The sequence below is a fragment of the Ostrinia nubilalis genome, chromosome 13, assembly GCF_963855985.1.
Source record: "Ostrinia nubilalis chromosome 13, ilOstNubi1.1, whole genome shotgun sequence".
NCBI classification, from domain to species: domain Eukaryota; kingdom Metazoa; phylum Arthropoda; class Insecta; order Lepidoptera; family Crambidae; genus Ostrinia; species Ostrinia nubilalis.
The window spans coordinates 6573305-6645393 of NC_087100.1; the positions used below are offsets into that span (position 1 = coordinate 6573305).

Consider the following 72089-nt stretch of genomic DNA (forward strand, 5'->3'; position numbering starts at 1 on the left):
AGGTCCAAGTGAACAGCGAGACGACCCATGACCGAGCCGCCTGGACTGGAGACGCATAATATGGAGGGCCGACCCCAAATACAATGGGAATGGGCCAGGCAAAGAAGAAGAAGCAGTATGATAAAGCTGCTTAAAGCAGAAAAAAAATATGTTATTTAAGGTATAATATCTCAATAACTGAACTAGGGGGACCTAACCACCTCTGTGGTCTATCGGTAAGCCAGAGATCCCGGGTTCGATACCCAGTGGGCAAAAATTTCTGCTCAATTTGGTTAGAGGGTTCCTAAGTCTGCCTGGCTCTACCACCTTAGTCTGTCGCCATAACAACAATATTGATAGTTGGAAGTAAGATAGCCAGTTGACTGTGGTTGAGGATTCCAGGTGAAGCTCATTTCCACCTTCGGCCTGATCTTCGTCGTGGATAGAAAAATCTACCTTCTTTTTAATTAATATAAATAAATGACTTAAAATTTTAAGTTCATATTTTCTTCCCTAAGGTAGGATCTACCACCGATGCTCTATCAAAAAATCAGAAAAAAATCGGAAATTGAAGTAGGTTGATTATTAGGCCTATTTTTCGATAAGTTTGTCTCCTAAGTACGAGTATACCTTTATTTAAATTACCTAAACAGCCTATTCGGGTCGTATTCGCGACGTTACGTTATTGTGAATACGGGCAAGTCATAAGTGTACGTTAATGAGTGCGTGCGATGGCGCTGGTGACATTGTCGCCAACGTGTCATTTTGTAAACTCTGTAATGAGTAGGTAAGTGCAATAATAGCACAGGCTTGTACAAACATAAGTGGACTACTTAGGTAATGTAGGCTCCACGATCTGGCTATTTGTGCGCGTAAAAATGCTAGTTTCTTTGAATATCATTAAATCAGACCCTTTACTATATTCTGTGCAGGTAATTCATGAAAAGATTTCTAGTAATGTAATCTAAATTCCTGCGTAGGTACTTAGGTAGGCTAATGCTATGCTAATTATGATATTCCTTGTTTAGACGCAGATCTTTTTTGCAGAGCAAGATCTTGGGGTAGAATGAAGCAGCATGCGCAGGAGTAGCGATTTAGGACACAATACATGTTTAAGAAATCTATGAAACATATAGGACTAATCTGCTGGAAGGACTGCAGGTAAACTGAAGGACCTATGAAGTTACGCTAGACAGTTACAAGTACTATAAACGTTGGGATTCGATGAAAATGGTGAAAACCGATTCGAATCAAAAATTCCCAATCTGAACCGTATAATTACGAAGTTATGAAATACAACCTTCAGCATGGTGGTACGTTGGCAGCAAGTCGTGATGAGCTGCCCATCCCAAGCCGGCAAGTTTGTCGCAGCACAAATCAATTTCTCAAATTGAATCATGACTGGATGTACAATGGCGGTTTTTTGACACACCCCGCCCCCCGCAGACGGCGGTGATTGAACTTCTAATTGGCACTGAGAACTGTCATCGGTTACGCTGTTTAAACTGTCACGTTGGCACATAGATGGCGCTGTATAGGAGTAGTAAAGATTGATTAGTAATGCCAGATCAATGGGCGATGGGCATTTCTTTTGAGCAACCATGTTTTTCACGAATTTCTAACCAGTGACATTTACCAAGTAGGCATGGTGTACAAAACTACTTGGTAGGTAGGTAAATTACGATTTTTAAAAATTGCCTGTGTCTGCCTTGAACGGAACCCAAATTTCATACTACCCACCATAACATGTTTTGTGTGATATAACTTCATAAAGACCGTGAAAGGTAATGTAAAGTACCCCACTGGGTGGAAAATACTGAAAAATCTGGAACTAAATAGGTGTTAAAATCCTAAATACAGAATTTAAGCTGCATGCTAACATTTTAAGTTTTTCTCAGTTGATCTTCAGAATGATAGGTACTTTGTATTTTGTTATTTTTATGTTATTATTATGGAAGATAAATTTAAACCAACCATGAAGATCCGTAAATGACGAGATAAAGTCAGTGAGCTTTCAATCAAGCGCGTTTCGCATCACTAATCACAGCGTTCGTCGCCGAATCGGCCTCGAACACCTCGAGAAACAAAATGGTGGTGGTTGTAAATTACCATATTTTAGTAAAATTGACACTTGGCCATTATCTACCGGTCGGGCACCGCAGAGTCAACGCTCGGAAACCATCCGGATCTAATTACGTTGTGTCATTAACATCACGGAGACGGCACGTCCGCTTTGGGAATGGAATCGAATCATTAGTAGTTTGATTACAAAAAAGGCTTAATAGAAATATAATAACGCTGGACGGAGAAGAAATTGTAAAAAGATTGTAGAGCGAACCAATAATTGGTGGTTATTCTTCGATACGGTTTCGAGCGGGGTAATGGGTTGGGACGCCTCGACGTGACTCCGAAGTCCGGCCTCCCTACGTTGATGTTACAATTTAGCGGAGTTTGCGCCGATCTTAGGCTAAGTGCACACTGGTAATGTGTTCGCTCCTACTTATCGCTGTTGCACATGTGCAACCTGTAATTTCGCGCGCGGTTAGGCATAGCCCTTGTTGTCATTGGTCATGGTCATTTGCGACGTATTTTTACAGGAATGAAAAAGAAATCATGTACCTAATGACTTATTATTATAGTGTAACATGAAAGAATGTCATATTACAGGACTTAGGATAATTTTAAGTTTAAAAAAACCTACACCTGAATTTCACTCACAGCGCTAATAGACACGTTGCTTGTGTGTCACCAGCATTATTTTAAGTAGGTACTACGTCAGAAGGAAACTTTATATTTCAATCAAGTAAGTGTCTAGGTGAGTATTATTTTAAGATATTCATTAAAATTAGATATGGAAAATTATTGTTTAGGTGGTAAAAATTAATATAACTTCGAATCTAATTTAAATCCTTTAAATTGCCCTCAGTAATTACTCCACAAAGAATATAATGATTTTCAACTAAGTATTAATGTATTTAATTAAACTGATTTAATCCATCGTAAAAAAACATTTCAATAACAACATATTAAATTGTTAAGTAATCAACTCATTTCAGTTACAACATAAAATATGAACTAATACCTATTCTTTCAAAATAATTGTGTCGATTAAAGAATTTTACATAAATCTTTTTTACTGTAGTCGTACGAGCGTGAAGTTTATGTATTTCAAGATAAACTAATTTCAGTTTTTTCAAGTTCAAGAAGACGTGTAGAGGTCGCCATTGGAGCGTTTACGAGTTTACGTGGTTGATATTGAATATTGTATTTGACTTGACCAGATAGTTAAATTGCTAAACTATCAATTGAGGCAATAAAAAACTGAAATATTTCCCAAGAATCAGAATTTAACCCTGACTGCAGTATTTATTTTGTGCTTCAGATAGGTAAGTAACTATTACGCGCACCTCTTTCAAAAGGGGCTTCAAACCCGCTAACACTGGCTTTATAACACAGCGCGAACTACAAAATAGGAAGGTATTAAGTAGTTTCAATTTTCAGTAATTATGTAGGTACCTACCTATAGTTTTTGCAATTCACGGAGGCGAGTGAGCTTTACATGTGTGGTGGCTCGTTACTGTTCGTTTTTCATAAGTTTTGATAGACATTAGGTACATCACACTATTGTTAGTGCATGTTAACGTAAACACAGAAGTATAGCTCACTCGCCTTCGTGAGTTGCAATTTAGGTACTTTAAACGTGTTTCATTCTCTATTATAATCTAGCTAAGGGATTGTACTCTAGTCAGCTTATCAATAATTATACCAGTTTTTGAAAGAAAAAAAGGTTTGCAAATTTAATTTAAATGAAAATGTGTTGCGCGTGATTTCGATTTAAATAAATGGCATACTTATTTGTGTACATTGTTTGGGCAGCGCCAGTCCTCTATTTAAGTAAGTAAGTAACGTAGCTATTATAAATTTACTATATGTACTAATTTTCAGGACTTTTACCAATGGCCAAAAAATCTAAAGAGTAGGTATGTTACAAAGTTAATGGGCCAAGTTAGTAGACTTTGTTGTCGCCATTTCTCAAAAAATTTAAATAATACCTAACATAAAAAACAATATGAAAAAAGTTTATTTGTCAAAAAATATTGTTAAGTTTAAGTTAATTTAGACAACTTTCATGGCCAAAAAATATTGCCCAATACTTACTTAAGTTTCTATTTATGTATGGACGGGCGCAGGCGTGGCATTTCTAACCACGTGCACTTTTTACCCGACTGCGCCAGAAGGAGGGTTATCAATAAAATTGAATAATAAGATAAAATACTTTATGTAATTTAATCAGACTTGACATTTAAGCTTAGGTATTTGAGCCTTTGAGCATATCACTCAGTAGTTCAGTTGAAAGGAATTAAGTAATCGAATAATCCATCCTCTCGTATTAGAAATAATTACTTAGGTAAGTACTGTGATAAAAACATGCTCATTTTCCTGAGTAAGTGATTTTGAATGAAGGAGAATTTGACTAACTAGCCATAGGCTAATTTTACTAACTGCCCAATAGTTAAAACTTAATATGTACCGACCCTAATTATATGGTGTTTACTGCAGAATATTGCGTATCATTTTAAATTTCTAGGGATAATATTTATTGCGTCAAAGCATAGAAAAAATTATATGTATTAAAGCTACTAATTGAGTAGTAGAACCACCGTAAATTAAACTAAACACTGATCTGCTAAACTGCGTGCGATATTTTGCAACAAGAACGGTTAAATACTCATGTTGGCGACTTTAAGTTACCTAAAGGTACGTTTACACGCTTGCCAAGCCTTCGCAAGCGGCAAACAGTCCCAAGCCTCCAAAAATCTCGCTTGGCGTTTGAAAGGAGTTTACACGCTTGGGAACGCGTCAGTCTGCAAGATAGATCCAAGCATGGCGGACACCGAACTTGTAACGGCTTGTTTCTTCTTATCTTTGTGATTTGCATCTTTCGGATTCCAGATGCAGGATTCCATTTGGTATGCTCGAGGAAGGAAAGACACTCGTCATTTGACCAGCTACTCATTTTTTTGTCCGTACAAGAGTGTACTCGCCGCGAGATCACAATGCCCACTGAACGTGGACCAACGTGTAAACGCGTCGCAAGCGCTTGCCGCAAACGCCCTTTGATCTGCGTCAAAAAACCGACACTCGACTGGATCGGAAGCAAGCGCCCACAAGCTCACGCAAGCCAAGCCAAACGCCCTCTTTACACGCTTGTGATTGTCGGGGCTTGCCAAGGCTTGGCAAGCGTGTAAACGTACCATAAGGATCTTTTCAAACTCATCCATGATTATACAAGATACTTTTTCTTTGATCATACAAAAACGAAAAGGATCAAATGCGTCGATCGATTTCGCCCTTCAATTGATCGGGCTAGTTACCGACATGATATCGTTGGAATCAGGTAAAAAACTCTTTTGTTGCTCAACAAAAAGCCTTGTTTTCTGGTAAGCACGTCCTATACAGTGTGAGTCACGTTAAAGTGTACATATGAAAATAGATGAAACTAGACCTATTTTTATCGACAAAAAAGTGGTCAAAAATTTTTTAAGATTTTTTTTTAATTTTTTATAGATTTTTTTTTCTTTCAAGTACTTATTGTAAAGAAAACGTAATAACTTTTAAACTAAGAGGTATATCCTGATAAAATAAAAACAGTAATAATGCTAAATAACAGACGATACTAAAAAAATACATAAAATACTCAGAAAATGCCAACAAATAATAAAAAATGATACTTTTTGAAAAAAATCTGCTTAAAAATTCGTGTTTTTTTTGTTATTTGATAAATTTCTCCAAAAAATGCCCCTATAAAAGGTGGTTTTTATTACTTTGAATTATTCTCTATCGTATTACCTTTGTAAAACCAAAAATCGCATGTCTCTATCCCTATCACAACATTTGCTATGATCGTTTGAACTAAGCCTCTCCGGGCGCGCCATTCAACGCTTCGCTAACAACGAAACTGAAAATGGATCTAGATTTGTAATTTTGATAAAGACAAGTTAGATTTCAAGTAAAAACAAAAGATTTCGAAGTAAAATAAGCATTTTAGTTAATATTAAAATTGTCCCTACCTGTAGAGGAGAATAATGTTGTGGTAGGCCTTTGTTCAAACTATCATAGCAAATGTTGTGATAGGGATAGAGACATGCAATTTTTGGTTTTATAAAGGTAATACGATAGAGAATAATACAAAACAATAAAAACCACCTGTTATAGGGCCATTTTTTGAAGAAATTTATCAAATAACCAAAAAAACACGAATTTTTAAGCAGATTTTTTTCAAAAAGTATCATTTTTTATTATTTGTTGGCTTTTTTTGTGTATTTTATGTATTTTTTTAGTATCGCCTGTTATTTAGCATTATTACTGTTTTTATTTCATCAGGATATACCGCTTAGTTTAAAAGTTATTACGTTTTCTTTACAATACGTAATTGGAAGAAAAAAAATTCTATAAAAAATTAAAAAAAAATCTCAAAAAAATTGTGACCTCTTTTTTGTCGATAAAAATAGGTCTAGTTTCATCTATTTTCATATGTACACTTTAACGTGACTCACACTGTATATTGTGTTTATACAATGAAATAATTAGCTGGCTTGGTAACGGGATTTTTTGCTTAATTCCACTCATTGTGTGGTTGTAATTTAATATTTTTTGTAATGAGCCCTTGAGTGGGTGAGTGGGCGTGTTAAAAATGTCCGTATTGTAAGAAAAATTCGAGATATCGTTTACATTTTTAATGCTGTTTTACGATATACCTGGCCCAGTGTGGTACAAAACTTATGTGGACTTCGCAGATCGATTACGTTAGGGCAAAGCTCACCTCGTTTCTTGGTATTATAAGACATAATGTAAACTGCTTTCCACGTAAAGTTCGATATATGCTTTATAATTCATTTGTAAAATCTCATCTTATTTACCTGGTGGAGCTATGGGGAACGGCATCTAATTCGAAGTTAAAAAGCCTACAAATCCTGCAGAACAAAATAATTAAGTGTCTATTTAACTTTCATTATCGAACAAATACTGACAAAATTTACAAAGAAACCAAACTTATGAACATAAGCCAACTATATCGATTCCAAACACTCATACTCATCTACAAAATCCTACATAAAAAAATACATTCTAAAATAAAACTAAAAATCAATCATGAAACTCCAAAATACAGTCAACGAAGACCCAAAAAATTCTTCCTGATACCGGGCTCAAGAACAAATTACGGTCGGAAGGTTTTGACCTCTGAAGGAGCACTACTATTTAATAAATTGCCCGACCTTATAAAAAAATCAGAATCATTAAACGTTTTCAAACATAGACTCAGGGACCATATTTTGGAGGATGCACTCACGCTAAGACCGGTATAATAATATCAGGTGTTGAAGTATGAAATTGCCGTTTTGGAGAGTGAGTATTACAAAAAATCATTTCTTACAAACTTTGTTACGAAAAAAATTTTTTTTTGAGAAAACAGAAACCAAATAATATAAAGTTTTATCTTTAAAGAATGTTTTGTGATTATGTTTAACTTTCAATAAATTTAAAATATAGATATCTTAGAAAAAAGAAAAAAAAAAAAAAAAAAAAAACTAATGAATATTTAACAAAATAAAGATGGCAATTTCATACTTTACCCCCTTTAGTGTCTTAATAAAACATCTATTTAAATATTTAAAAATTAAGCTCTAAAAAGTTAAACAAACTAACATAAATTATATTTTAAAAAATTCATGTACGTCCTTTTGCGGGAATGGCCTTCCAAATCACGCTAGCCGGTCGACGTCGGCTCCTGCGCAGTCAGAGCGCCAGTCGCCGCCTGGCAGCCGCGCGCATTGTATGTATGTACAGTAATGTACAACTTAGTTTTATTCACAGTAATGTCAACCTAGAAAACTGAGTGTAAACGTATGTACAACAAAGTTCACGTAAGTACAGGTTTGTTAGGACGGTTCCCGCAGAAGTACATATGCTTGTTCTGGCTATTGGACAACTTGTAAATTATCTACCTACATAAAATTTGTTAATTTCTCATGTAAGTGACTGTAATGTTTTTAATGAGAAATAAATGTTCTTTAAACCTAAAACTTAGGCTGAGTTGCACCATCTTATAGCTTTGACAAACGTCAAAAATCTGTCAAACTCCATACAAAAAACACAGGTTATTGTTATAGTTACGGTCAAAGTCTGGTGGTGCAACTCAGCCTTAGTACTTTAGTAGTCGTATTTCCTAAATTACTTACCTTTACCTGTTTTCCTGGTACTTTCTCGGTTCCCATCAGGACGAAGAGATGTGTCGAATTTCTTTTTTGTAACATTCACTTTGTTTAATGAACCATTTGATGAGTTTATCTAAATGGTTCTAACTTTGTGTAAGAAGAAGGTACGTGTAAACTTTCAAATGTGTTTTTACTTGTATTTTGTTATGAATAATGTGACTGGATTGTAAAATAATTACCATGTAACTGATGTAGCATATGCTCTCATTAAATATAATATTAAAAATAAAACAAAACAAAACTACTAAAAAAGAACTTCGCAGCGTGCCGTTACGATCATTATTTAATGGTAAATATATATTGAAATATTTAAATTTAATCTAAGATGCTAGCAATCTGTTAAATTTCCCTTGAGGCACAGCATAAATCTCAATACTTAAACATTGCAAAGGACGCCACCTCCCACGAAGCGGAAATGTATGCTTTAAAAATATTTTTTGTCTTTCAAAAAGGACACCCAATACTTGTGTGATTCATTTAAATAAAGACAAAGATGGCGCTTTGTTTTAGTTTCGCCAGGTATTTGTTACTTTTACAATAGCAGAGAACCATTGTAGTCTTTACCTTACTTTCAATCGCCCCAGGTTCACCTGCCCTAAGCTTTAGTTAACTCTGTGCCTCTTACCAGGAGACTGAATTCTCTGAATAAAAAACAAATATTCGTTCTCTTTGTCAGCATGTTGCTTTCAAATAATAAAAACATAAAAAACTCAGGATAAAAGGAACCAAGGAAACATAAACAAAAGAAAAAAACATAAATCAATAATATAAATATTGCATTTATTTCAACGAATTCTGCAAATATAATAACTGTAGATAATAATTATAATAATACTATTCAGTTTACAAGACTTTAAAATCTTTCATATCGCGACGAGTGCGTCGCCCAAATTACCAAAGAATACTTTCACTGGCTGGCACTGGACTTTGTATCAAACAACTACTGAACAACGTTCATTTTAATAACAGTAAATGCAGATCGCAAGTTATTACTTTAAAATTAAATTATACAAATTAAAATAAAATTATGGAAGTCGTAATTGGAGGCAAAGTCAATATCAAATAAAACACCAATCGCATGGTGCGAATACATAATAATATCTACACGAAACAAAATATTAGAATAAAATCAAAGAACAAAAATAAATACAAACATAACACAAAACAAAAAAATAATAATAAAAGAAAGCGATATGCAAATAGGCATGCTCTAAAAACTCTAAATCATAAGGCGAATGTTGTACTCGCATGTACGCGCTCGCTGCGTGTAAATACGCCGCATTATGCTTTCCGTCGTAAGGTGTAATATTTGCATTTGAAAGATCAATAGAGACGTATCTAGACGATAGACGTAGGTAAAAATTTCCACATAAATAAATAGAAGAATGGCGACACCCGCGGCGCGTGCGCCGGTTGCGGTGCGGCAGGCGTCGCACGAGCTTTGATTGTTCGGGACATTTAAATTTGAAGAAAATATTTGCATATCGATAAACTCCCCAATCTCGGGACACTCTTATGTAAATGTTAGGGAATAGCAAAAACTGCAGCCGGCGCGACCCCACACGACTGTCTTATTATTATGTAAAACCGACAAACTATGTTATGTCTGTATGTATTTCAGTGCTTTGATGCTCGCGCTTCAGCCGCAAGCTATTTGCAAAGGATATGCGAAACACTAATTAGATATACAGTTATATCACAAGTTCTTAAGACGCCTCGACGAAACAAACAATATATTTATTTATACCTATATAGATAACTAATCGTAACACATTACGAGCAGTGATCGGAGACAATTTTACAGCGTACTTTATCATTACAACTAATAGTATACTTGTACACTTTAATTATATACAGTGGAGTTCAGAGATAATAATTTACAAAACACTTCCATCCTAAAAGGCACCTTATTTAAATAGTTATATAGACTTCAGGCTTCGCTATGACTTTACATGATAACTAAAACGTTTTTAATTTTCTAAAATATATAATTTGGTTTTCATTACAATCCTACAACAATCGACAAGTCGCTAATATCTAATAGGAGTTTTAAATATGAACAACTAGGAAGAATAATATTATGCAACAGATTACTAGGCTATATCGTGACGTAGTGTTGGTGTTTAGTGTTTTCCGAACCGTTAAAAATAGAAGAAAAATTGGAGAAAGTTGTTTGATGGGTGTTATGAAAACAATCGATTATTCATGTGGAGCGAAATGTATATGTCAGATCGGGTCCATTAGATATACGGCGTCCTTCACGCGTCCTAGCGCTGCCATTGTTGTGTTTCGTTTGCATTTGAATGGCAGCGCCGCCCCCGCCGCCTTCTGGCGACAGCCGCGTCGTCGACCACAAACACAACACCGAACAAAAATACCAAAACTAACTTCACAATTAATCAAAAACAAATCTCTGGCACCCGAGCCTCAGAAAAAATAATCCATTTCACACTAATTTTAAGCCTGTATTATTACCGGCAGATTGAGAAATGTTTTTTACTGTTTCGATCAGTTGCCACGCTTCGAGCGATAGGTACTTGGTAATTATTTGAATTACAAAATAATTTCTGAGATTGAATCGGCTGTGTACGTGCCACCATTAGCTTTCGCATGAGACAAACAGAATGGGCGAGTTATTTATCGGTAAATGGCATCTATTTTAAATTCAGGAGACGATTTATACTGGACCCGAGAGTGGTCAAAGACGTTCTTAAAGGTTCGAAATCACTAAACCAACACTACGTGAGGATATCAATAAAACTATTCCACGTAACATCTAAACGTTATTTACAAAAGGACTCACTAGTAGGAAAATGGAGCAACGACCGTCACGGCACGAAAAGAGCCTCGCTCGAGTCGTGTGTAATCGGCGCATTATCGAATGGAGCGTACTTGCACTCGATCGAGCGAAACTCGCCGCTGCGAGGTTCTACGTAATCGGGCCGGAGTCGCGCGGCGCCCGGGAGCGCCGGCGGCGGGCCGGGTCAAGTGGTGCACTCACCGTTGCCGGCGAGCTGCGGCCGCAGGAAGGCGTTGTGGAGCTCGCCGCCCAGGCCGCTCTCGAGCCGCGCCGCCATCTGCATCAGCGCCAGCGTGCCGTCGTCCGCCACCGCCGTCACGCCGCTCTCCAGCCGCGCGCGCACGGCCGCGATGTGCCCGCGCGTGAACACGTGGTCTTGCACCGAGTACTTGTGGCTGTACTTGAAGTCACACACGCGACACTCCTCCGGCGGCGGCGCGTCCGACACCTCCGAAAGGCCGGCCGCCAGGCGCGCCTTCTTCTCTTTGGCACGCGCGTTTTGGAACCAAACTTGCACCACGCGTTTCGGCAGGCCGATCTCCCGCCCTAGCGCCTCGCACTCCGCCATTGTCGGCGTTTTGTAGTCGCTGAATAATGATTTCATTATTTTAACTTGCAGTGATGACATTTGAGTGCGGTAGCGTTTGCCGGGGGGTCTCGGCGTCTGCGGCTGGCCGGTCACCGGCGATGTCGGCTCGTCTTCCTCGTAGAATTCCATCGTTTCTGACGCTGTGTCCGAGCGCTCGTCGGCATCCGAGCCGGGCCGAGAGAGATCAACAGGCTTGCTGAGATCTAGGGGTATCTCCGATTTTCCATGTTCAGGACGTCTTTCACTGTTTTCATTGTTACCACCGTTCTGTTGGGCGGCCGCGTGAGCTTGTAGTTCGCTTACATAACGTTTCATTGATTCCTCACTGTACTGCTTGATAAATTTCTCCATGTCTGAGTGAAAAGGCGGGAAAATAGGGGGCAACATGGGAGCCCCCGCTTGGGAAAAATTTTGCTGCCGGTCACTTTGTTGGGAGCCAAAACTTGGCGTTGATTCTGTGCTCAATTCTTCGTCCGGCAGTGCATCTACATTAATTTCTCCTCTTGCACATTGGTCTGCGTGCTTCGTACTCAAATGACTTTCTAGTGCGCTTTTAACCTTGAACAATGCTGGACAAAAGGGACATCTTTTGTTGATGACTTGCGCATGCGCACGAAATTGTCCCTTTCTCTCACGTGCTCGTGTATTTTGGAACCAAACTTGTACAACTCTTTTTTTTAATCCAACCTCCCGAGCAATATTCTCGAGCATTTTTCGGGAAGGATTTGATTCAATTTGGTATTTTTGGTACAGATAGTCCAGTTGTTCAGGTAAAATTGTCGTCCTCAGTCGCTTGTCTTTCGGCTGCTCACCAGTTTCCACCTCCTCAAACTCATCAAATTTTCTTTTAGCAACTTGTTGATTCAATGCAGCTACTAAAGGGTGTCTTGCGTCATCGTTGCCCAGGGAAGCATTCAGCTGTTGCAATTGTGCGTGTTGTTGAAGAATGCCAAAAGGGGAATCAGGAGGATATGTGGGGAATAAGTTCGGGTTCATAATGTGAACGAGTTGATGTTCTCGCCATAAATCGAAACGAGGGAAGACAAGGTTGCATTTATCACATTGAAAATTGCCATCTTTTTCTTCTCTTGGCTGATGCGAGAGGGGTGTGACTGGGGTGTGAGGGGCTGGGGGCGCTGGAGACACTGGGTAATTGGGAGCTGCGGGGGTGGGGGTACGAGGAGGGGCCGGTGACACCGGGACGTGAGGCGCGTGGTGTTCCACAGTACTTGAGTTCGAGTCCTCACTGCTCAAAGTGGCCGCCACCTGTGCTGCTGCAGCCTGCGCTTGGGCAGATCTCTTGGCATCTTCTTCTTTAAAACAATGCGTTTTCTGATGTCTTATCAACTCATAATATCGTTGGAATACTAATTGGCACTTTTTGCATTGATAATTAAGCCCAGGAGTGCGTTGAAATCTATTAGCATCATCGGTAGCTCCTGCTGGTGGTTCTGCAGCTGGTTGGTTTTCATACACCTTCCTCGCTTTCTGGCGAGCGTTTTGGAACCAGACAACAATAACTCTTGGGCTTAATCCTAGCAGTTTAGATAGGTATTCAAGATCATCGTCCTTTGGGTAAGCGTTATTTTCGAAAAATTCTTGTAGAACCTTGATTTGATAGTCTGTAAATCTAGTTCTGTTGGCGCGTTTGCCAGAAGACCCCGAGCTGTTGGATCCGTTCGAGTTGCCCCCGGAAAGTCCGAAATCGGCCGGTCCCCTGCCAGGGCTGAGGCTGCGATTTGGGGTCAAAGGTAGGACGTTCGGGGGCGCGGAGTTTGGGGACGTGAAATTAGGATTCAACTTTGGTGGCAACATTGACGGATGCGGTGGCTGTGGTATACTCGTAGCTGGAATTGAGTCTAACTGTGACTGAATCAAGGAATTCAAAGACAAGTGCGTCGGCGTCTGCGGCCGCGAAATGTTCTGCTGATGGTCAGAGTGATTCACACTCGGGGCAGGGCTCTGGGATGGGGCTTGAGGAAATATAAAGCTTTTATCCTCTTGATGCCTGTCTTCGTACGAGTTATACTTCTCTTCCATTGTCAATTCATCATTGGGTTCTGACTTAACTTCTTGTTGTACCATCATGTCTTCAGTTTTCGCCTTCTTTTCTGGAGGTGGTTTACCTTCGTCAGAGCTAGCAGAAGTGTCTAAAGGCGTGACCTTGGCTTCTCCGGTCTTTTCGTATTCTTCAAGGTTCAGCGTTGTGGATGGAGGATTGTTGAAGTTGTAAGGTGAGTCTTTGTTCCGCTGGCGTTCTTTGAACAGCGTATTCCTGAACCAATGTTTGATTACCTTAGTGGCGAGGCCGGATTGCTTGGCCATCTTGGCTATCGCTTCGTCGCTCGGAGAGTTGTTGATGTCAAAGTGTGCTCGCAAGATCTTCAGCTGCTCGTCAGTGATGCGAGTACGAGCGCGTTTCTGTCCAGCGGCAGCGTTCGCCTGTAAACAATGGAAAAACATAAATATTTACTTCACTGAGTTTACATAGTGATAACACTGAGTATTGAAAACCAAAGCCACGTGATTTAGAACGAACAAAGAACATTTAAATAGTTATTCATTTATCCGTATTAGTTTCTTTACAGTTTGCAGGTAACTTTGAATAATAATAAAAAGACGTTCGGGCCCCAAGGTGTAACAATAGGCTCTGTGTTGCTTTGTGCAAACAGATAGCCAACATTAAATCGGTCGCTTATCTTACAATATAACTCGTGGATAAATACGTATCCGTTAAGTTATTATTATTAATTGCTGCCCAATATCAAGTTTCATAATAATTCTTACGATTTTGTCATAAAGATGCATATAAAAAACATCAAATTAGTCATACACAAGCCTACTGACACTATTTACTACTTAGTTTAATCACTACTAAAATAACTTTTCATTAAATATGCGTAATAAACGTGAAATAAATCTTGATGAAACTGAAAATATGTCATTTTTTTCCTATTTTTAGCAAAAGCTGCCTCGGGGCTTTTGCAGTAGAGAATAAAAACAGTGCAATAGACATAATGAAATAATCGTAGTGGCATTATTGTTTATAGTCAATGGTTGCGAAGTGATAAGTTATGAGTGTATGTTAAATACGTTAAGCTATTTTTAATTAAATAACTGTTTAAAGTATATACCTTCGAACCCATATACCTACATAGAGCATAATTTAATAATAATATAAATGCTTAACCTTGGTTTTACGATCATTTGAAGAATCTTGGTATTGATTACTGTGGTATTAATCAACACTACGATTATAAAGAGTTATTATTCTGAGATGGAAATAATTGAATATTGATAAATATCATAAAGTTCCTTTAAAAGTGTCGATTAAAAAGTTAATTAATGTGCGATTATTTAAAAACGATTTCCTTTACGACCGTGGATATAACGTTCTCAGTAGGTATAGACACTATCCGTCATTAGGTTCAAACATTTAATGTAATCGCACAATTTACTTCTGCAAATTAAGTAGGTATGTACTTGAATGGCATTTCCTTTCAATCTGTTGACCAATGTAAACATTACCCACGTGGCTATAGGTCAAAACAAAAGGCACTTTATTGTGAACGTTTTAAGATACATAATAATTAAAAAACATTTAGGTATCGCATTACACAAATCACTGAACTAACCTGTTGTTGTTGCTGTAACAACTGTTGTTGTTTCAGTTGAGCATCATGGGCGTAGGGCATGGCATCGAAGGGTGGAGGAGGCAGCATGAGTGGCACCAGCGGCGGCTGAAGGTTCATAGCCGCCAGCGCACCCACGTTCAGGCCCAGTGGCAGGCCTAATGACAGCATCTGGGCCACCATCGGATGCAGCTGGCCCAACTGCTGCTGCAGCTGGAGCATATTTAAAGCTGCTTGCATCTCTTGCACTTGCGCGGCCAACAGAGCACCAGCCTGCGCCTCACTTGGCGTATTGCCATTCTCACTGAAGTTACCAGCACCATCACCGCGAGGCGACGGTGACCTCTCACCCTGAGGCGCCGGCGACGCCGCCCGAGGCGAATTCGGAGCACCCGACTTCCTCTCATACTCCGATTTGAACTGCTCCGCGAACTGTTCCAAGAACTCCAAGGGAACTTTATCTTTATGCACTTCTTCACAGTGAGTTTTTAACACGAACACACTAGAAAACTCCTTGTTGCAATGCTGGCACGTCGACTTCGATTCGCCATCCGGAGGCTTCTCCTCCGGCGGCGGCGGCGGAGGACTAGGCGCCCGCGCCATTTCACGTTCTTCTTGCATTTTTCGCCGCTGATTTTCATTGTACTGCATGACGAGGTCGAATCCAAAGGTCTCTAAAAGTTGTTTATACATTTGTGAGTTACGTTTGGGCGGGTTGCCCTTGGCGACCATTTCGTCTAGTGCCGCTGCTTCTGCGTCACCTAGTGGCGAATGCGCCCGCGCATCGCCGAATGGGCATGAGGTCGCACGATGTGCGTCGAGGAGCTCCCCGGTAGGAAATGACGCGTGGCAACGATCGCACGAGGCGCTACCTGCGCGCGGGGACCGCGGGCTACCTGGCCGGGCGGGGGGCGACGAGCGCGGGCCCCCACTGCTTGTAGACGAAGGGGATGTGTTTTTTGGCGACAAAACGTCTTGTAAAATTTTGGCGGGGTCGTTCCTGTCCGGCTGCTCCACTAGGGGTCGCGACAAGTCCACGTGACCGGCCGCGGCGAGCTCCTGTATCTTACCCGCTCGCGTCTGGTGGAGCACCGATCTCATGTGAATGTCGAGCGTGCTGCCTTGCGTGTATGCAACTTTGCAAATATTGCATTTGTAGCGTTTTCGGTCGTCCTCCTCACTCGACGTGCTCTTCGGTGTGAGTGTCAAATTAGAGGGCGCGGAGCCTGCTCCGGGCGATACGGGAGGGTTGTTATTATTCTGTTGTTCTTGCATGGCTCGTTTCAATTTGTGCAAATGACTCACACTATTATAATGAACTAACAAGATATTCTTTTGTGTGAACGATTCTTTGCATACGTCGCACTTGAATGGTCGGTTGGGGTCTAGATATTTTTCCATTGGATATGTTAGTTTTTCGCCTTTCCTGTGTAGGAGGGTTTTGTTATGGGCGGTCAAATAAGATTGACGGGTAAAGGCGACTTTGCATCTGTGACACTTGTATTTTCTGTTAGGGTCATTGTACGAGTCTTCGGCCATGGCTTGAGAGTTCAAATAATCTTCCAAGAATTGTTGATCTTTGTAGATTATTGAATCATCAGAATTTTCAGCATCATTATGTCCCGACTCATCTGCGACAGTTGCACTTGAGTCTCTGTCTTCCGTATCAGCCAACTCATCATCTGGCGTTCTGAGCGCTTCTTTGCGTAATAACTCAGCAGTGGCGGAGTCTAACGCCGTGCCTTGATTAGATTGGAGCAGGGGATTAGACGCCAGGCTTCTCTTGAATGCGTTCAGTTCTTCTTCGGAAAGCTCAGGATGGGAAGTCTCAACGTGCTTCTGCAGCGCGAGTACAGATCTGAAGCTCCTCCCACATAAAACACATTTGGTGGCGTCACGAATCACGTGGTATTGAGAATGAAGCTGTAATTTCTCTACAGTCTTAAAGGCGAGGCTGCATTGATTGCATCTGTACTTGTAAACATGCTTTTCTGATACAGACATGTTTGCTATCGAGTTACGAGCGTGGGCTTCCCTGAAATGGTTTTGTAGGGCATGGGCCGCTTCAAAATATCGATTACATCCTTTTTTCCAACACACGTACCCAGGGCCTTGAGGTGTTTGTTTTAGTTCAAGATGGCCAGATTCGTTTTGGTGTTGGCAAAGTTCGTCAACATTGCGGAATGTTCGGTTGCAAGTCGAACAACGCTCGGTCTCGCCGTCTGCACTGCCCTCAGATCGAGGCGATGAAATCTCACGTTCGTCCTCTCCCTGTTTCGTTTCATCTCGCTGCGACTGCCCGCCGTTTAGCCAATGGCTTTGATCGACGAGTAACAAAAGTCTCTGCAAGCCCTCTGAATTGACTGAATGAATTTGCATGACATGTCGTTCGAGAGCCGGTCTTTCTTTGAATGCATCTTGACACAGCGGGCAGATAAAATGTCTCACAGTGTCGCCATGAATTGAAGAAACATGCGCGTGTAAACGCGCCTCGCTTCCACAGCTAAAGTTGCAATAGGGGCACGCATGTGGGCCGGGCGTCTCGCGCTCCTCATCCCTCTCATTGGAACTCTGTTGGACTTGCTGTTGTTGTTGTGTTTGCTGTTGTTGCTGATGCTGTTCCAAAAACCGCATCATTTTTTGTTCTTGAGTCAGTTCAGGCTTCTGATCGATAGGTTCTTTGTTATCTGTTGACAAAAGAAAAAACAATCAGATTTTTTTACACTACTAAAGCAAATCACCAGTGTATTTGATTTAGCGAACCTCCTGCCGCGGAATCTGCGACACGAATGAACAGCGATCTGTATTCCGTAAGACCACAATGGCTACCTACGTCTACGTGAGATTTATCTACAAAAAAGATTATTTCTATAAATGAAGCTCACTATTGTTCGGTGCGAGCGTTTGTAACTTTTCTGAATTGAAGTTAAAAATAAAATTCTTCTCTTTTATATTATTAGTACGAGTCGTTTTGTTTGCGACGTCCCGGCAAGACAAAGGTATCGGGTCTATCCATCCCGTACGCACACATGCACGGTGGTTAATGCTAACGTAACAAGTATATTGTAATTTTGCACACAAAGGAGATACAGGACGAGCAAACAATCATTGTTCATTATTACAAAAGGTTTCGAATATTTCGTTTCGCATCGGATCAAATGCATACGGGAGAGTTGACGTATGTGACGGTGGGTGTGAGCGAGACGGTTGTCTAGATGTGAGTGTGCAATTATTATTTGACCAGGGATAAGTCCGCGGCAGCGTGTGAAAGAAGCTGGCCCGCATTGTTTACGCTCAAATAAGGAAGGTGAAAGAAACGGCCAATGTAGGGATGGGCTCCCAGATTCGTTAAGGTAACGTTACAATTTTACTTAATAGATGAACAAGCTACTGACATTCCATGAAACTATTGTATTACATACATACGAGTATTGTTGCTTAAAAAAACCAAACGAATTTTCATATCATTGTTTAGAATTTTAGATTTTATTATTTTACATTTTATTTACAAAGCAATTCAAATACTACGCATGTTGAAGCTTTATTAATTGTAAGTAGTTTAATTGAAAAAAAAAAAACAGAACTTGAATTAAAACAAAAAAAATCTGTCAATTTGCATACGTCCTCATTTGGCTAACAAAGTATATTGTTCGCTTGAATCGCAGACATGTAAATCCTCAACAACTTTCTTAATTAAAAATGTTAAAATTTCTCACAGTCCAGCAAACCTGAAACCCGTCAGCCCCTGTTTGGGAACCCGTTCCATAGTTTTAAGCGTTAAAACCGTTACACTAATGAAAGGGGGATAAGTAAATCCGTGCTAATAATAATGATAGCGCAACTGACCCCAATGCAGGGACGGAGTGACCAGTGAATGTAATTATTTATGATGTGGCATCGCCGACCCGAAGTCTGGTAGGAGCATAGAACAATGGCCAGGTAAAGGGACCTCGTCTGCACAAATGCGATCTCCGACGCTTTTTGTCAATGGACAAAGGGCCTTTTCTAAGGAAACACCACATCGTTATAGCGTCGTAAAGTAGGTATTGTGCAGTGAAGTTTTGTTTTGCGAGATTTAGGTCAGAATTTTTACAATGTGGCGTCAGGACCACAATGGGGCTTTAAATGTTTTACTGTCTTCCAGTCTTGGGGTTGCGTCTTCGCATTATTTCAGGGTGATTAAATTTTAATTTCTACTCCGAACAATAACGAATCTTAGCAGTTATTCAAGTCTTGTGATAAGATTTTAGCCATTATTGTGGACCTTCTTTTAATTTGGTATGAGATAGTAACGCTTTATTCAATGCTTGCTTTTGAAACAGGTTTCAATAAACGACAAGGAGGCATCAAGGTTTCACTCACTTGTTTAATAAATGACGCTTTTTATAAAAGATATGAGCAAAAACATCTCGTGTTAGGGTGCCACTTCTTGGGCAAAAGGACTGAATCAACAACCGGTTTTTATTCTTGTTAAAATTGAATTGATGACGGGGATGAGTAATAATGAAATTAGTAACCAAGGGACTGGAGCTGTGGGCAAGGAATGTTTATTTAAGATTTCAAAATACTTAAATTTGAACGCTTTAAAACGTCGATTTTGAATATGTAAATATGAATGAATAGAAGAAATCTTTGAACGCATAACATTTAGTTTATTGCTGTGGTTCACAATGGGCCTAAGGCAATTCGAGAAACTAAAATGTATACCAAAATCGATCGTTTAAAGCAGCTTGCTCAATAAGGTGAAAATAAGTAATAAGCATAAACATGAGGTGCACAATGGTGTAAGCCGGATTTCTTTCGCCTCCACATTTCTCTCGGAGTTTATCGTATTTCACCGTGGCTATAAACATGCGACGGCGATGCGGCCGGCGACATTGTACGATGATGTAGCTGGCTCATCACAAGGGGGCAATCATCCTTAATGCGCGACGGGCACATACGTAATGCGAGTCATTGTCCCGCGTGCGGTACTTATGGAAAATTCGCGTTCTCAATTCAAATCTTCTTTCCGTCTCCCTCGCTCGCGGGGCGGAGCCGCCTCCGACCAATGACGGCATCCGACTGTGGCGACACCGTGTAAGGCGTACGTTATTAAAGAAACCTGTTCTAATGTTGCGCGCTTTAAATTAAATTTTGTCCGTGTGTAATTATCTCATTATTGTGATTACGAATTCTTCGCTAAATGCTCATCGCCGTAAATGGAGATTGCTTCTTAGATTGAACACGACATGACGGTCACGCGGGAAGCGATAATTAAGCACCCGATAACTAAACAACCTCATACCTCATTTTTGAGTCCACTTAAGCAAATTAACACTAAGCAAATTGTATATTTAACACAACTCATAGAATGGGTTCGGATGTAAAAAATGCAGAACAAAATTGATTAAGGAACGAATCGGATTAAATTGGAAACCGATAGTGACGTTTCGAAATCACATTCATAAGTCGACTCTGTATTACTTTATCGGTATGAACGACGGTAATGGTTTTGGTTGAATTAATTTTAATGGGATTTTCACGCTTTATAGAATAAAATGTTACGAAATGTGTTTAGTAGTACAAAGGTAATAAATAATATTATACAGTTTTCGATGTTTGCTTAGTGAAAAAAACGCATTGCAGCGAGCGACATCTATCGAGACAAAAAATAACAGCCGGTTGATTGAGGTGCGCACGCGCATCCAATCATTATTTGAGTTATTTCAAAACGATCTCGGTACCACAGTTTTTACTTTGTTAGTTGTAGTTATTTTGTAACGCGCTAATTATCATTAGGCTGTAGTAACTGTACAAAGACAACGCCTCGAGGAAGTTACAACGGAATAACAATAGAGCAGTCACGGTTGGAAAATTATTAGCTAACAAATAAGCTATTTCCTTATTACGCTAGTGAACATGAAAAGACAAACTAAAAAATTCAATTAAAACTTTTCCTATTATAATACCTACTTAGTTATTTTGTAGAGAGGTTCGCTAAATCTTGTTAACATTTGATTTATTAAAAGAAAATAAAAGCATATTTACCATTTTCTTGATCGAACGGGCTAGGTAGTTCTGGTGGTTGCGGAATCATTTGGAAGAGTTCAGCAACGTCAGGAGTGGGGTCCTTGCCTTCAGAACGGCGTTGCAGTTGATGAATTTGTTCCATTTGTAGATGTTTCACAGATCGCACATGCTGCAGAAGTGACAGGCGATGAGGAGCACCAAAGCCACAGAGAGCACAGCGGTACACACGGGGTCTTTCACGAGGAATCCGAGACGCACAGTCCCGAAGATGTCTCAACAATAGAGTAGCGGCTTCATGCCTAGCACCGGCAGCGTGAAGCTGCAATTTATGAGCGGAATTGGTGTAATAATCACAAGCACAACACCTAACTTGCACTCCACCAACACCGGCACCACCGGTTCCTACGCCACCACAGAACTTCAACTTCCATTCGTTCCTTGGCCCTCCTTCTTTAACATGATTCACATGTTGTAGTCTTTGTAAATGTTTATCAGTCTTGCAATGTAGTTGGAAGTTAGCTTTCAAGTTTGTCTTGTAGGTGCAGAGTTTGCAAACGTAGTGACCTGCCACCAAAGCCAAAATCTCCTGCTCTCTGATTTTTGTTCGGTCCTGAGCTAAGTGGTGACCCAATGCTTCAAGAGAGTCTGTTGAGAAGCAATTGCATATGCAGCAATGGAAAGTTCTCTCTGGTTCAGGATCCGCCGGTTCTGGTGGGGGCTCCATTGCTTCTGGGTTTAGGCCAACATCGAGATGGGCGCCAAGTTCAGGTGGTGAAGGACCAGGACCTCCAGTCATTAGTTGAATCATAAGTGCTTGATTATAAGCCATGTCAGCGAGAGCAGCTTCTGGATTTGGTGGAGGGGGTGCGTCTCCTCCATGAAAGTGTAACAAGCTTTCGAGTTGTTGTTGGCTTTGTTGTCTGTGATGTAACGCTGACAGTGTTTGCATATGCTTCACGTTTTGTTGTAATACCAGCATGTTGTGGGTATGCTTTTCAGATGTCATGTGTATTCTTAGGTTACGAGCCACATTTGTTTCATAATTACAAACATCGCAACGGAAAGTGGGCTTTGGCTTTTGACCTAAAGGCGAATGATGTGGCAGTGGTGGTTTATGGACACCAGGCGGAGTATGCTGTGGAGCAGGAGGTAAAGTTCCTTCTCCAGGATTACCACCATTCTGTAACTCTTGCATGTTATTTAAATGCTTATCTGATTGCATATGTATGCTGAGATTGCCTTTAGTAGTTGTCGAGTAATTACACACCTCGCATCTGTATGGTTTGTAGCCACAGGTATAAGTTTCACCGCGCGCTAACCTAGGATGTGGTTGGCCAGCTATGCAGTAAATGCAACTTGTCTCAGCTTCGGGATGTTTTTCTTTCATATGAATTTCTAAGGTTTCTTGGTATTTGTAATGCCAGTTACACTTCGGGCATTTCAAAGTTTTACATGAATTGCGACTATGCATTCCAGCTAATGGACCACCTAGTCTTCCAGAATTCAGTATCAACTCACATTTTGGACAATCAGCACCAGAGGGTCTACCCCCCAGGTGGTCTGGACAAACACCTATCGTCGTACCCGAAAGGAAAGCTGGAGGAGTTGCTTGGAACGGTGGGGAAGAATTTGGACTAACCCGTTGTTGTACTGAAGCATTTATCGTATGAGGATGTGCTACAGATATCAGGGAATGCTGCGGCATCATGGATTCTGCTATCGACCTTGGTGGTCTCCAAGCATTTGGACTAGGCCTTCTGTCATCGCATGTTCCATTAGGCAACATTGAGTCATTGTCTCTGTCGGGGGTCACTGTTTCTGGCCGTTTGTCCATGGAAGGACTTGAAAGCTCTGACATGTTTGCAGGACTGTCAGAAACTGACGCACGAGGTGGTGCAGCAGTGCCTACTGGTTCTAAAAATGAGACTAGCGGTTCTTTATCTTTGCCAACGCATTGGATGATAGCAGAAGCGTTTTCTCTTGATAAGGCGTCTCGTTCTGAGTCAAGTAACGATAAACTATGGTCTGATTGTGCATGTGCTACAAAAGATTTAGCGTAGCCAAAACTCAATTTACATATAAAACACATAAGGATTGGTTTAACAGGAACGCTGATTGGGCACTCAGCTGGCGGCGAGGGCGGTCTAGGAGCATCTTTTCCTCCGCGAAAGCTGAACACTCGGTAGCTGTGCATCACTGGCGCGTCAGGCCTCGCCCGCGCTCTTTCTGCCGCTAGTCTACCGTACAGTGCGCCATATAACGAAGGGTTTCTGGATACGTAGAACGCACTGGCGATCTGAGGGAATTCAAGCTGCCTTTCGACGTTGCTGCCGCGGCTGTCGACTATGCACCCAGGTTCTATTTTAGGCAAGTCGGGCAGGCTAGTCTCGCCCTCAGACAGTTCGGGATCTTCGATGATGTAGGCGGATCCGTCGGGGTTGTAGACGATTTTGCCGTCGAATCGTTCGACGTCGGAGGAGAGCGGCGGCGAGTCTCTTCGCGAGGTGAGGTCGACGGCATCGGGCGCGGCGGGCGGTGAGGTGGGCGCGGGTGCGGACGAGGGCGCGGGCGTGGGCGCCGCCGGAGCCGCGGGTGCGTTGCGCGGCTCCTCCTCGGGACTCATGTCGCCGTCGTCGTCGTCGGGCTCGAGCGCGGCTGAGCTCTGCGGGTCGTCGCGCTTGCGGCGCCGCTTGCGCTCCGGAGGCGGGCCGCTAGCGGGGCCGCCGGGCTGCAGCGGCGTGGGCATGGCGCCGGGCGTCAAAGGCCGGCATCACATGCTCTCCTGTAACAATAAACAACCAAATCTTTAGCAAATCAAAGAAACTTATAAGGACGGGAGCGAATGCGAGAAATGATACAACCAAATGCTGGATAAGACTGAATATAATTGTCCAATAACACACAAATATAGGTTTTTTTTTTTTTTTTTTTTTTTTTTTTATTTATGTGATAGGAGGCAAACGAGCAGACGGATCACCTGATGGTAAGTGATTACCGTCGCCCATAGACACCCGCAGACCCAGGGGCGTTACAGGTGCGTTGCCGGCCTTTAAGGTAAAGATACGCTCTCCTCTTGAAAGCTTGTAGGTCGTATCCGTCCGGAAACATCGCAGACGACAGTCCATTCCACAGTTTGGTTGTACGGGGCAGGAAGTTTCTAGAGAAACGTACTGTTGTGGACTGCCAACCATCTAAGTGATGGGGGTGGAAGTGCTGTCGGGTAGATCGGTGGCGAAAAGTGGCGGCAGGAATAAGTCCGGATAATTCTTCGGAGCACTCCCCGTGATACATGCGATAGAAGATGCACAGTGAGGATACATCTCTACGCAGCGCCAAGGGGTCAAGCCGATCCGAAATGTCCTGGCAGTCAACGATTCGAGCTGCTCTCCGTTCAATGCGGTCCAGAGGGAGAAGCTGGTACTGGGGCGCACCTGCCCAAAGATGAGAGATAGGTGATTCAGGTAGGTCAAACCTAACAAAATTATAAAGTCGAGAAAAAAAAAGATCCATCGACTCTCAGATCATACATAACAAATGGACGCTGAACATCGACTTTTCAAAGATCCTCGTGAATCACCAATCCCTATCCATATTAAACAATTTAATCCATCGCCTATTTCTCACGGACCAGTTTCACCTAGTTAGCTGAAGGTGACTGCTGAATAGATTGTATTGGCGTCGTCGCAACCGGAAGTGGGTGGGGCGATCGCTTATGTCACCCTTTTTGTTTTCAAACGTTACATTTTGTCATCGTTTGAGTAACAAGTATCGATTTTATTCATGCAAATGATTTGCTGTGTCGCAGTTGACAAAAATGTGCTTCACTTTCAAGCATTCGTTCTAATTCCCAAAGCCCTATAACTAAACTTGGATAGGTAGATAAAATGAAGTGAATCGTTTTCAAAGTATTACTTCAACATGATGTTGAAGAGCCATGGAATATTTTATCGGAGCTGTTGATTTCATTAATACATTGCCTAATCTCACAAACAGCCGATAACACTTCCCAATTCCCACAGGCAAGAAGAGTCCCTTAAGCTATGTACACATACCTACTCAAATTAAAATACATGGTAATCGCTTATCTAACTGTTATTTGCGCAAACAAGCGCGATCAATTTATCCGAATGACAGCTGTCAAAGTTGTCAACGGTGACACATTTACAATTAAGCAACCAACAAACTTGGAACTCTGCAAATATTGAATTTTCAGTTGGAATGTGAAGTCTTATTGGAATATAATTCTTCATGCAATGTATTAAGGATGTTGATGGAAAAATCATTATGACGAAGAGTGTTGATAAGTAATCGGATGTACTAGAATAAAAATTCGTTAAAATCGAGATTAAGCCGTCATCTCCGTTATCTCGGCTTTTATCAAAGATATAAATCCTACAAAACATATGAAGAACTAGGTAATAATGTATTGTGTATTTAGTTGACAGCAAACAGGATAAAAAGAAATATCACATGATTTCCAATAAGATAACGTACCTAATTTATAACACAAGTATATTAGAATCAAGTTCTAAGATTTTATTGGAGTCGACCATATTCATTAGAACTATTTTCTTGAGCAACTACGATTGATAAGATATTTTTAATTACTGCAATAACAACACGTAGCAAGGCAGTAATTTCCAAATCTAATTACAAAATTGCCAATAGGAAAACGCCAGTAATTTATTCCTAAAATTAATATTCAGTATCAAGAAATTAACACGGTTAAGAAATATAATTATTCATACAAGAATTTCAATTTTATTGCACAAGTTTTCCTTGATCTTGCATTAGACTAAAACAATTAACTCTTTCAATCTAAAGATTAGCAAATTCGGCGAAGGATCTGACTAATTTAGTAACACTCATTAATTGGGGTTATTGTTAATTATGACTAATGAATGACACATGTGGACGTGTAGATACGCCCTAAAATACCCAAAAATCGACGCTCAGAGACCCAACAGGATGTGGACATAAGTGATAAAAATATAAAATTTTGGTACATTTTAAAAAGACCTTGGTTTTTTCTATAAAAGTAATTGGGCACTCCTATATTATGTTTACACATTAACGGTCGAGTGTGGCCCTTGAAATTATCATCAGCTATATCGAACGAGGAGTGGATTGTGTCAATATTTGACGAGGCGACAGTTAGGTTAAATGAATGAAAATCATTGTTCAGTAAACGAACAATTTGATAGCAAGTTTGTTCTACGGAATGTCCGTGTATATTTTTATCAATAATAACTTTATTATTATATCCATTTAAGTTAATTTCAGTCGTTACTGTTAATCTAGTTCTTAAATTATTGTTTTAAAAACTATTTTCCTCTACACCGTAATTACGATGCCGAAGCACGTTGCATGCGTTATAGATGTTGGCAGTTACTTGAATATGACAAAGTAAATAAGTCCAATTACTAGTATAATTATTGTGGTTCCTCTCTACAGCAATTTGTAGATCATTTCGCAGTGCTAATGTGTATGGAAATTATGCAAAGAGCCGGTAATTAGAGTCGAGGTGAATGGTCTGTAATGCTATAATTTGCTTCTAACTATATTTTTGTGTGTGCGTATAACAAGATCTGTGGTGTTAGGCGAATTAGGTACCTACCTGCTACAACATACAGAACACAATAAAATAAGTGAAAATTATTAAATGAAATTTCTACCTAAGCGGGCTTTCCCGAGTAATAATAACAAGCATATAAACGAAAACAGTTTTATTGAAACCTACCACTTAACTCGAAGCTTTTATTAAATAGAAAAACTATTTGACGCAAATTAAAGATAACGTTTTCATTGACACGACAAGCTATCAATATGTAACGCAAAATCAAAGGTTAGTCGAAGGTGCGACTATAATTTCTGTTTTGCGAGTGCGCTCCAAAGTGGCACTCAATGATGTAAATGTTTAATGTGGGGGCACGTGCAGACATTCCCATCATTACAATCAGTGTTGTCAATTTCCACCGATACCCCGATGCTTGCTGCAGAACTAATTTCCGATAAACGCACACAAATGAAGCTAACGTTGTTACTTCGAGTGCAAATTACACGTACACATGTCTGTGTGAGCGTGAGAAAACTACGGCGGAAATTATGACTTGTGTGTGCACCGACACTGACGCAATTTACGTGTGCGCACGAGACCCACACTCACACTCGCTCACCAAATACACGCACACGCGCAGCGCCCGCATCGGACTGCTCTCCTACAATAGTTATCAAGTCCGTCATAATGAAGATGCGCGCTTTTCAATTCATTAATGAGGCTCCCACAATGTTATTGATAGGATGATAGGAACGAATGAATACCGCTTTTGTCAATGTCCAATTTATGAACAGTAATCTGCATGATCACCGGTTAATCCAACTTGTTTATTTAAAGAGAAAGCTAATCAATAAGAATTTGAAAGGAACGATACTGATTACGACAAAGAATTCAATAGAAGTGAAATTAAGAATGCTGCGGCTGATGCCAATATTTAAGTTTTCATTATAAATCCCTTAATTAGTGACGCCGTGTTCAGCTGCCGATCAGTTTCCTCATTAGCATAAACAGAAATGAGAATTCGTGATTCACGGATCACTTTCGAATTAGAATTTACCGTAGTCAGAGACGGTGACATTTGTGGAGCGCCACATTTATTACAACCACTGGATTTATTTAATGGACGTTAAATACGTCTGAGCAAGATTCATAGTTAAACTACTAACGTCATCAGAACGAACATTTATCTCACCTAAGCTCAGTTGTACAATAATACCACAAAATAATTGTAAAAACGAGAAACTATTGCAATAAGAAAGAGTGATGAGCTAAAAGTATCGGCAGGCGCGGAGAGCAAAGCAAACAGCGTCTCGCTTATAGTGCGAGATGGCTCAGTAACGAGGGACGCGGTAAACTACGTCCATATTAATAATCGTCGGTTATTACGCGGGCCCTCATTAACTCGCCGGCCGCTCGCCCCACGAAACCGCAGAACACTGCTAAATAATTACCCCCAGACTGCTTTCTTCACGAAAACATCGTAAAAGCGCATTAAACAACATCTACTAAGTCCGCTCGAGGAATTACAATAAATAAGGTATTAAGCCGGCGTTGTCAGGCACCGAGCCGAAAATGTCGAAAAGCGATTAATGGAAATAAAATTGAGCGAAGTCCGAGAGAACGATTTACTTAATACATTGATAATAAGTGCATGGAATGTATGTAAAATGTTGTACGTAATGGAGGTAGTCTCGTTAGACGTGGGAACGTGGACGCTGAGGCGAACCTCGCTACTACATGGTAAGGATCTCGCTCGACAATGTCCACCGTTAGGGCTTAACTTTAAACCTTCATTAATGGTAATAGTTCTGAACTCGGCGCTGGGAATGGCTCTTTTTGCAGCGCCCGAGCAGCCGAAGACGCGTTACAGTAATAGCCGTGTTCGACACGACTCCAGCAAAGCCTACCACTTTGATAAAAGGCCAGTGAGGTTCAGAAATCCCATTAGATTCTTAATATCTTCCCCTCTTATAAGAATTTGTGGTCATAGACCAATAAGAAAACTGATGAGCACAATACGGTAGAAATTCTATTAGGAGTTTTCTTATAAGATTTTCTTAAGCTCTGAATTAGAATCTGCTAAGAAACTTCCAAGAAGATTTCTCTACAGACACAGAAATATTTTATACATTATTCGTTTTCTATTTGTACGACACAAGACAAAGAGTATAATTAATTTCTTAACATTCGAATTACAGAGAAAGTTGTAATTAAAATGCCTCTCTAATTCCATTCGACGTAAAGTGACAGAGCAAATTCGTCGAGTATATTTGTAATTACGGTCTTTTGAGGTACGTAACGCGATTCTCTATGTTGATTAACGACTGTCAATGGTTGGCTTTTCATTAATTTACCGGCTTAATTAACCCGAAACATATGATGTGGAAAAGGAATCAAATATATCAAGAATACCGCAGGATAAAGCCAAATGAAACGCCATTCCCAGGTTGATTGTGTCTCTAATTAATAACTTGCGTGGTAATGAAAGACGTAATGACTAATGAGAGTTGAATCTTGAGAAATAAGAATCTTCATATGAAGTGGAAGAATTCTTGGAGCAGGGAGTACTGATTAGGATGACGGCGATGACGCACAATTCAATGAAAAGTATAAAGTTAGTCATTAGCTAATTGAGCAGACCGATTCTAAGATTGGCCAGGTTCCGAGACACAGCATCGCGTGAAGCTGCAGGTAGGTTGCCAGGCGCCATTCACTCCATGTGCCGCTTAGGAACCGTCAATTTTCGCCTGTAATTATTGCAGACCCTTCGATACTTATTTCTATTTTTTCCTCGCTTAATTGTTGCAACAGATGACTTTTTTGTCGAACCACATCCTCAAAGAGCGGAAAGGCATCAAACGCAGTTCGAATTTGGAAATAATTATACATAAATAGTCCCTTGAGCGGCCGATTAAGACAATTTCGAGGCAAATTGCCGCAGACGAGTATAATAGCACACGCGCTCTCCGTCATAAATAAATCTGGATTACATTTCTGTACGAGATTAAGATTGATTCGATCTCGATGCTCTCTGCTTTTAATGTCTACGCGGGATAATGCGTCGATCGTGTTAAAAAATTTAAATCATTATTTCGTTTTTGTACGTGTGATTTGTAAGATAATTACGATGGACAAATTGCTCGTGGTCATTAAGATGGTAACGGCTGGATGCGATCGGCCGGTCGCCCGTAATTAATGATCGATACATGTGAAATAATTAATTAGCGGCTGGGATCGGATCTGGTGCCTCGGGGCTCAGCACAAAAAACAATGACGTGCGGTTTTGGCTGCGTCGGCGCCGCTGCCGCAGCGGCGACATCCGCCATGCTTCTATAATTTGGGAGACCTAATAAGTTTAATATTATTTCCCGGGGATGAGCGTGACGCCATCCCGGCGTCTACACCAAATGTGTCATTATTGTTAATTTGGACGATTATCTCGTTTTTGCTTTTATTTTAATCGGAACTAAATTATATCAACGGCAATAGATTCCTTTGTTCTTCGTCATATTCGAAAATGAAGGTTCATTGCCGCCTTGAGACTTTCTCGCTTTCTTGACACCACAAATTGATCATTGGAAGTAATTAAAATTTAAATTCACACATCCATATTCGTCCATCTTGATTGAAAATCGCTGTTGTGTGATAAAGTTACGATGAATGATCGTGCATTAAACGCTCTGTTGTGTCGCATGAATGTGAGGAACCACAAATTTCTTAGAGTGTAAGTGTGATTAGAGTTGTCACCCCGTAATTACCGCCGACGAATCGTAATGTCGGAACAATTACCTGGAGAGCATTAAGACGCAAAGTTTCAATCTGTCGCGTAATGTGTCGACTCTTTAATGGTCGTCTGGTGCACCGAGAGGGGGGAGAGGGGGGTCATTTTATGTTCACCGGCGACTGTAAAATTAGCTTACTTTAACTATTATTTAATGTCGTTTTAGGATGGGAATGGGGTGAGCCTCAACTGTGGGAATTGGAAAGAAGCCGTTGACAGAATTTGAATGGATAATTGTTTAACTTCACTCGACGCACTGTGGGCTGTTGGTCTAATCGGTGGATAGTGTCAAATTATTGTTTCATTGTTGGAGAAATTTTCGGGAAATTATTCGCGGTCTAGTAGTTTAAGCAAATTATATTCAAATTGAGATGAGCAAACAACTTTGTTACAGTTATAATCATCTCGAAAAAGCTTTTTGAGGGAGGAATTTCGCTTTTGCTCGTTTTGATGGTTCGTCGATATCGGTCGAAAAATCAATAAATAATTAACGTTCTCACGATTTTCTCGATACAGACTCAAATCAGTGTGAGAGCTCTAACACAGCATCGGGATGCGTGCGCGCAATTAAAACGAAACCCACAATCAGCCGCCATGTTTGTACACGGCCGATGTTAATAGCCTTCTGTAATTACATACGAGTATCATGCCATCGTTGCTTTGCTTCTCGGAAGGCTGATCAAATTAATAGAACCTATTTTTGGTGGCGTATTGTATTAGTAGGCTAAAGTAAATATCTGATTGATTTAAATAAGAATTTAATCAATGTAATGAGCGAATCGAGTAATAATGAGAGTAAATGTGATGAATGTGATTCAAAACATATTATCATAAAATAACATTACTGAGATATCTAACATACGTACCTACAATAAGAAAATACTGGTACAGTTATCTCTATGAGGAAAAAATGAAATAAAGCTAGCAATAATAATGCACGACACCGTCACATCGTCGACTCGAGAATTTCATATCGCCACATTTACATGTATTCCATTCGCGGAACTAGCGGGCCGACCTCCCCGTCGTTATATCCGGGGAAAGAATATCTAAATTCAATTACAAAAAGGCTTCTCCGCGAGGTGTGCCGCTGCACCCGCGCCTCCTCCGAAAAGGGTGTATAACAACTCAATTTCTCCATATTATTAAGACGGTGGGGCACGCGGGTAGGGTAGGGGTGGCGTGGTGGAACACAAAAAGAATGCTAATTTAAAATTCTTATTGCTGTGTTTGTATGCGCGCGCGCGTTATGTATCATCCGCGTAACAAAAGCCGGAGGAGCGCGCCGCCCGAGCGCGTAATTTCAATCTAATATTCAATTTGAAAAGTATCGGCTTAACCCGCCATAATTTATTTATTTACTTCACTTGAAGCATTTCACTCAAGTCTTGGGATATCATGGAAACATGAAATACTTAAGTTAAATTAATACCGAGAGTTAAAACTTTACCAGAAATGTTAAATCCTGATGTAATGTGTGTCAATCGTGTCATAAAGACGCTCAAAAGTTGAGCAACAAAAACTTGCATGCCTGAATTATGTGAAGCACCGTATAATGCTTATATTACCCATTACGATTCCGTGTCCCAACGCATAAAGTTGTCTTCAACACTGGTATTTCCAGTACACATCAGCTCGTTGCGAATGTATCACACTCGCGTTTCAATTCCACAATTAGGTTTGCTAATTCGGCGTTTAAAACGTCTCCGTCGCGTTTGCGGATAACACGCTATTTCCTTGACAAAGAGCACTAAATTCGATTCGATATCTCAATCTAACGGCCAGTGATAATTGCTTCATTCCCACGGCGAAGAAAATAAATTTTGCCGGTCACAATAGGCGCTTTCCACAGACAATTCGCGTCTAAACGGGGGCCGATAGACGCCTAATGCTCGAATCGTGATATATTAGCGTACGGGGCTGACCCCTTAAGCTCACCACACCTTTATACTTCTTTGGCTACAACACGCCATTCGTCTACACTTTCTATTAAATACTAAACGGCATTGTTTAAAATGGAGCAGCGTATAAGTCAAGGATGGCGAATTCAATTTGATTTGTCACGATCTGAATGTGATGCGCGATAGTTTCGGGAAGTCTGTCAAGGTAAGTCATAGGTCTGCGATTGCGAATTGGCAATCGTTCGTTTGCGACACGAAGTCAATAAAACAGTGGTGAAACGCAAGTCCCATGTGGGCCCTATCGATGCACCACCATGCAGCGACTGTACTAAATACGAAAGTTCTGATAGCGGACCGAATGAAGCAATTCATGTAAATAAAATCTATATAAAACCCATTTCTAATAAAGTTTTGAGAGGCTTACATGGAACAACTTGAATACAAACTTTACTTGATGATGCTCTAAGGAGGGATTACATGGAACTGGTTCCAATACCTATAATGGAGCTACTATATTTTAACCCTTATTTACAGAGTAGAAACACGGCTATCAAGACTTGCGTGGGTAAACAAATGCACCGATAGCAATACCGCGAATCGCAACAACACGCCCGGAATATCGCAGGCGTGTAAAATGTAAATCGTTTCGTATTTGCTGTTTAATGTGTCACATTAAAGATCAATTGCAGCTTTGATATTAACTATTGTAGTTGTTCGGCGCCTAGTCGAATCGCGAAGTAGGATTTTCATGCACTTTTATCGTGCGCAGAAAGCGTGCGCGGGCGGTTCACGATAATTTGCTACGCGACGCGTCTGCCGCCTGCGCACTCACCGTAACCCCTTATTGAAACGAGTTTCTGAATAAAATGTGTACTGTAACAGAGAACACACATCTTGGATTTACCAAGCGTAAAAGGTTATCAACGCATTCGAACGCAGAAATATTAAAAGGGTCATAACACGGTGTTTGTAGGAAACGAGCGCAATGTTCATAAAAAGGTGTGAGGGTGTCACCTGCTCGATAAATTTAAATTCAATTTTTGTTAAACTTAAGTGCGAAAGCTAAATGTATCCAAGTTAAAACAAAAAACGACGATGATGTTTAACACAGTTTGTTAAAGTTATGTAGGCCTACATGTATACGCAAACCCAAACAGCTGCCCACAAGTTTCTGGGCTGCACCATTAAATCAAATTCCTATAGGCTTTAATTCATAAGATGCCACTAATCCCGGCCCACAATGTTGGAAAACAATAAATAATAAAAACTTACAGCATCAAGATAAAACCGACATTGTCGCGTGATAAATGATCAGATTTAAATTTAGAAACGAAAACTCGGCCCAGAGCAACTTATAACGAACGCGACGAACCCCGTTTATAATTATAATTAATATTCTCACAGTATTAAAGTGGTCGACGGCAAAAAAGAGATTCGACGCGAGAATTAATAACAAACAAATGGGCTACCTGCGGTGTTTTTTGTGCGCCCCCACAGGTAAGGTAAGCCGTGATGATGAAAGGAAATCATGCGAGTCTGTCTTAGACTTTAAACAATATCGTTTGCTTTTGACACGGCTGATTTTTTTACCGACCGGGAGTTCATTCATAGGAAGCTCACACGCAACGGTAGAGAAAGCAAAAACGCGATCGCCACCTGCCGGTAGATGGCGTTGGCTACCCGAAGTTTTAACCAGTTTTTCTGCACATCAAAATGTTAAATCAATAAAAATCCACACTCGCCGAAGGTGTCACATTACTTAGCCGTCGAAACAAAAAACAACATCCAAAGCCGAATTGGAAACCATTTGAAACAAGAAACCGACGATTTGGAGACCTCGACAAAAGAGAGGAACTCTCTAAAGGCGATACCGTAATGACAAAACAGAAATATGATTTCGATTAAACTGTGCGACATGGACTCCTTTGTCGATTCCTGTGGGTGTGAGAGGGACAGGAAACAGTTAATAATAAAAATATTTTATTTGTATTATGGGGTAAAACACCCCCGCTGCGGGCTGTTTGGTTGGGCCTGCATCCATCATCATTATATGAACTGATTTAACACTTTTGAACAGATTCCTTTGACGGTTGGTGGTACGTTTGTTCTGGGGACAAATGTGCGAAGGTGGAAAGGTCTCTTTGTCATATAGAAATTTAACTACTCTCATATTACCACTGGATAGTTAAGGAGCAAAAAAGCAGTTGATCATTAATCTCGAATTTATTGTCCAAGCTACGAAATAATTTTCACACAGTACCTATCATTGAACGCTGAATGCTGAATACGTATTAATGTTAATAAGAAATGATGTTAGGAGCGATCTATAATCAAACAGCGCACCGCTAGCCCATTCATTCCATATCAGTGGCACATGAATCTGATGAAGTAGGTATAGAGTCGTCAAGCTGCAGCCATACCCAGTCTGGCTTCAAATGGCCATACAGGGCGACGTAGGTTGACCTGGTACGTACTGAAACCTTTTTGGTCCGACCGTACGGTCATTAATTATGTTAGCGATGTGTAGAGCACTGGCTCGAGTACTGGTTTTGTGATCTATAAGTACTGAACTAGAAGTATGAGTACTTGAAGTTTCAACGAGTGTTGTAGTAATCAAGAAATTATAATGAGTATCATCATTGTCGACTAGGAATTCAAATAAGCACCTCGTTACTACATTAAAATTCTTTAGATCTTTAAGGAATTTATGGAAGTAGGTACCAAGTTAACTTTATCTTAATTTGCGACTGGAGCCATCACTACGAATCTTAGATTCCTTGTCGACTGACATTAATCGTATTTTATTTTAACAGTTTTTTGAAATTTTTGTTTTGACATATCAATCCCAGCAAATTGCCCAAACTGGTTCCCCGACAAAAAATGTTAGACCGCTACTTTTGGAAGTCACTGTATACTATACAGTGTATAGCCACGCTCGAGACATGGCGTATAAGGCAACCTCCAGCATCATTTTATTGCGTAATTGAAAACGTTTTTATGTCAATTATTTTCCAACATTAATTGACGTGTAACATGTTCATGATTATAAATATTTAACAGTTCTATGCAGGACTATTTAAATGGACAAAATGTAGCATTATTCGAGCCCAGGAAATGCAATTAAATGAAATGATGCATGTCGATATTAAAATAGGTATTGATATGCAAAGTTGTCGATCACATGCGGGCGGTGCCCGGCCGGTCCCATGCTCCGTTTGTTCACAAATTTTTGTTCGCTAATCAATAATGACCCCAAAACCAATTACTATTCAAGAGCAACAATAATGTTAGCCCACAATAGGCACTGGTGTTTTGTTTATTTTACTATCTATTGTGTAGTTCTGTGCCTTGAACATGCCCTACATTTCGATCACCGTAGGTTTCATTCGAGTTTCGCTAAACGTTGTTTTAATTAGAAATAGCGTAGGCTCAAAACTTATCAGTTAGTTAGTAACGGTCACCGTTGAGTTGACTGTGTAGCAGTGAATGTTCATTTAATCGATCCCCATTGATCTGGTTTGCGATATCGATGTCATAGAACTGCGAGTACGAGAAGGGCACACATGCGCGCTGCGCCCGCGCCGCCCGGATCTAACCCAATAATTACCGTCAGTGATTAAATCTCACGATAAAGCTCATTCCGCTAATTACTCCCTAAAGCTAAACGAACGAACCGACTACGTTTTTGCCATCGACATAATTTAATAAGCATATTAACCAGGCTGATGCCATAGATAGCCACTAGCCCTCGGGCGTCACTCGCTAATACCTTTATAATGTTGTAACAAAGCGCATTTCTAAGGAAAACGACGTAGTCTACCGAGGTCAAAGAGGAATGACCATGTAACCGCCTAATGAAACTCAGATGTCTCCGACTCGAATCACAGTTGTTCAGAACACATTCGCATTACAATCAATTTAAAACGCTCGCTGCATATCAGCGCTATGACATTGCGTTTGCGAGACGCCATTGCGTGTGCGGCCGCTGGTAATTCAATGAGCGGCGATAATATTTGCTTGTTCGACGTAACTTCATTACAGTTCGTATCTAATCAACTCGACGAGTTCTGTAAAGTCGTAATGTAACTGTCATTACGATAGAGAAGCGGTGTGACCTCGCGATGAATGGCTCCCATTAGCATCTCATAGGTTTAATTAGGGGACGCACTGGCCGCGGTCGCCCACGTCAACACGTGTGTGGGCAATCAAATTAGACCAGAGCAGACAATGCGGCCAACTCGAGCGTACGACCCCACGACAAAACGTTTTCTCGCAATCTTCGATCACCGGATTAAGGGAGTCCCGTCTCGCACGTTTTATCTCCGATTGTCCGCACTTAACGCGCACTTTACGCCGAGTGCCCCTCTAGAGGAAATTGAAAGCGATCGCTTTCCCCGGTATCTTATCTGTGGTGTTGTACTAATTAATCGATGTGACGCGTCAAGATCGTCGTTAGAAGTAAATAATGCTCGTATTGAGAGGATGGAGGTGATTTATCGGTGTGAATAGACAAAAGTGTTGCGCGCGGAGCGGCCGGCACAATGCGCTGGAATGTCGTCGTCCGCGCTCGTGCGCCTCGTGAATGCGGATTATTAATAACCCGCTCGGTTCGGCACGACGCGACGCGGACGACGCGCCGACTCCCATCGCACTCGCCCCGAGCGCCTACACCTGTGCCGTATGACCGCGCCTTAATTTATTCAAGCCGACTTTTAATGACCGCATCTGAGATTCCAACCACGCGTGTAACCAAATTCTTCATATTTGCAAACCCGATCAAAATTTCGCCAAATTATTACTTCACCGTAATCCCTCGCGCTATCTCCCCTACGTTGTTCCCGCGACTACGGCAACAATGCATAACAATAGAGTCGGCGCGGATTATAGCGAATTCCCCAAATTGTGTGGGTCCATACTTCGCAACAATAAGACAAATAGTGGATAACGTCACATGTGTATACAGTTTACCGCATTTGGAACTAATTGGGATATTTCATAATGTTGCAATGATTGAATGTAACATCTGCCATATTCAACCGAATAAACCAACAGTAAATAATAGTTTTCAATTGGAAATGATATTCTGCCCCAAGTTTTGGAATTTGACGATTTTAAGATTTTTTCTGAGCAAAAACTGAGCAACATTCTGGAGAGTTTGAGGCTTCCACCAGATCGTTCAATCTCGTCAAAGAAGGGCCGAATAAAAAACAATGAAAGTGGAAAGGGCAAAGAGCTCCTTAGGCGTGTCAAACAGAAACTGACTATGAAATTACTTTCCACGTTTTGTTGATACCGGTGAAACTAAATGAGATCAGTTTTTGTCGCGGCCACTTGAGCGGCCCTGCGCGGTGCCTCACGTACACTTCGCAACGTCAAAATTAAATCGTCACACAATGAACAGTTTTTGGGGTTACGGAAATGAGAAAACGGAATTCTATAAATACCTCATTGTTATTGCAGGGCAACTTATTTCACGGTACACACAATCTTGGTTTCGAAAGAACACTATAAACATTGTTGACCTCATAGAAAGATCAGAAAAAGAAAATTCAGGTACAAGTTTAAATCTAAAACTAGACGATGGTAACAGAGAAGAAGAATAAAAAGAGGAATTCAGTTTAAAGAAGAATAGTACCATAACCTACCTACTTACACGAATACAACACCACTCGAGAAAATTTTTGATACGAAGAAGAAATTAACGAATTGGGGAGCAATGATGAGACGTGTTTTTAGTAATCACGATGCTTTGACACTTTGTAACAATATATTTTTTCGTTCCATTTATTTTGGACGATTTTGAATGTTGAATGTGTTCAGCTCACGATTCGTTTTTTGCGTGTTTCCATCGTCCACTTACATAGTAGATGTCGTGAGTGGCTCCATTCGTTACCGCTGGTATAATTAGTTTTACCGTTACTGGATACTTTACATTTTCAATGGGTGGGCTTATTGATTGCAGCTACAACAATGTGGAGCGTGACAAGTTGATTGTTTATTTTCCTGATTCCAAATTGACACTGTTCAACTGCCAAATTTTCTACGGTTCGAGACCTTTGTCCACAGTTTTTGATAGTGTGTTATAGATTGACAAATGTACTGGATAAATCCATGCAGTTCAATGAGCTAGCCGTATCAAAATAATTAGAGGAACCGTATGAAATGACCGACACATTCGTTAAAGTTTCGAAATTTCAATCACGCGTCATTAACACGTCCCAGCGCTAATTGTTCGCTAAGTTGCGACAAAAACCCGAAATGTTTCGTGTAACACTTATTAAGTGAGAACGCGCCTTTTTCTCAAAATTTAATTATCGACATTAGGTTGACACCAAAAACGGCGCGACGTGAAATTAGGCAGGCCACGGACCGCGACACAAGTGCTTGTTTGCAAAACTATTCAACGGACAACTGCAATTCCGTTTCAATTTGTAGAAAGTTGATAATTGTCAGCCGGAATGGTGGAAGTGCCACGTACTAAACGCAAAAAAGCCCCGAGCAAATGATTATTCAACCGAGTGATTGATTAGCCAAACTAAACATTAATGACTTGTTCAAATGAAAGGTGACAATAATGCAACATGGGGACGCTAAATGGATGGCATTATGTCCATGCGTCGGGATGTCAAATATGAACGATGATCTCCCACATTTGTCCTGGACATCGTTCTATTCCAATTCAATGGCAGACTTTTGAACAGATCAAATGGTTAATGTGTGGTTGTGTCACTTCATTCTTAAATCCATCATTTTAACGTAGCTTAAATTAAATGAGTTTAACTTGAGCGTCCAAACTATAACCAAACCTTGAAAGGTATTGTTAACGTAAGAATAACATCATTATACTCCCAGTGCCAACAATGTTCGTGATGTTTGAACAACATGATGAAACCGTTAAACCCTAAAAAATAAATTAACACGAGTGTTCAAAGACAAATAATGTTAAGTCAATTCACATGTCAGCAACGACGTAAAGACTATCAAATTATGGCAACAACTATTTGAAAATGTACCATTCGTGATTGTTGCGTTAACACTCCGCCGGCCAATCACATTGCCCTGAAAACTTTACTCATCTTCATAAAACGACTTGAGCATTCATGGAGCAGTTGCTAGTTTGTAATTTATTCTGACAACTTAAGGTTTAAAATAGCTTATCGGAACTGAGTTAGACGACAGCCAGTTAATAAGTGGAATGGCTTTTACCAGGTGTCCAACAAATGGAAAACTACTAATTAAAGTACTTAACTTCGCCGAGACTTAAATGGAAAGATCGTACATTCGCTCATAAGGAGTTTAATTAATCTCAGCTCTGACGCAACGAATGGATCGTTTTCTTTCTATTAGTCCGAAAGCAGTTTGTTCAATTGATTCTCTATTTAGCAATGAACAGCTCAATCCCGTGTTTACAATAAGAATTTGAAGAGTTATCGTTTCTAAAGATCAAAGAAACGCATGATTAGCGGATCGCTCGTGGAAACTGTTGTTGCATAAGTGGGTACTAATGCCGTTGGATGGTACTGAGGATTATATTTAAGTAATTGTGATGCACGTTTTAGCACTTCTTTATGACCAAGGACGTTACAATGTTCAGATAATACACGTTCCACTCAAATTACAAAAGTGGACAAGTAAAATGAACCATTAGATATAATGGCTGCAAATGGTCCTTATAAAATTTAAGGTGTCAGTATTAAAATTGGACTAAATGAGACGCCCCTAATGAATGTCGAGACAGCAAAAGAAATTATTTACGCCACAAAACGACAACATTGGTACAAGTACATAATATGTATAAAAGAAGATGTAGAAATCCGGGTAATGATGTAAAGTGAATGGACAGGTGTAATTACAGTGTGCGACGAGTCTTTGGTGCGTATCGCTCCAACGTCCAACTTTGACAATTAGGTTACATTTAGATATAATAACCCGGCATTTTGTTATTATGCCTACAGTTTGTGACCAAAATCTCAGAGGCTTGAGTTTTATTAATCATAAAATATGTGGAAACACAATAGATCCAGTTTAGAGAAGCTTCTATTGTCATAAAGGCGACATTTGAAAAACATTAAAATTCCCTGGATCGTATAATTACAGATGACACATTTTAACATTAAGACACCCACACACGGTCTATGTTGTGGCTTTAAACTTGTATAATTTGTGTTAAGGCCGTAATATATGATACTTTAGGGGTCCCTCGCGCTCCGCGTTCCGTGCATTCGATCGTTAATAAAATTATCAAAATCTAAACGGGTTTTATGAGTATCGCTCGTGCGTTGGTATGAGCTCGTGTTTCGGTTCTGCTTATGAATGGAAATGGATTTTGGTATTTTAAGTGTTTATAAAGGTCGTAAATAATTTATCGCTGCGTGATACTTCCGTCGTTCGAATTTTAAATGGACCAGCTCGCCGACACAACTTGCTACTGGGTTTGGAATCCGCATCTAGATAATAACACCACAGTTATTTTAATAATTTAATTCAGAATTTATTGTAATTTGTTAGCAGTTATGACAGTTTGCATTAATTGAGGCAGGAGCATACTTTTTGTGGAATTGTTTGTTTTTGCTGCTTGCTAAAATTGTTGAGATTATCTATATCTACTGGTAAAAAGTTCAGTTGTTTGATCGGTTAATAAGACGTTGGGTTATGAGAGACGGTTTTTGTCGTAGTCGTATGCTTTGCTCGGTAGCTGAGTTGCGTCACCGATCGTGATTCAACCTCGTCAAAACCACTTAGGTATGGTCAGCAGCAAAATTAGGCAGTAAATATTATCCTTATGCCTTTAGTAATAAGGGTTCAAAATGGTCTTGTCCTGCTGCAAACTGTACTTATAGCTCGGATACCGAAGCTGTAATTATTCCGAGCACACGTGGACATGGTTTATGGCCGTGCATGGGCTGCCTTATAACGTACACCTTTTTGTTTAATAGGTTAACGACTTGTACTGTCTTTATTGATTGGAGCCGAAAATACTAGCTCTTAGGATAGCTATAAACGTCGCTTTAAATCTTCTTGAGATGGGATAGGCAGTTATAAAGTTCTGTAATTAAGTATTGCCTAATATGGGGATATCTGTTATGAAGTTGCGCCACTAAATCAAACAGCTGACTGTTGATTGGATGTTGGACGCTATTGCCAACTATTGGACAATGTTGGCTATCTTATGCTTGCAATTTTTTTATTTGTGTTGTTTTTCACGTGAATCATTCACAAAATTTGTGTTATCAAGATCGATATTAAGACCGAGATTCTGACAATTCATTTGAACAAGTAACTTTGTATGGTTACGGTACCTACAGTGATATTTGAAGGGTAAATATAATGATCCTCATTAACTTGTAAGTTATTGTAACAAATGAGTTCAATAAATTTAGATTTAGATGCTGTGATTGATAAGAAAGATAAATGATCAATTGATATTTGCGGTCTATTTCAATGAACCCACTTAAGCTTGCCTAATAAATAAATGAAATGTAGTTACTTCCAAATTCTTTCAAAAGATAATACCTAATGCCTAAACCGATTTCGAATAAGTCCGTAACCCAAACCATTTGGGCCCAACTTCCGAGATTCATGGGAGGCGAGATAAAATACACGTTTCAATAACTCAAAAAGGCAGTTCCGTATCAGATTGCCGAATCTTGTGAATTAATTTGTTACCATTTGGTGAGCCAATAAAAAATATTTTGACACCGAAATCACCGCCGTAGATAATGGCGGTACTCCGGGTAAAACCGGTAGCGTGCTTCAATATGAAATGTATCAAATTGATGTTAGTAATAATCGAAATCTACGTTTCGTAATCTACAAGCATTAAGATTTTATGAATGAAAATCAATAACATCTAACTTAATTCAATTAGAAGAAATTGAATTAAGTTTAGTAACAAGAACTTTTTCTATTGAAGGAACCACGATGATTCACACATCTCCACGTGTACAATTATTATGTCGACTTATTAGTAAAACAAATGAAAATCATTGTAGCAGTGGGTGTTCTTAAATCCAAGTCATATTTTACACTTTCAATGATAAAGTTTCCAATTCGAACGAGTCTTGCACGTGTCCCTATTGATATGTACTTAAGGTTTGATATTGCGTGTAAACTTCTGTTGGTAGACCCTGCAAGCAAACTTCCAAATCCAAACATGATTTTCTAGGCTCGCGCCGAGCGTATTCTTGTTGCTTCCAAATAAGGTTGGTATTTCTGTGTTTCAGTTTGTTAGTAGGTACATCAAAATAAACTTTTACACAGTCATGAGTTTCGACAAATGGGTCCGCTGCAGCGATAATGACAGCGTCGTGTAAAACCGGTAGGATGGACCATCTCACACCGTTACTTGGCACTTTCTGCCTTACAAGCGATGCGGTAATACTTATTTCAATCGAATGACTTTTAATTAATTTTCTACTAGATTATCGCGGCATTATTACATGTAATGGCTACTTGATTATTTATAACTCCAATACTGTTTTGGATAGAAAGCTACAGGTAGGTATTTAATATTGCTTTATACGGCATGTGAAATATTTGTGTGTGGTAATCGTTGTTCTGGACCAATTTATTCAATTAATGAAAATTGTGATTATGAGTCAACCTTATTTTATTCATTGGTGATTTGATATTATGAAACTTATAATAACTGCCATATTGCAGTGAGAAGGTGCAATTGAATAAGAGATTTATGTTCTGTACCTATGCGTTGTTAGTTGGCAGTTAAAACATAAAACGACATTTTGGAAACTTTGATGTTCCACTAAAAATAATCACAATTTGACTTCAAGTCACGTATCCGTTTATCTAGAACATCGCGGTTTTGCTCGGATTAAGCGGGCGGTTATACCCAAACAACTAGGTAATTAATAATCACCACATAACCAAGCCTTGAACTTTCCGTACTAAGAACTGGACAATAGAGCTCGTTATAAATATCTTTACTTACACAAATAGTCGAGCAACAATCAAACGACGGACGGACGAGCGTATCTAAGTAATTAATCGTAACTTATGATTGATTAAACACATTAAAATCGAGCACGATTCCTATTTGAATATGAAATCTATTAGGCGAGTGACATAATACTTAATACAATTTTAATCTGAGTTATTGCATAAAAGATCGAGACATTTTAGTTTTGGAAACAATATGGGCGGTTCATGCATAAAACATGACAGTTAAGTCTAATGGAAAAGTTATTGGGAATTTATGTTAAACTAATAACAATAGTTTAATTGTCGTTATAAAGGTTGACATTAATGGAGAAGCGAGCGAGACGATAGAAACGCGTGAATTTAAAATCAAAATAAATAAAATACACGAAGAGGTCGTGTTTGAGTGCAAAAATGACGTTCGTTAATGAGTAATCTTAACTACTGATGGTATAACACCCAACACAAGGGGCTAGGTAAATGAATTTCCACTTGACAATATTTGCTAAGGTAACAAGGTAAACGAGGATATTTATCGACATGAGGCTGTCGAGTAGGCAGCCCTTTACGCACTCGCACCCGTGCACACCGCGAGCGCGGCTCGGCAAACACGCGCTAGTGATGCGTAACGCAAACTCTGAAGTCGATATTTACACGGTGACAGCAAACACCGCAAACACATATTTGTCCAACTCGCGAGCTAATGGCAGCCCAGCACCTTGTTTGCCCGTGTTAGATTCACACGAACGCTACTGTAATTAAAAGAAACGACACCAAAACGAGAAAATTAAAGTGAACACAGCTAAACAACTCGCTAACCACGAGTAGCTTGACCAGTTTAACATACGGAAAAATAAAATAATGAGATTAAAAAGGAGAGAAAAAAGGACTCAAAGCCATAACTTCATTTTGAATTCCGTTCGGTATGTTCCCGTCTCACTCTGAACGCGCCCAGCAGGGGGCGCCATCGTTCTCACCTCACGACGCGAGTGGTAGCCGGTCTTTAATAAGTATCGATAAAATATGTCGATAAAATATGAATATAATATGTATAAATATTTTCAATACTTATATCCTTATTAACTTCTACTAAAGCGCGTTCATTGGAACTAGCCTGTAGCTGTATTCCGATTTTACCAACACGATTTAAGTACGAGTTCTTTATGGTTCTAAAATTAAATTACTTTTTAATATTATAAATATTTCTTCAAGAATCAATAAATCTGGTTATCATAATGTTATGCGTAAGCTGTCACTGATATCGACAGTTTATGCGTAAATTTCAATAAATCTGCATTGCCCATGCAGTGTCAAAAACGTCCATCCAGAAACCGGTTTTTGGATTCAATTTGTATTTCGAATACGTTCCTCGATTAATAGCCTACAAAGTGTCACGGGGACAGCACTAATTAATCTCTTGATGGTGTTTCACATTAATTAAGCGAGTTCAAGAGGAGCTAATATCGAAATGTGATTCTAATATTGAGTGAGGTAAAGGTCAGAATGCTGTGTTAAAGTTGCGTTCCCGTACTCTGCTGATATCGTGAATCCTATCATAGTGTGAGGTCCGTAACGTGAGCTTATTCTTTCGTAACTTCTTTTTAAAAGCCTACATTTAGCCATGAGAGAATTCATGAAAATTAAATGTCATCCCACAACAATGACGGTGGAGGACGCAATTAATAAAAAGCGTAGTTTACACGATATGATCTGCAGTTAACTCGAACCTTCCGTGAGACACGAAATTATGTTTTTTCAACACTACAATTACGTAACGCCTAAATGTGACCGAAAACAAAATCGGTGTACAAACGAGCATTAGGAAATATGAGGTGAATTGTCAGCGAGCGATTGACTAAACGTGGATACGTCACGTTTGACATGATCCTATTATGTTAACGAGAGCTGCTGGTTAAAGTATGGATTTATTTTTTGATAAATAATACTATAAATAAGTGTACATCGTATTAAGTAGGTAGCTGCTTCTTTTTGGAATTGGATAAAAAATTATACTCAGCAGCGCGCCGCGTCGTATTTTAGCGCATAAATATTACGCGCATTGTCACTGTTGTATTACCAGCTTAACATCTGATTAAGTGGATATTAACGAACACAATTCTTGCCTTGGTTCTTTTTAACTATTTTGTTACTAAAATATATTTTAAAAAACAGCAAAGATCGGATTGATATTTTGTTTTTTCTTTAGCAGATTAATTTAAAAAGTTTGTACTTTGTTTTTTCTTTAGCATATTAATTTTAAATGTTATTTTTAAGTGTCACAAATGGGAAAGTAGGCACAAAATGCTCAGCTGTCAACAATGTTTGAGCACGTTTAATCTTTGTCGTGTCCACCTTTTTACAGCAGCAATCAAAACTTGATTGTCGCGCGCCCAAAAAAGCCCGGTTAATTGTGTTCAGCGGGTGTTGATGATATAAACAGTAATTATGGACACATCCCGCGTTATTAAAGTGTGCTTAACTGACGCGCTTCGTTTTAGCTAGAACACGTTGGGACCGGCACGTAATTTCTCCTTATCTTCAGGATGGGCAAGAAAATGTGGAATTAATACTCGCGAAGGCGAGTTCATAATGCTTTTTTGGGTCCATTTTGTCTTTGATCCCACTTAAATAAAAATGTGAATAGTCTTGGTTACTTAAATTAAATGACAGAAGTCATTTTCATAGTTTTGCACACATGAGAGTCAATTTGCTACATATTCATATCAGTCAGTAGATACCTACTTAGGGGCCAGGAAAAAAGTAATGAATAGATTAAGAATTTAACGTAATAATATGCACAAAACAAGTTTAGTTCCGCAAAAAGACCGAAGGTAAAATTGCAACTTGAAATAATTCCTAAGTCAGCTATTTCATCGCCTATAAAAGTATCTTGATAGAGCGTAGTACTTGAACTAAATTATCGTACAACTCAAGAAAAATATTCACACAGGTAAAGTTATAGCCAGCGTTAAAAATCTAAGAATTTGTATAGCCTATTAAATAAGAAACCACACCTGTTCCCGACAAGGAGTATTTAAGGCGGGTTGCACACTAAAATAATTATCTTGAATATCTTTTGCAGCAGTCGCCGCCCGGGGGTGCTATTGTTTTAAGGGAATTTTTATTGCTTTTGGCAACCCTGAACAATGGATGAGGGCCGGGAGGGTAATTCTGAACGTCGGATACAGTGATAGCTCGTGGCGTTTTGAGGACAAGACGTGTGCACGCACCTTTTTATATCTTTGTGCGAGAAACATTTTTGGGCTATTCTTCAATAAGTTTCGGATAATAAGGAGTCGTATTACTGCATATTTTTTTCGTTTTTCTGATCATTTACACATTTTACATAAGTAGTGCTGCAAAAGGCTTCGTAAAGTGTGTTAAGTTATTAAAATTTCGAAATACTCGATAATAAAGTAGATAAAACACCACCCTTATTGTTATTTATATATTTGATATAGCATAATAAACGTTAACATAATAATAAATGTTGCCACAGCGATAGCGGGCATAACGATTCCATTATTCAACAAAAGGTGTGAAACAAACCGATATTAATTATTCAGTTTAATTGGGCATGATAAATACTTAATACAAAAACTATGTTACCACGTCAGTCTTTTATTGCTAAAGATATAGATGTATTAAATTTTACGCTTCGATAGGAAATAACGAGGGCCAATATTAACATATAATTAAACCATAAACTAAGATAAAGATAACTCCAAAAAGACCGCGCCACACGCTAATCCATGATTTACAATTAGTTGTAATTATAAAGTACGCTATGTAACGCTTTAATTGAGGGCAATTTTAATTATCAACAAAATTGGAAAATTACCGACCAGTTTATGGCTGCGGTATAATTAATACTGATTATTATATCTTTGGTGCTGTAGGAAATGTTGTGTCGAGTCACGTCGCCTCGTACTATAATAAAATATCATGATGCTGTAAATAACTTAAGCGAGTATCAGAGATAGCCGGTATGGGCAAAACGTTTGCTTGGAAAAAAACTTACCGGGCACTCATAATAATCCATAATTAACGAGCGTTACTTTATAATGGCATAACAACTCAATAACTAATTAGTCATACAACAAAAGCTAATGACAATGCTGTTCGAGTTCCCAGCTGAATGCTACATCATAGTTATTTCTGAACGACAATAAGGGGCGCGCACATAACGAGCCTTACAACTGTCCACCACAATTCAACAAACACAAAACTTAATTAAACTGACACTTCGCATGCATAATGAAATGATTCACGCACAATCGAGAATTGTTGCGAGGATAAAAAGTTGCAGACGCTGGCAATGGCGGTTATTGAACAAGTCACTTTATGTCACTTCTCCAAAGAACACCAACATTGAAATCTGCGCCATCTTGAGATCCGAATTACATAATATAATTTTACGGTAAGAAGCTCTACTAAACAAGGAAATTACAAAAAGCTAAAAAATACCTTTTTTCGAAAATATACCAAAAAATCTTCAGAGTAGCAACTGAAAATCATCTCCAGTGTTGTTTCCATTTGTCATAACGAAAAATAATCGCGGCATTTCGTCAAATCAACAATATGACAGTCAACTGCGCCTCGAAGTTAATCCACATTATGCCTTTAATGCTTTAAGTCAGTATAATCCGATCAATCGCGTGATTATCATAGATATTGCTGATTCCATCAGAGTGATATTTTGATGGAAGGATTTACCATACGTTAAAACGGCTATTTTTTTAGTGAAATGTTGCAAATCGTTTAATTTATAACTTTATTAGTTAGTGATTTATGAGTCACACGACACGCCTCTTCTATACCTTAAAATTTTAAACTTTTTGAACTCTTATAAGAGCATAAAAGTTTTTCTTTTCCAGTTATTAAATAAAATAGCTTATAGCTGACGACCAAAAACTTCTAATAAATCTTACACAAGCCTAAACTCAATGTGAATAAAACGAGTGATAAGGCATATTATTTTGAGTTTGAAGTTCTAAATTCAAATGTTTTTCTGTCTTTTTCTCAAAAAATATCAGTTTTTATTCAAGAAAATAGGAAAATCAGAACTGCCACCTGTGTATACGCAGCCTAATATGATCGCCAGAGCTAGCCAACAGTTTGCACCCCCCCTAAAATGCTCGCAAAAAGTAAAGTTCCTCTGTTTCGACGCGATAAAACTTGCTCTTCGGGCTTTATGGGTGCTGGAAGCCACGCATTGTCTTCAAGCCCTTAATTAAGGTATTAAAATATTTGGCATGTAACGCAAGTTCCTTATCTTGATAGAATTAAACTTAAATTGTGGCCAGTTTTAAAGGGCATTTCGTGTCCTGCACAATTAATTTAAAATAGTCTTTGTCATATCACTTTAAGAATAGTGCTTTATTTTAAGAAACAGCTATATTGACAAACACGAATTTATTTTCATTAAATTCAAAAAATTCAATCTTTTTATTTTATTTTAGTATTATATTAATTTATAATACTGAACAAAACCTATGAAGAAATCAGAATTTTATTTAGGGCTGATTTTTCAATCGTCGGATAACTTTTAACTGAAGAATAAGTTTGGCACAAGTACGGAAAATATTATGTCAAAATGACAAGTTTATTCTTCAGTTAAAAGTTATCTGACGATTGAAAAATCGGCCCTTAATACTCATCAAACTAGTTTCCTGAGAACATACGTATAGAATTATCGATTCCGTAGTTTCTCGTACCAATGACCTTTTATCGATTGACTATCGATTATTTAATAGCAAACATTGAAGATAACTGTTTGGACAGTTATCGATTATCGCTAATTATTGGTAGATAACGAGGTTTATTACTGAATTGGAGTACCTTGACATTATCTACCGATACACAACATGTATTTTAAGAACTGGGTTATTCTACAATAGACAACCAAATTATAAAAAGATAATTGATTCAAATTAATGTTTTATCCAGAAAAAAATATATCTTTATTTTATGTTTTCAACAAAAAAAAGTAATATAATAAAATTACTAATTTGATGAAAATATACCGCCTATGAAAATATGTGACCTCAAAAAAATTAAATTCACTGCACTAAGATAAGGTTGAGAATGGCCCTTCCTTTACGTTTGGTCACGTCGGAAACTATAAAACAGTTCAAGTATCTGTAGATTATAGATAGCAGGGCAATATAGGGACTGATTACCAGCTTTTAAACAACATAGTAAGTGATACGCTTTTTTGTAGGATAGTATTAACTATTAAATGCATTTTTAATTTTTAATGCAATTTGCAATTAGTTCTAACGACATTATGATTGGAATTAATAGTTGACTATTAAGTTTTTTTTTTACATTGTCATACTTTTACTATCATGAGAGCCACCTCATATTATTTTCAATGCGAATATCTGAACTTTGAAGTGTTCATAACATTTTGCACTTAATTTTTATGAGTTCATCTTTCCAAAAGGAAAAGAATACCAGAGTGAAATGAATTTCGCCCAAAGGTTTCGTATTTGCCGACTTTCTTGGGGCATTTCGGAGGCGTCAAGAAGGCAGGCGCGTTGTCAAAGCGCCCGCGTGCCTCGCACCTCGCCTCTGGCGTTTTTCAATAACAACAATTATCATGGCGACCGCGTCACAGAATCGTATTTCCGACTGTGAATCGCACCAGTTGGTATCGGAATAGTGACGTTAGAAATTATAAAATAAAATATTTATGCATTTTTTAAGCAAATAAAAGAAAGTTATTTTTTTCCTGGCAACAAGTTTTTTTTCAGGTTTTTTGAATTCACTAATATTATATTAATTTGATCTTTAAAAAAAATTAATAAGAAAACCAACTATTGATTAACTAACAAAAAAAGTCAAATAAAGAGCTTTACTTAACATTTATCCAAAACATTACAACCTAATTCGGAATTGCCGAAGCAAAATCACGAGTTTGAAGTAAAAATATTGTTTACACTGTGACGTCACATCTCTCGCGATCGCCGACATTCGCGTACAGAATAAGGCGCCCGACAAGTTCGACGGCTGGCCTTGGAGGAACCAGTCTGTCCCGTCCCGTCCGAAACACCTCTCGGCAATTATTCAATAAGACAAAAGCATCACCCCGCCCGTTTACGCCACAGCGGGAAATGCGCGCCAAAATTATGTATAGTCTAATTAGCGAATCTCACCTGCCAGTATTTTGGTTCTGGTCAAGGTTTTTGTAGGTTTAGCTAGTCTGATTAAAAAAAAATTTCCAAAAAGCTACTAGCATTGCCTTCTTTTTCTTCTTACAACTTTTAATTTTGTACTTGAATTTAATGTGGGTGATTCTCAGATATTCAAAAAATGTTCATTGTGAGGTACATTAATTAATAAATACAAGCTAAGTGTTTTAGGTTGGAAAATTAACGAATTTTAGTACACATGAGTGTGTTTTAATAACATTAATTAACAAGAAAGAAAAAAATATTAAATGTTTTTTTTTTTTTAGTTTATATCGACTATTAAGTTTGAGTACTAACAAGTACTACAAATTTTGTGAATGACATGACATTGTGTTAGCAATATTGTTGATATATTTTTAATCAATGAGATTTTACATAAATATAGTTGAAATGAATAATGAGCACATAAAATGTCCCTTCGTGATAAATTTACATTAAATAAATCCTTACATAGACCAACCAAGGGGCCATTCTCTACGCACGTGCAGTTCAAAATGAGCCCTATTATCACCTCACAGCTAAAAAACCTCCGGCACGAGCCTCTGAAAAATGTACCACGAAATTTGATATGGTACGTACCTTTATCTTTTATTGAGACTGCCGCTCCGCTTCTCCCGGCGCATTGTTGAGTCCTAGGCGCGAGCCAAACGAAATATTTTAAATGCAAATCGTGCTAACGCCATGAATGTAATAGTTTGTCGTGCCATGCGCACGCGTCGAACACCGGAAACAAATTATCATAACCATATAGGCACGTACGAAATCAACGAAAAACTTATTGATGTCACTCAACCGCTGATAAATTGCGCTAAACGAAAAAATGGAGCCGAAATGCGGACCGTTGAATGAATACACAACCGTCAGTTTGTATAACAATAAAGAAATAGACATTTCGTCAAAAGAGCTATAGGAATTTTTATGTGTTACAGTATTCTTATTGTTGTCCGCTTTTATTACTCTAACGGTTATAACAGATATTTCTCATAGTTGTAGGTTAGATTTTCCTGTTTTGGTTTACGGTGTTTTTAATTTAATTCTTAAATCTTTGTGATGACAATAACACTCTTTTTAGTAATTATTTGGGTAAGTTAAGAATTACCCGTTTGGTCCAGAGAGTGACAGAGAGAATAACTAACTAATATGGCCTTAAGCTGGCATTTTGTTCTATTTCATGTATTTAACTATTTGTAATAACATTAAAAAAAGTAATGCTTTAGTAACATAAAGTTCTAATCAATATAAAATACCTCATATCCAATACGGCGCTAAGATTCGGAAAACGATTTTATTTGAGAGCACCAATCGCCATGTTTGTTGACATTTGGTTAAAATCGGATCGAGTCGACGTGGAGAGGAAATTCGTAGATCGCCTCAGAATCCGAAATGGAATACCTAACGAATAACGTTTGTAAATAGGTAAACAGAACGACTTCTGAATGGGTTACGCGTGTAGAAAACATTTCTGTTTTTTCGGCCCGAAGCAAAAAGATCACTGCTATGTAATAATAGGAAAAAACGTTGTCACATTTAAAGGAATTCCTTTCACTTTGCGTGACAGCACAACAAAAATGGAAGTCTTATGCTTCGTAGGCTAATTACATCGAATGCTCAAAGCATTACATCATATTATAATGCAAGCCGCTTCTATTTTCCTATTTGCAAGAATGGAACTCTTTAATCTTTTTATAGTGTACCTTGATAAAGTACAATAAAAAGCATACTTTCTTTCTAACGATCTACCTATTACGGAACAAATTTTAATTTAGTACCTTTTTTACGACCAAAAAATGAACAAATAAGTCAGTGTTTTGTTTTTTCTATTTCAAAGTTAAACAGGGACCGTTATAGAACGAACTGAATTCGACCTATGAAGCGTCAGGTCATCTTGTTATTGTAGACGTATTATGTTTCGGTTGGCCTATCTGGGATCAGTTGAATGCTAAACGGCATTGTGGCCGTTAATGTCATGTATCTGGGGGAAGTGGCGATGTCCTCACTCCTCAGTCCTCACACAGACACGAGTCGGTAGCATGGGCGATACTAGTGAATAACCCTATTGTTTTAGGAAATTTGCAATTTTAGTAGTTACCTAGATAAATATAAATTAATGCATTAATTAATTAACAGATTAGACAACCAGCTGCAAAAATGATTAATCATAAAGTCAAAAAGTTAAAAATTAACAAGGCTAAACTAACAAAAGATAATTTGAAGAAAAGCGCAATTACCACGTCCAATTCTATCAGACAATGGGAAAAACAAGTGAAAATAATCTATTTACGTTTCCCTCCCCCCACGTGCAGTGCGTTACTATCTCTTGTCCATCTCAACGAGCCGTCACGATGGCCCTTATCTTGTAAGGGCCCCTGACGAATCGTAGAGCTTTCCCAGGCTAGTGTAACTACCGCCCGATAGATGGCGCCGAGCGTCACGTAACAAGGAAAGTTTGTCCCAGACTTTGTATGCTCTCGTATTGGGGTAGTGAAGTGTGTGGAAATACGAATTTTATTCATTTACTTTAATAAGGAACATAGGTATAAGACTTTAATAACAAACGTTTTAAAACATTAAATCTATGTTTTAATTTCTTTCATTGAAAAATAAAAGTTTTTTTAAATTAATTTTGCATTCCATCCAAGATTTTTATATTTATTATTTTTATTTAAGGAGATGACAGTATCTTATAATTTTCGCTCACAGTTCATCACTTTGAGTCTATCTTAAAATCGGCACAAACAGTATTAAAATAAATCGACGATTTAATGAGAAACTATTTTCCATATTCACATAATGTGCCTTAACACCCATTACTCTTACACAATATTATCAATGATTTTAAAATGAGTTTTACTAAGCTCACGAGCCTATTTTCAATGTTTTTATCATATTAAAATTGCAAAATTAAATGTTTGTGTCATTTGTTAGTCCAAATTTTTTTTTTAATATCAAGATTTTTTTATATGTATTAGAAAAAGTTTAGCAAATCTTTGCTTTTAAGTTAGTAGTGAGAAATCACAGAATTACCTAGTTGTTATAAAAAGTGGCTTCAGAAGAAATAAATAAAGAAATGTAAATGTTTATATCCAGTTATTTCAGTCGTAGTATTTGTTACCGAATTATATTTACCATTTTTGAGCGTAGGTTGTAACTGCCTTTGTCACCGGGTAACAATAATTTGCGTACAAAAAATGAATAGCACAGTGGCGCCATTGTTAGTAATGTTATTCGCGCCGATCTCTTGCGCCTACGCACCTAAATCAATTATCGGTTGTGAGCTGTAATAAATTAAATACTGTTTGCGATCGCCGATATCAATCTAAGGTCGTATTGATTAATGGTTCTATCTGTCCCGAATGTCGAGCGCGGTCTTATCGAGCGGGAAAATGATCTCGCAAGATGGCCGCCCCGTTGTGCGGGAATGCGCCCGCGCAAGCCTTTGTTTCAGCTAACGCATTTTGTATTATTTATTGTATTTTATGGAATATTTATCATATTTTAAGACGCCATTTGCATTTCAATAATAGGCCTGCCAAAGTGTTGGATGAGGAAAATCATTTTAGATATTATGAAAAATATTGTATTTTTAAACCAATTAGATATTTTTTTAAGTAATCTACAGTTTAAATAGGCAGTTTAATGAACAATAATGTTGATCTGATAATTTCCGTTAGTAATTTTGAAGCGAATTTTTAAATAAAATAGAATTTTATTCTTAATACATTGCTAATGAGCGAATTATTACTAGCTGTAGTATGCAGTTAAGACTCACCTCATGCAGGCTTGCTAGATCGTGAAATAGATCTCTGCGACGTCTAAAAATATATTATATTCTTAGATGAAACAAGTAAAAGTAGCGCAAAACTGTTTTCAAGCACAATTAAGAACAAGTTTTCGTTGGCATTTTTAATTTAAGGTTATTAAAATTATTTTTCAGTGTGATTAATTTGATTACCTATTAGTAAAATTGATTAATACTAGTATTAGGCCTGAACTTTTATTTAAATTATAATAGTTATAAACTTTTACATGCAGACGATGAAGTGCTTACAGCCATTAAATGGCTTATTTTTTTGTTACAGTAAACTTTCTTTTGTCTTTCCCAATTTTACGATACCACTAACATTTAGTATGCATATAAATTTCACAGTTAATGCCATAAAAATGCAATGAAGGTAGGTACAATTTTAGTAAATGGCTACCTAGATGCCATGTATAATAGTTAATATTTTTGTATGTTTACTACATTAGATGTTCCACTAAAGTTAATTTAACACCGGTACCGCCATACATTTGGGTTTTATTGTCGATGTTTTCTAAAATAATACCTAAGTTATTATCCCAAGCTCGTCGCTAACTTATTATAATGAGAGAATATTTAAGTTTTTATTCATTTTAAATTTATTTCGTTACCTGTATGAAAATATTCATCTTCTTATTATTTTTAAAACACATTTCTGCACAGTAACCTACCCACTTAATTTAATTCTTCGTAATTAGTTTTTTAATAAAGCTGGACATAATTTCCACGAAATAATATTCAGCCTAACTTAATTAATATTTGGAGTTTAATTTATTGAGCAATATTTTATAGGCCGAAACCTTATAGCAATAGAAATTTTGGACTTCTAAGAATGACCCTGCTCCGTGTCGGGGGTGAGTGTAGGAAGGAGTGTTTACATTTCAATATTTTTAATTTTAATGTAGGTAATGTTTCATACATTTACACGTCATCTTCACTACATTTAAACAATTTTCTTTTTGATCCAATATTTTAAATTGTGCGTGAAACTGTAATTTGTCGGAGCTTTATTTTTTATGGACCATTATCGTAAATTCTTAATGTGTTTTCAATGATATTATGTGGTCAATGCTTTTACACATTTTCTAATACTCGTCGTCAGCCGAAATCTTCACGTGTAACAATTTTTTTCAACTACCGCCGGTATTTCTTATAAGATTTTTATGTGGGTAACTCAAAATTTTTCATGTGCCATTACTTCATAAACCAATAAGAATATTATTGTATGGCTAGATTTGATGTTTTAACATTATTTTACTACATTAACTACCACTTTTATAAGATTTGTTTCAATCGATAAAGTTTCGCAAACATGTAAACTTTTTGAATGTGATTTATGATATTGGTACAGGTAGTTTATCTACACAGACCTATTTTAATCACTGTTAAATTAATTTGTTTGTTACAAAAGAATGATTAAAACTGTCCTTTTCTTACTGCAACTTAATAATTTCCGCGAAATCGGACAACTTTCGAATCGCGAAGAGAAATTTTCGGTCGAAGTGAAATGGTCAGGATTTCACAAACCGTCACAACACTGGAGAAGACTCTAAATTACCACTTACGAGATTCTAATTGGGAATCTTAAAAGTAAATATTAACCTGTGAGCATCGCCCGCAGAAGACTGCTAAGCTTTGAATTGCGGCATAGCACGCACAGTCACTTTGCACTTGTCCAATATCCGAAACTAGCAAACTGTAGCACTTGAGGTGTCAGTCAGATCACAAGGAACTATGCCGTTACACCAAAACACCCACTGTAACTGTTAATGAGGAACTAAAGTTGTGTTGGTGTTGAATCGTCCGATTGTTGTTGGCGCGACGCGCGCGACGCTACGCTATCAACGGTCGCCGGCTAACTGCGCTGCCGGTTGCTGCGGCCCCCCGCCCGTCGCCGCGCCCCCCCTGCACCCTTCAGGGGGCGGGGCGCCCGAGCGAGTCGAGGCGAGGCGAAGGCTAATTACGCTCAGCGGCCGAAGCGAGACGGCGATAGCGAGTGGGCGCGAACTATTAGCACGCGGAGAGCGGGACGACGCTCGTCTTAAGTATTTTGTATAAGTAATGAGGGGCGCGGGCGCGGGGGGCCGCATCTCCCGCCAATCTTTAATGTTGATTACGCCGCCGCCTATGTGCGGCCCTCATTAACGCTCGGCCACGCCTCGATTTAATTACGCTCGCTTAATTGTCCACGCTCGCTATTGTTTTTGCCCGGGTCCCGCAAGCTCTGACCCGGGCCGATGGCCGATGGGCCGTCTTTCGTTTGTTACGGGCTGATTGTCCCATCACTTCGTTTTAATTGGCGAAAAAATTTCTCCAGTGACAGCCAATGCTCGCTCACAATGCCAGCCGGTATAAATAACATTCCTGGCGCTAAATTAAACTGAATACCAGACGTGTAAATCGATTATTGTCATTTTGATTGCTTCTCGTACGAGTTTATAGTCGTATCCGATCAGATTATAATTTAATTAATTTAATTTAAAAGACTGGTTTTATAACGACATTACTAATAAATAATTTAAACATCAATTCACTGTCACTTTCATTCAGTAACATGATAATCTCAAACATTTATTTTATTTGTTTTATTTTATTTCTATTAATAGTACCTACCTACCACCTAAATAGGTAATTAAGTACACCTACCTACACCTAGGTACTTACCTATTTCTATATTAATATTATTAAGTTTTGCAAATTATTAACGTATGTAAAATAAATTAGGGTTGATCAATTTATGTAATCTAATTAATGAATTTTATTTCTCTAAACTGCTTAATACACAGTACACACAGTAACACCGCAATTAAAAATAATACCTATCTAACTATCTACCTACCTACAAAATTATTGAGTCTTTAGGTTTGGCTGGTTACAAACTTACCATTCAATTAATTTACACTTCCCCTATTATCAGAATAACGGAATTTACATCATTCCTCATACGAAGTTAAAACTCATTCAGTTACCTACTAAATAAAGAAGGTTAAATAAATAAATATCAAAAATTATCTAGTAGGTAGGTACTACCTACTTACTGTGGCGCCACATTTTTTTTCTCAGGCAGGATAAACCAAGTCTACAAACACAGTGGCCTGTGTGGGACGAGTTTATAAAAAAAAAAGCAGGAAAATAAGAAGTATGTGAGAAGAGTTCAAAGAAAAGGTCCCAAATAGAATAACCTACCTTATTATGATTTTTCATGATTTGTAGTGACGTAACGATGTAGAAACACACATACATACCTACTTACTACACCTACTTATCAAATGTTTATTTACCTTTAAGTACTTAGGTTAAAGGTAAAAAACATTGACCCGATTTCAATGTTTTTTACCTTTAATTCCCAAAAGTCCACAGCTCTATTTTTTACAAAACTGAACTCAAAGATTTCGTAGGTAGATTTTTATCTATTTATTCAATATTCTATTTATCCGTTATTACTCGAGAAAATTTTATTATCCTTTTGTTGATAAAAAAAAACATTAATCACCATAGAATTACTAAAAAATGCAGATACCCATCCAAAGTTTTTGCTCTATGTAACATTAAAAAGCATTTAATAGAAATATTTAAATGATACTTCAATAATTAGCATTTAAATATTATGTACTAAAAATTATTTAAGTCCCACGTTAAAACTATAATGCCAAATCAGTTGCTTTATTTCAATTTATTTCGGAATTTCCCAACAATGAATGACATGGAGTCATCCGCGTTATTTCACTGATGGGGTTTCCGAATTTCGTACTATTCAAAATACAAAATAAACATTACCATTACTACATAATAACCGGATTTAAAAACTGATTGAAGACCACCTTAGACCAAGAAGTAACCGTTTATCCCTAAAGCTATCGTACTATCGTATCGTAGATTTCGTAGTTTAGTGAAAAACTAAAATACGCATGTAGAGCCAGAGGCAAAAGTTACTTAGGCTGAGTTGTACCTACCACCAAACTAAAACCGTGACTATAACGATAACCGGGTAGGTATTTTGTATGGAGTTTGACAGATTTTTGACATTTGTCAAAGTCAAAGTAAAATGGTGCAACTCAGCCTTAGCGTTAGGTATCTAGTATCAAAGTTTCTTCTAGCAAATCTTGCTTCAGAAGTTCTCAATTACCAATTTTTTAGTCACGTAGGTAGGTACCTATTGAGAATCTAATGCCCGTTTTCACCATCAATCCCTAATTTTTAAGTGACCCCTATGGTAACATAATAACAAGCATTTTGTTTTCATAGGGGTCATTTAAAAATTAGGGATTGATGGTGAAAATGGGCATAAGTAAATCTTGTGTCACTTAAAAAGAGCGATGGTCAAAATGGGATCTAACATTACGAGTTCAGTGGAGCTAAGAAGCGCCACCGTTCAACGCTCTTTTTACTTATTTGACGAAAATTATACAACAAATGTATTTTTTTCGGCATGGATGAACCATAAAGTTAATATTCCTTCGGAATAGAGCAACAAAGAATGAGCGAGCGAGATGTCACTATCTGCAACCCTGTGTGATAAAAAGAGATGTGTGATGCTATCATCGTCACGTCAATAGAACCATTTTTGCAAAAGATTTGACAGGCAGTGACACATAGAGGCACAAAGCAGAATTTCAAATCACAGTTTTTTCTAAAAATTTCGTAAAATCCTGTATAGTTTTGGAATTTTTTTATTGTAATACAATGGTGACCTGTTCCGTCCTTGATTGTGATGTAAACCAGAGAAATAATCCCGCAAAATATTCATTTCACAGGTAAATTTATTGAAATCGACACCTCCAAACTTTAGCTTTATTTTTGTGAATGCGCTTAGAATTTTAAGCACTAAGTGTGATAATTATGTTCTTTAAACATTAATTTAAGTTGTAAGCAAAGATTTCATGCACATAATCCAGAATTTATGAATATTTTGTGTAAAGAAATAATTTTCGTTTTACACTAGGGCTGTACCACAATCGATAAATATATTTTGTGCACTGTCTATCACAGTCACCTGGGAATGTAATAATATGAGTTTCTGACTATTATAATAGGTACTAATTAGTAAAGTATCTTTCAGATTTCCGACTAACGAAGATGTAAGAAAAACATGGCTTAAATTAATTAATCGTCCAAATTGGATTCCAACTAAATATGCCACTTTACCTATGTAGCAAACATTTTGATAGTAAATGTTTTCGAAAAATTGGAGCCAGAATCACGTTGAAAAAATGTGCAATCCCTACAGAGTTTGTTCCGGTAAGTTTAATTAAAATAATACTATTTCTGGCAATAAATATTTTCATTTTCATTTTCTTCTGATGATGTTTCGTTGGTTAGTAATGTCAATTTATTACCTTGATCTGGTTGTTTTCATTGTTTTGATAAAAAATGTTTAACTATAAGTTATAATTAAACTATGATTTCTATGAAATTTTTACATTATTTTTTACATTATCGTCAGAATTATCATTTTTAATTATTGACTTACTCTTACTAATTAGAAATCAGAAAGTTTGTATGGATGTCTTGATGTTTGTTGCTCTTTCAATTAAATCAGTTAAATCATTTTAATCTTCTGAGTTTTATTTTTATTTTCCACTCTCCCATATACGGATTGTATATGGACATTCTATCCTATTTTAGTTCCATTAATATTACTACTGTTAGGTGTTAATTAATATAAATCGATATCGATATTCATGTGAAAAGTAACGACATACATCACTAGCATGCACATATATTTATATTTACACACACAAATGACATCTCATTTTTGGTTTCGTTTGACAGCTCGTGATTGTTGCTCTATTCCGAAGGAATATTAACTTTATGGGATGAACATAAAATAATGCGAACATAACAACACACCACCACAACCTTTCACCTTTATTTCCCCATAACTTTTTTAACAGACTGTCCAGTTTAAAAAAAACCTCCATATTCACAGTGCGAAGTAGCTATAAACATACTGCCGACATTGTGGTCTGGCCACCCACTGCGCGTGCGCAAAAAAACCATTGTCACTACCTGTGGAATAGGAACCTGACAGTTTCAGCCAATAATTGAGCCCAGTTTTAAAACCGTGTAAATATTTATTTATGTTAAGCAAGCATATTAAAACAAAAGCAATTACGAGTCTGCCTCTGGGTGGTTTTGATCATTCTGACTTGTAGAACGCTTGTTCTGATGACCACTGTTCCGACGCGTGCTGATGTTGTGGCAAAAGAGCAAAAAAACTAGAATACCTAGTTACCTAACCTACTTTGTAAGGGTAGCTGTTGTTTTTCTATGGCATGGGTTGGTCGTGTTTTTTTATGCATGACAAGGCAGGTATTTGACCGCAATCGCACCTGTGTGCTTACCATGAGTTTACGTTAGGTGTGCTCGCTAGCGACTGCGTAAAAAAATGACATTAAATGTATGACATATTGTGCAGCGCCCCTAGCGGCTACTTTCAAGAAATATAATCTTCATAGATTTTTTTGACGTACCTACTCGCTAGCGAGCACACCTAACGTCAACTCATGGTAAGGACACTGGTGTTAAGTGAGAAGCAGTCAACGATGGTACATATCTGCCCTGTACTGTACGTGCCTATTCAGTCTCGCCTTGAAAAGGCCCGTTGTAACAATGAAGTTTCTAGATATCTTGATTTCAGACTTTATGAGTTGTCATTATTATAAGTAGGGGAAAGTAGTACGAGATGATCCCCTTAAGCGGGAATCGCTGTAAAATACATATTTTTCAAGGTAAACCAAAAATAAAGACGATTACTACTAGTATATTTATCTATCCAACTTTCCTTATACTCAAAACCAGAAATTAATTAAGGTTTCATTAAAATATTTCATTTTTTGCAAAACCTTACAAAGTGATCATCTTGTACACCCCTGTGGGTAAGATGATCCCCCATGTAGGGGTAAGATGATCCCTATGATTCTGTTCTATGATCTATTCATTTCTGGTTATATTCCTTTCGGAGTACCTAATTATGCGAACAAATCGTTAAAAAGTAGAAAAGAAAAACATTTACGAATTAAATAACGAAAATAAGTGATTCTTTCTTAGTACCTGCTAAAAAGCGTTTAAATAATTGAAACGCTTTTAGGCTGGAGCTGTGTTGAATATATCACAAATAAATTCACCTGCTTCATCACCCTCTACCCGAGCACATGCTTTTTGGCCCCATTTTCCACATGCATAACATTTTATCCATCCTTCACCCTTGGTATCGCTTGAAAACTTTTCTGTTCAGTACAGCCACTCAGTATCATCTCCTTCAGACTCAGGTGAGTTATATGAAGTTCTCTTTCTTTTATTTCACTTCCCTTTACCTACTCCATTGACTTTTTTGATTTAATTCCCAGGGATCATCTTGTACATATAGGAAGGGATCATCTTGACCCAAGTCCCACTTTTTGTTAAATATTTGATAAAATAATCTACAAGTACGCGGCTACGTTTTTATGGCCAAAATATTAAAATTAAACATAATAGAAAGCCTAACGACAACAGTAATTACATTTAATATTGTTTGAATAAAAGTAACATAAGCTCAAAGTCATGCCTATTTTAGATCAGAAGTACACAATTTTTCTTTTTTCTCGTCAAATTCGATGTATCGCTCACGCCACCATTACGATTTGACTGAGGCGGGGATGTGTCCAGAGCTATGTTTTACCAGTGAAAGAAACTAAATGACGTTAGTGGTTTCAGCACAATCGCGAAAGATCATCTTACCCCAGGTTGATCCCCTGGGGTAAGATGATCTTTCGCGTACTACTTTCCCCTACATAGTTCAACCAGGATTTAGCTGCTGTTTAGCAGAACGCCTTTCTAAGTTTCTTAAAATAATCGTAATTTCCTCTCAGACATTAAGTTAATTCTAGCTAATAGTTTGGGTGTGTTCTTACCTAACTGGGGACATTCGATTAAAGAAAGTGATTTATCAATCTGTGTATCCTATCTAAGCAATCGACTTTTATCTCTGGATCGAAAGAATCTAATCTCAACACTTACGAATTAAAAGCCATCTAATTTTTTTACTCAAATTATTATAAAGAAGACCACTCTATTAATTTAAAGTAATGTAGGAAAACCTAACATCTGAATTTTAAATGTTTCTTTTAATTAATTTGGCTTGCCCTCATATTTTAATAATGATTTTCATACCTAAGAGCCTTAAATTAAGCCAAGGTACATAATTAGTACCTATCTCGCTTAGGTAAGTTCCCTGGATCACAAAATGGTTTGTAGTAAAATAATAACTAATCCATAATATTTTTTCTTCAAGTGAACTTTGAACTAAGTATTTTTTTTAAGATTCACACGTGGATATTAGGTAGTCATAAATAAGAGTTACCCAATCTGCAAACGAATAAAATCATGATCAATCAAATAGTAGAGAACCATTTTCTCCTTCAATCTGCTTCTTCATTGCGTACGTACTAAGTAAGTATAAACCTCCACAATAATAAATCTATACTAATATTATAAAGAGGAAAACTTTGTTTGTTTGTTTGTTTAGTTGTAATGGATAGGCTCAAAAAGTACTGGACCGATTTTAAAAATTCTTTCACTATTCGAAAGCTACATAACTCAGGAGTAACATAGGCTAATAATTGATAAAATTTTAATAAGTTTTAAAAGAGGGACTAATTAGTATCTCTAAATACTGTCTGTCATCTCTGGATGGGGTCTACCCTATAAAGGCCTAAGATCAACCGTAGTAATTTACAATTAACAGCTAATATGACTCTACATTCTGGTTGCAAAATCGCCCTTAATCCCACCACATAAGATGCAACAGTTTAGCTTGAAGTGCCATCGTCCTCATAAGGACTATTCTACACGAACACAATGACAGTTATCGTTAATTGGCAACTTGGAAATAGTCAAGGTAATCGACCATCGCATTATCAAGCGAAATAACACCCTTTAGCCGCGCTCATATCGGCGAAATTATAATTATGACAAAAAAACGACTTAAAATCGATTAACACCTGTATTATTTAGTTATAATGCAGTTAAATTAAGAATAAACTCGTTGCGATAAGTGGATAATTAACTATAATTTGCGTCTTCCAATAAAATTGGTTTATTTTACAGCGGAGCCAATAAAAGTATAAGTTCGCAAATCTATTTAAGTTAATAAGCAAGTTAATGTTTATCTGTGGATTACTTTTTTTATAACTTAAGCCGTAAAGCGGTAACTAAGCGGATTTTTTTTTTTTTTACTTTATTAGGTTTATTTTGACTATTGGAAATGTGTGGATTAACTACCTTCATCATAATGGTTTTGCAAGTGACTCTACATGTCACATTATGAAATCAACAAAGTCAAAGTTTTGTTAATGGATATTGATGTTTAACATTCATGTGTCAGATATTTTCCGATATTAATAATGCATTTTCATTTTTTTCCTGATATAATATATTTACAAACTTAAGGTGTTTGTTTAAACTTAAAAGTTTAGTCTTATACTTAGTTAGAAGTACCTACATAATAATAACTTTTTGGAGCCAGAGCAGGCGAGTGGTCGCGTTTGTTGTTTTAGGAACGTGCAAAGTCAAAAATCAAATAAACTCGAAATAATTCAAGTAAATTGATCCTTCAATATATGTTTAATTAAATTTAAAATTATATTTATTTTTTGAGATAATAAAAAAAAAATTGGAATGTGTTCATGAATAAAAATCTTTGCCTCATCTGCACTCAGCCTAAGTTTACACCATGGCGCGATCAAGCACGTTGCTCCTTCCAAAATGACGTCACGGAGCCATTTAAAAAAAATACGTTCGGATTTGGAATTTTTCGCGCGCACCGACAGCCGAGTTGACCTAACGTAAGCCTATTCAGTCACAAAGCGGTGCGGGCGTTGACCCGCGTGGCCAACCCCTGACCTTGGCGTATCGTAAACTGAACTGACGTAACCGTGACTCTTTCCTGCATGTTTTGATGGTAAGTGCATTGATGACGTTTTGTTTATCTTTCGATTTGATGATTTGACCTGTTAAGTGCAACGACTTTTCATTTTAAGGGCATCTCTACATGTTTGGGTCAACCATTATCGAACTGTTTCTATTTTAACCCTATTATTTAAGAGTAGGTTTTTATGACTCACTAATTAACCGCCCAATTAGCTAAACTAAGTAGAGTCACGTAGACCCTCGTATCTTAGTTTATTTAAGAAAATATGTGACCTTATTATGGGTATTTTCAGTCTATGGAATCAAGATATTTCGGGTATCAACGTTTTCTTTTAAGAACAATAAAAATAATTCAAATTAATTAAATAATTCATTCATTAAGTATACGTCTATTACATAAAATAATACTTATCATAATGTTATCTTAACCTACGACAATAATAATATCTACTAAACATTTCAATGAATATAAAGATTTAACCTTCACCACGATAACGTTTGTGTAAAAATACTTTTTCTTTACTCTACCCTTGAATAAGATCGTTCCGAATTCATTGAGTATCCAGTCAAAGGACTTACAACCGAACCGCCTGAAACGCTAAAGGTAAACGTTTACAAATGCGACTAACACCGCCCCCTATGCGATAATGGCGAAACTATTACACCCCAGAAAAAGGATACCCTTTTCCAGCGAAGGAAAGCAAAGAAAATGATTTCCTTCATGTGTGGGAGCGCTGGCATCGTGTGTGTTTTTTCTCGAACCACTGGACGTTTGTTCGAACCATCCGAGCGTGGTTGAGCATGTGCTGCCATCTATTAGCGGATAGGGGAGTTATTTTTATTAGTGATACCGTAACCTCGAACTCAATATTACGTAGTAAGAGTAAGTGTTTATGTCCTCACGAGTGAATAACGTGATCTTACGTTTAGTTTATCGTTGTTATGTTTCTGTAACTTCATGGAACTTGCTCGTAATCGGATGAATTACCTGTAACAATGAACAATAATTTGATTAGCATGAATTCGTCTGAGATTAAAAAGCAGTACCTAATTCAAGTGACTTTATTACCTATTCTCTAATTCTGTAAAGAATGTTAAAGGAATGTATCTGATAATACCTAATCAATCACACACACCTTAGGATAAGTAAACTACAATCATGAATTTTTAGTTGATTCTGTGAATTTTATAGCGTTCAATTGTTTTTAAGCTATTTCTACACGTGAATTTTTAAAATCTTCATTTAAATAGAATGAAGTCTAGATTTCAATCTCTAAGGCTGAGTTGCACCATCTTACTTTAACTGTAACTCTACCAATAACCGGTGTTTAGTGTATGGAGTTTGACAGATTTTTCACGTTTGTTAAAGTTAAAGAAAAATTGCACAATCCAGTCTAAAGTCACATCAATACAATGTGACTCTACATCTATTACGTCATGTTACACGTAAGCATTCACAGTCAATTTTGTGATATACACATAGACAGCTAAGAACTAAATGAGGTTTGCATAATAAAAATGGCACTGACAAACACGGCAACCCTTAGTTTATATACGGGCGCAACTCGATACCGCTCGTGTGACATTTTCGCCAAATCGATATCACCCCTTATTGGTATCGAAATGATTGAACATCCTTATCGCGACATTTTTCTAATGGTGCCTCGTGTCTGAGACCCTTTTTCTTTGTAAGGGCCCGTTTATACGCGCGTTTGCGTGGTTTTTTAACGGGTTGTGGGGAAATGTAGATTGTAGAGACAAGCATATTAAGCTTAACTGTGGTAAAATTAAATTAAGCTTAACAGTGTTAAGCTGGTGTTAAGGTGCCAGCAGTTTTGTAACGATGTAGAGTTTAAACTCTATCATCATATTATGATGTCAACTATTACTTGTAACACTAACGGGTAAATCGGCTGAAATATTCATAATCTGTACGTGTAGAGCCTTTTATAAAACTTTTGCACATTCATTGAATAATCTTATTTTAGTTTATCTCTATATCTTATTAATATCTTATTTTAATATCTCTAATCCTCACTTGAGAATAGTAGAGTATGAATGATAATTTAATTCCTTAATTGGCATCCTTTATCCTGAAACATTCCACAACTACCCCCAGTTACAGTAAAGAAAAGCCAGTAAACTGTAAAATGCACGCAATTTGCATCTCAATCGAAAAAGTGTGACTCTGCCCGGTAAAAGTCAAAACTCTTTGACCACGAGTGTGACGTCCCTCTAACACCCCTTTTCTTTTACATGTCGCGAGCTAACGACAATACGAAATCAATACTAACCAACACCATCACCATCGATGCGAAAATCGTGAATAGCGAGCGACGCACACATGTAAGCGCGGGGTGGCCGTATGGGTGTGTGCGCGCTCAAATAATATGCAAGCTCCGCTCGTGTGAAACGAAGACGTTTGGTGGGGTGACCATGGTTAGGGACGGATAAGGGAATTTAAAGTGGGAAATATTTTTCGCGTATCTTTAATCTTTTTGATTTAAGGTGATAACTTTTATTAGTACGTGACATCACTGCACCGAGTTAAAAGTAGACTATTTGTAATAGAAGTATTGACGACAAGAAATAAAAGACAGACAAGTGTTAAATCTTTGTGTCGAAGCTGAGCGTGACGTTAAATAATGTCAAAGCTGTACAAATGTGAGAAATAAGAAAAGTTTGACCAAACATCTTGTTGCATATTAGGCTTAAGTCACATTTTTTTTACGTTGTGAAATTGATTTATAATTTTTACCGACTTATGTAGAACAATGGATGGACTACATTTTGGCGATTTCAACGTCGGAGGTCTTAATTTATAGGCTTACTTTTTCCTCTGCCCAAATCGAGAGTAGCAGTGAGTTGTGGTGTTTGTATAAGGCAGTGGGCGGAACGGAGAGTAGGTGTTGGATTAACAGGTGATGATATAATTTACGTGAAATTGAATCATAAATTATGATTAACACGGATTAAAATTGTTTAAATGTAGTTTTTGTTTAAGTTTATTAGCCATTAAAGATGACAAGCTTTTTTTTAAAATTGCAAAACGGGAGGCAGATTATAAGGTTCTTATTTACATAAAGACTAGGGCAGTGCTCACAAATATTGAATTCAAGGTTAGTTTAAAAATTGTCAGTCCAAAAAAATTTTGCGAAAATCCAGAAGCGGGGTCCCCCCAAAAATTGGTAAAAAGAAAACGCATTAACACATATAGATGAGTCACACACGGGAAACTCACACATGCGCGCTACCCCCCTCCCCCTTAAAAAGCGCCCGCTCCGGGCGTCTTGATAAAGAAATGCAGACATTTCGAGGAAAGCTAAGTATCGAGTAAGCATTTCGACGGCAATTTGCAAATCGATCTTCTAATAATCGGATGATGCGATACGTTTCGATATCATTGGTTTGTTTTTTGACTTAAAAGTGTGAACGCGAGCCATTCAGACGTGAGGCAATAAATTTTGAATATCTGTCTCCATTTTCTTTTCGTTTGTTTTGTTCTGTTTTCTTTGTGTCCTATATGTAGATAGGTAGCTATATCTGTTGTACCAACTCATCAAAGGCTTTCGTGTCAAAACAGAGTAATAAAATGATTTAAGTGAGTTTGTAGAGAGCAATTACGATTTGGTTACGTTAATGGCAAGTTAATTCCACTCGGAATTAACGAAAGAGTTGTAAAACAATTTGAAAGCGAGCGCCCGAGTCCCCTACTGTTGAGTGTTTTACATCCCACTAAAAAGCCGAGAGCGCAGCGAAATTCGCTAATAATCAAGCTCCCCTACTAATTAAAACCCGCTTTTAATTGCCTCAAAAGGCCACCTGTTGCGGGTAGACCATCCTGCTCATCTATACCCGTCCTTTGTTCTCGGAGGCTGCGAAACGGCCCGTATCCGGATGAAACCGGCTACAGCCGGGTATAATTGTCAGAAAATTCAATTTCAGAACAAGCTAATTGGGGACAAACGTAATTTTCTGTATCGCGCCCGGTCGCTTTGATTCAAACTCGCTCGTGCCAATTGATTTGATGAAAACGTATTAATTGTATTAGCTTTTTTTGTGATTTATTTACGTTTTTCGGCTCTTTGTTTATTTTTTTTAACAATTTAACAGATACTGGCTGCTGAAACTTTTTTTCAAATCACTCCTTTGTTCTGTACAATTTTTGTGTAGTTACTAGTGCGGTATGACGTATCTCCTAAGGCATGTGGTATTTCGTTATTATCATCATTCAATATGAATAAATCTAACGATAATTATAGTCATTTAAGTATCAAGTTCCACCCTATCGTTCAACTTAGAATTTGATTATTAAATAATCAGGCAATCACTATTAACGGATAATTTCTTACACAGTCCGAGCCAGCGTCTTTCCATTCTATACATAGCCAGAACGCAAGGGTGTGAAACTAATCGAGTATAGTTTGGATATGACTTTTTTTACTAAGCTCCTCCAAACTATACACGACCAGTACGCATACGCTGCGTACTGCTCGCGTATACTTTGTAGTGACTTAGGTCAATTATCTTCCTCCAAAATATACATCTCCAGTACGCATACGGACTAATCATGTATGTATTGTAATAAGTGCGTGATTACAATTTATACGCGAGTAGTTGCATGCTAGTCATTTTGACTTATTGACCTCTCTTTCTATTACATACTAGCTTTCCGCCCGCGGCTTCGCTCGCGTGGAATTTTGTCTGTTACAGAAAAACAATATCGCGCGCGTATTTGCTCACCGTTTAGACCTACCCTGGACTACGATAAACATTTTAAAACCAAAATCAGCTCAATCGGCCCAGCCGTTCTCGAGTTTTAATCAGACTAACGAACATCAATTCATTTTTATTTATATAGATAGATTAATTCATATCTGCGTGTCTACTTTAAACATTGAATCATCTTACGACACGTGTCATTGTTTTGATAAAGGATTTTTTGGTGTTTCTTATTCTGCCATAGAAAAGATATTTGTTTTGGGGCTGATATTTCACCAATTGTAGGTATGGAAATATGTCAAAATGATTTTGTTCTTGAGATAAAAGTTAATAAATAAAATAAATAATAAATAAATATCCTTAGACATTTTACACTGCGCTTCTAGTCCCAAACTAAGCAAAGCTTGTACTATGGGTACTAGACAACGGATATAAACATAATTAAATACTTTTTTTTTGTAAATACATACTTATCATACATAGAAAACACCCAGTCCAATACAAACAAATAATGTTCTTGCACACAAATGTTTGTACTGTGCGGGAATCGAACCCGCTACCACTTCGAACCACTACACCAAACGGCCGACAATACAAACCTAGCATTTAAAGTCTCGCATAATATTGTATTTAATGCGCGTTGAACTTTCTTCTCTCACTCTCTCTCATATTAATTAAATTGTTATTTAATTTGAAATCTACCTAATCAATTTAATTTCAAAAACCACTTACAATAGTTTTAAAAATCTAGATTTATTATAGATTCAGTAAAATAATAATAATATTTTATGTAATAATATCAAATAAATGTAATTTTAAATATAGTTCCATATTTTACTGAATTTTACTAAATCAATATCAACTAAACACACTCTAGTCAAGTGTAAGTGGTGTAGTAGAAACTAATCGAGTATAGTTTGGAGATGACTTTTTTTACTAAGCTCCTCCAAACTATACACGATCAGTACGCAAAATTCGTGTATAGTTTGGAGTCATAGATTTACAAACAGGCACTCCGAAATATACACGAGCAGTTTCCTATGGGTGCGTTCTGGCCATGTATAGAACGGAAAGACGCTCCGAGCCACCCTTCACTCGTCCAGGTAAAATGACGATAATCGTTCTAATTTATGTTTGTATCAAAACACAGGCAATCTATCATACGAATTCTCGAGCATCTGAAGGTAATCAAACAGAACCACTTACGGTTATAATTCTAGAAAATTGCTCGAAACGAACGCCGGAACGGAATTATCGGGCCATTATCAAATGGAACCCCTTTTCTTTAATTACTTGAATAATTTTTGTTTGTTTGTGCGTTCCGCCTTCGTCATTACTCTAATAACTGCAAAGAAGTGATGTAAGAAAGTAGAAAGTTTATCGATGCAACCGCATGTCAATCGAAATTCTCTAAAAAAAACACAATGGTAAATTTGTACTTTATAGTGTACAGACGACAGCACATCAGACTACCCATTTTTGTTGCAAATTCGCTTCTATTTCAACTGCGTAAGATCCCTACGCGTCTGTATCATATATCGACTACAAAGCTTATGAGGAGGTTATACATTTTTCCAATCAATTATATTCATAGCTATTTACTTCGTATTTACATAAACATCAGTGGTATATTGCCTCTAGATACATCGTCAATAACAAAATAAAGGGAATAATCAAACATAACAAACAGAATATAAAGGAAACTCTACAAAGGCTTCGCCTAATAAGTGATCTTCAGAAAAAAAGTTATTGGTATTTGATAGTATTTTACAAGGTTCAAAGTTCTTTAGAACGTAAGAATATAGCAGATAAGTATGTAGAATGCAATAAAATGTGGATGGAAATCTGACGTTAGATGTTATTTCTCAATACCGGTTAACCCTAAAAAATTAGCGTAAGCAGACAAAACACGAATCCGATATTTAAAATTGTAGAGAAAGCCGAATTTATGCAGATGTTTATCGATAAAATTACGTGTACTACATCACTATTGTACAAGGCCCAATTTTAGATACGGCTAGAAATGATTAACGTTGATTAGCAGTCATTTTGTGTACTTGTTAAATGATTACAACACTTTTGTTATTAAATTGTGGCGTGTTCGTGGGATTCTGGACGTCCTCGTTACTTTTCTGGTGGCGTCACGGTAAATTTCATCGTATTTTACAAGTATTTTTATTAGGTGCTTTAGTGACTACTTTTATAGGTGAAATTACCGTTTTGTATGGATCATTTGAAGACTAAATATTTTTTTTTAAGAAATGACAAATCAATATTTTACAACTGCATTTTATGATTTAATAATAACCATCATTTGAAAACGAAGACTCATTTAAGATTTCATAAATGCAAATAAAAATGGGTTAATAAACATTGATGCAGAATTATAAGTAAAAATGGTTAGGTAGCTTGAATATTTTCCATTATCGTGAAAGGCGTTTATTTATAACAGCAGCTAGTTGATTTAAATACAAAAAATATTGTTCTTTAACCTAACCACCTTCCTAATTTAAAAACTAAGTAAGAAAATTGTGAACAGGAAGGGAGGTCAAGTTTGGTGATAAATTAACTATCATTAGCCCAACACACCGTTATCTGGACGTACAAACTACGGTAATTTACTGCATGTAAATTGTCACAAACGCTTGTCCCGGGCTTAGCGAGAGATACGACGATTTAATCGTCAACTATCGACTGGTTAAGACAGATTTATTTGTTCCTTCACCATATGATACTTAGAATATACTCAGAAACTGTTTTTGTCTTCCTAAAGGTGGGTCTACACTACCCTGCATGCATCAAGGAATGTATTGTAGCGAGTAGGTCAAATGATTTCCTACTCATAGTCCACAGATTTATTTATTTATGACAATATCGCCAGCATATAACTTTTATTTCAAGCAAAACAGCGCTTAGAACTGTTTAAGGTGCGTTTGGCTCAATGCTGTACTTTTATTGAAGAAGTCCCGGCTCTACATGTTATGATTATTGCCACTAG

The 72089-nt window shown here is 37.9% G+C and overlaps 1 protein-coding gene across 1 annotated transcript; it reads right to left on the reverse strand.

The window, feature by feature from the left end:
• Window positions 1-9014: 9014 nt before the first annotated feature.
• LOC135077492 (zinc finger homeobox protein 3) lies at window positions 9015-56304 on the reverse strand. Its single transcript, XM_063972045.1, has 4 exons — window positions 56060-56304; window positions 21307-24070; window positions 15280-17963; window positions 9015-14086 (listed from the first exon to the last, which is right to left on the reverse strand). Exons 2-4 carry the CDS (start codon window positions 24032-24034, stop codon window positions 11240-11242), a joined length of 8259 nt encoding a protein of 2752 aa, XP_063828115.1. The 5' UTR covers window positions 24035-24070; window positions 56060-56304; the 3' UTR covers window positions 9015-11239.
• Between the last annotated feature and the right edge of the window lie 15785 nt (window positions 56305-72089).

Excerpts from the sequence above, each read along its gene's own strand:
- LOC135077492 (XM_063972045.1), bottom strand. The coding sequence starts at position 24,034 with ATGCCCACGCCGCTGCAGCCCGGCGGCCCCGCTAGCGGCCCGCCTCCG. Across the intron at positions 17,964-21,306 it reads CCCGTTCGATCAAGAAAATG|ATAACAAAGAACCTATCGAT; the intron begins GTAAATATGCTT and ends TTTTGTCAACAG. Across the intron at positions 14,087-15,279 it reads TGTTACAGCAACAACAACAG|GCGAACGCTGCCGCTGGACA; the intron begins GTTAGTTCAGTG and ends CATTGTTTACAG.